At 41.4% G+C, this 60,948-nt stretch overlaps 2 protein-coding genes across 2 annotated transcripts; both read right to left on the reverse strand.

The window, feature by feature from the left end:
- Positions 1-21,352: 21,352 nt before the first annotated feature.
- LOC147151853 (uncharacterized) lies at positions 21,353-34,064 on the reverse strand. The gene is made up of 16 exons (XM_086019877.1): positions 33,931-34,064; positions 33,023-33,814; positions 32,018-32,440; positions 30,636-31,928; positions 30,451-30,537; positions 30,215-30,370; positions 29,930-30,046; positions 29,728-29,847; positions 29,585-29,641; positions 29,037-29,510; positions 28,592-28,798; positions 27,788-28,502; positions 26,543-26,673; positions 24,556-24,609; positions 24,220-24,372; positions 21,353-22,242 (listed from the first exon to the last, which is right to left on the reverse strand). Exons 1-15 carry the CDS (start codon positions 33,931-33,933, stop codon positions 24,244-24,246), a joined length of 4,758 nt encoding a protein of 1,585 aa, XP_085876003.1. The 5' UTR covers positions 33,934-34,064; the 3' UTR covers positions 21,353-22,242; positions 24,220-24,243.
- Positions 34,065-35,160: 1,096 nt separating this feature from the next.
- On the reverse strand, positions 35,161-59,129 carry jakmip1 (janus kinase and microtubule interacting protein 1). The gene is made up of 23 exons (XM_086019890.1): positions 58,758-59,129; positions 49,866-50,189; positions 47,772-48,104; positions 47,410-47,571; positions 46,284-46,496; positions 45,898-46,011; positions 44,892-45,038; positions 44,529-44,693; positions 43,636-43,695; positions 42,625-42,753; positions 42,368-42,496; positions 41,851-41,934; positions 40,914-40,976; positions 40,522-40,620; positions 39,628-39,729; positions 39,496-39,549; positions 39,345-39,410; positions 39,153-39,221; positions 38,182-38,259; positions 36,862-37,071; positions 35,957-36,022; positions 35,752-35,828; positions 35,161-35,305 (listed from the first exon to the last, which is right to left on the reverse strand). Exons 2-22 carry the CDS (start codon positions 49,950-49,952, stop codon positions 35,778-35,780), a joined length of 2,481 nt encoding a protein of 826 aa, XP_085876016.1. The 5' UTR covers positions 49,953-50,189; positions 58,758-59,129; the 3' UTR covers positions 35,161-35,305; positions 35,752-35,777.
- Between the last annotated feature and the right edge of the window lie 1,819 nt (positions 59,130-60,948).

Raw genomic sequence — 60,948 nt, forward strand, 5'->3', positions numbered from 1 at the left:
GGATGTGGAGAGGAGGAAGTGAATAATAAATCTGTCTGCTTAGCCGTTGCCCGCTCCTATTAGACGAAGGTGGGATGTAATCACTCATATTGACGAGCACATAGAGGTGAGTCGAGTGATGATGGCATGAGACACATGAGGCGCAAATTGAAGACGGGAGATGAGTGGGGAGGATGGAGGAGGAAGTTCAAAGGAAGGGGATGAAGATGGAGAACATACAACGACAAGAACAAGGATGTGCTTGTGTCGTCTGAGTCATGAGAACCAACAGATTGATTCGGTGACGGGGGGGTTACGAAGAGGGTGCGTGCGTAGTGATCCCGGCAGGACTCAGGGAGGAGGTGACTGGAAGACAGTGCCAAGTCTTCCTGCAAAGAATCCATTTCATGTCTCTTGCACAAGCTCCGAGTCGAGAGACCACAATCAATGTGCAAATGTAAACACAATGGCAAAGTGGAACGTGTTGTGAATGTTTGTGTAATAAGTGTGCATGAGTGTGCGCGTTGCGCTGTGCATTTGAATTCATTTGTGTACGTGTATAGTGTAGTGTCGTGTCATATGTGTGTAGCATTGTAGTGTTTGTGTTCTATTGTACTGGGCGTGTGTTGTGTTGCATACGTGTAGTTTTATGTTTTGTGTATGACAATGCATTTTGCTGTTTTATGATTGGGACTCAATTCAAATCCAAGTTTTATGATTCATTGCTGTATTTAATGCTTGTGCAAGTGTACAATAATACAGTGTCATACGATAGGAAATTGAATGGATTTAGTTTCATTCATCGTGTTCTCGGTTTTTGATGAAAAGAATTAGAAGTCATAATCCTTCATTTTTACAATAACTGCATACGCTTAGCGAGGTTGTCTCACAATTCTCAGGTTCAGGGTGTGAATCTCAGCTTCAGTCTTCTTGTTTGGAGTTTCTATGTTCAAGCCATAGTTGTGTGGGTTTTCTCTGGATTTCTCATACATTTCCAAAACATGCTTGTAAGGTTCATAAAAGACTAAGTTTTCTGTGAGAGTGCATAGTTGTTTGTCTATATTTATATTTTTCAGCTGCAGAGATGGGTATCTCTGGCCACCTGGGCTAGGCTCCAGCTCAGCCATGACCCTAACGAGGTGCTCCAGAAAATGGATGGATGGAGATCGATCGTTCGGTTCTGATTGTGCTGTACTTTATTGTTGGGAATTACTAGGGGGAAAAAAGACAAAATATCTCGAGTCCCGAGCTGCTAGGGATCAACTAAAATAGTGGCATACCAGCAGCCTTGTAACGGGTTACAACATTATTAAATTGATTGAGGGCTCCGTCCCTAACAACGGCCCATTTGTTTCATCAAGGCTACAGCTGCTGTCTCTTTGTCCCGGAATGAATCTGTGCACAGATTAACCTTCTACATACTTTATGCCGCCTGTCAGGGAAATGGAGAAAGAAAAAAAAAAATAGCACATCCACAAAAAAATGTGTTTAGAAGGTGATTTATGGTCACCTTGCTGAAAGCTTTGTGTCACTTTGACTACAGACAAGAAAACAGGCAAAAAGGAAGAAGTTGAACCTGTTGCAACTGTCCTGCAATATTTACACGACGGTTTCTCTTGCTCGAAATGATTTACGCGCAGCATCACCTTGCTTGTGTTATTCCTGCGGTCCCGCTGTTTGTCTCTACAAATGCACAATTTAGTTAAGGTGGCACAAAGTCATTATCCTTCCAGGTGAAGTATTGTGTTGTGCTCCGTGGAGCGCATACAAACACCTCCATTGACTGGTGGCCGGGTCTTGGGCACAGAGTGATGGATCTGATAATCATTGCATGGACGAGAAGCTGTTTCAGCATTTATTCCGTATCCTTGATATCCAGTTTAAACTCCATGAACTAGTGCACTCTTTATCCTCACAAGTAGGACGGTTCAGAGTGCACTAGTACAACAAATCGCGGACACTAGTAGAATGACTGTCGTACTAGTCATGTTTTTTCTACTACAACTGCCAATTTTAAATTTGGCCTTCTTTTGGCAATTAAACCTTTATTTTTATTTCACAGTAAATTACTGTGCTGCACTTGTGAGACTACTAGGCCATAAAGGTAGGCATGTGTTATGCACTAGTAGCCTCCTGGACCCAACTAGTCACATCAAAATGCCCACTAATAACATTGTTGCCCTTTTAGTTCACTAAAGTTGTCCAACTAGTGTGCAGAAATATCAAAAAGTAGTGGAAGGCAGAAGTGGAAGAAACCTTACTAGCAACACACAGTTGTTCTACTAGTGCGCCCGCATCATTCTACTCTTGTACTGAATTGTCTTACTAGTGAGAATAAAGCCATTTGAGCACTTAACGTCCATGCACTAGTATACTTTGTCCTCACTCGTAAGACAATGCACTCAGTGCACTAGTTAAATAAATAAGGTGCAATAGTAAAAGCATTATTTTTTTTCCACTACTAGTGCCAGTTTTGTCCCACTACTATACAATTGAACCTTACTAGTAAACACTTGTGACCCCCCCCCCCCCCCCCCCAAAAAAAAATAACCACTCCTAGTCCCTATTAGAAGCCGTGTGTCATGCACTAGTAGCTTCCTGGGTCCTACTAGTAGCACTAAAATGCCCACTAGTAGTTTTGCTTCATTAGTAACATAGTTGTCCAAACAGTTTGCCAAAGTTGCTCTACTAGTGTGCAAGCATATCCTATAGTAGAGGAAAAAACACTATTGTAGTCATTCTACTAGTCTGTTGAAATGTTTTACTAGTGAGGACAGAGGAGCAGTTTGAGCATTTATTTGTCATCCAGTTTAACATTCATCAACTAGTGCGCTCTTTGTCCTCAGTGAAGTCAGCCCCAAGTGTAAAGGAAAAGTCTTTTAAAGCATTTTTAAAATCATGTTTTCCAAAATCTTATTCTTGCACTGTTTGTTGTTTTACTAAAAAAAATTTTTGCATGGGACTTTTTTATTTATTTATTTTGCTCTTAAATATCTTTAACTGTTTTGTTTGTCAATGCTTTTAAATGTTGTACGTTTTACAGGAATAACATTGACTTACTTTCTGAATGAAATGTGCAAGATAAATAAAATTGCCTTGTTTTGCCTTGCCTCACTAGGCGCCAATTTTTTAGTAAAATGCCCAGATCTGCTCATAAGATGTAGTTGTCCTACTAGTGTGCAGAAATATCATAGAGTACATACAATACAGTGGAAGGCAATAGTGGGAAAATTGTATCATACCGCACTTTAATCACACTAGTAAAACAACTTTGGCATACTGGTGGGACAACTCCAGCCCATTAATTAGGCACAACTGCACTAGTTGACTGCGTGCTACTAAGTAATATTTTTAACATTATAAAATTCTACTAATTAACATCTTAGGCTTCGCTACTTGTAGTGCTAGTATTACATAGATGTCTACTGCGCAGTTTTGCCTCACTATAGTTGTTTTGATCATGTGCAGCAGTGTCATACATTAATAGAAAAAATACATGACTAATAAGTCATTTGAACAGTATGCCTGAGTCATTCGGCCAGTGCACTGAATTGTCTTACTAGTGATGACAAACAGCATACAAGTATGGTGAATAGCAAGAATAGCGATATGCTCAAACAGCTTGCATCAATCTTGAGCCCTCAGAGACTTTTTTATAGAATTTATGTGGGTTACAAAAGGAAAGTAAATATTTGGATGGAGAAAGATGCTGATGAATATTTCATGTGGCACTTATGAGACGCAGGTCTTGTCAGGTTAGACCCTGAAGTCTGCACTGCCACCTGCTATCCTGTCATCGTCCATCACAAGATTTCAATGGGTCAAAAATCACATTCATTCTTAAGCAGTAAAATGAAAGGGAGGCTGAAGGAAAAAAGAACAGGAGGCCAACCTGATGACCAAAGCTGTAAAACTTGTTTCGCATGAATCAATATTAATTGGGAATGACATTTTTTTTTAGTTAACAGTGCTTTCTAAAAAATAAAGATGAATTAAACTATTTTCTGAACGTGCACATGAGAGAGCGAGGGAATGAATGACCAGATAATTTCTAGGATGTTCTGAGAACATCTGAAGACAAAAAATAAAGTTATATATCACGTTTTTATGCATTTCTATGCAAAAAGGTGTGTTGAGTGATAACAGCCGGAGGGGAGGACCTAAGAAGAGTTTTCTCAGATAGAAGCACAGGCTGTCTGCAAATTGGCACACTCAATACAGAAAAGTTTTGGGGAGAGAAATGAGCAATGTGACAGAGAGTAAAAAGGCGAGTGTGTTTTGATGGGGATTAGGTCTAATCGGTGCCTGCAGCTTGACGAAACCAGCAGAGTTAGAAAAAAAAAAAAAAAATCCTGCACGCTACAAATTGAGCTCAAATCGTTTCTGCTGCAATAGGGTGTTTTTGGGCAATTTGGCCTTGACCGCTCTAAAAAAAAAAAAAAAAAGGTTAGTCAAATAATATAGTAGCGGTTGTCTCTGGAACAAATTCAATTTGAGGGAAAGTATAGGTCACATTTGTAAGAAGACACCAAGTTGCTAACTGCAATAGTTGGAGAAATTCACTTCATGGGTACTGCGGCCAAGGAGAAAAATAGGTCACCATAATAAGCGTACATTGAATATTATGAGGGTAGTGTGTATAATACTTTTAGTAACCAGGGGCGGACTTTGCGTTAGCCAAACACAGGCAATTGCCAAGGTCACCAAGATTTACAGGGACCTGCAAACTTCTCATAAAAACTCATTCATTAAGTTTTCTTTGATATAAAGCGAATATTATTGCTTTAGTCACACGCCTAAAAACATGCAGATGATTATTCAATCAATAAGACTGTTTCGAGTGCGTCCCTCCTCTCTTCTTGTGCAATGGACTATTTGTTAGAGGCGTTCATTTAGGGAATCATTATGAAACTAAACAGAAAATGTGTGGTTCACTTGCTTTGTTCAAAAATATGTTTAAAAATAAAGTACAAAATTATCACAAGCAGACGCCACACGATCAGACACGCCGCCAAAGAAGGAAAAAATATCTAAAAACAATAGACAGACGCACGTACAGCTTGGTGATCGGTTCAAAAAAACAATATGGAGCAGATGTCATTGCGTCTGTGGGACGCAAGGTACATAACACTGTTTTATTTTATTTTATTTTCCTTACTCGGCCGCGTGCCAGGAGTGCGGCACCTGCGTGTGACGTGGTACAGGATAAATCCGTTCTCGACGTCGTTTGGCTGACTCGAACCGACTGGGACCACGTCGGTCAATTAAATATGTCCAATGTCCAGCTCTGCCAGTGTTGACCACATTCGTCATTCAGTGTATGTGTACGATGCATTCATGAACCTCGGAAACATCACAACTCAGCAAAACACAAATCCGACCACAACACAGATAACCCAATTCGTTACAATATGCTGTTGAACATTCAAAGATTTCAATGCCTAAAAAGTGTATATAATTTCATTAAGACCTTTTAAAGTTATTGTATTTTTTTTCATTATGAAAAAAGTTTTCATATAGTTAGCAATAATCGTAACTGTTATTGTATGTATTCTTTTTTCCATCACAAAAAGTGTATACATGTGTGTATGTATACCACGTCAGGACGTCCTACCTGCTTGCGCCTCCGTATTTTCTTAAGGTATTTTTTAAAGTTCTACCTACCAGTCAAAATAAAATGAAAGAGCACGGTAGTATTTGGGCTCACAAATTAGCCATCTGTCGGATGTTTCGCATAGGTTAGGACATTTTGGCAGACCAGGCTGTCAAATCAGCCTTCGATAGGAAGTTTCGATGGGATAGGACAATTTGACAGAACACAGGCTAATACTGTACTAGTAATCCCCATTGAACGCAGACAGAAGCACGAGTAAAGTAACAGAGCCCCCTAGCTGTTAAACAAGCACAGTTGCCTTGTGTATGAAATGTGCTTTATAAATAAAACTGCCTTGCCTTGCCTTGCCTTGCCTAAACAACTGAAAGTGCATATTGGAGAAAAAAATGTTTTTGTAAAGCGATTTTCCCAATGACTGCAGTCCTATGGGAAGGGCATGCCCATATTCCCAGCATTAAATAAAATATCCGTGTTTATTGCAAGAGTAAATAGATTGCACTTAAACAGCTGTTTTGTGTGTCCAACCAATGAATCAGACTAAGTTTGACTTTGCCCTTCTCTATTGCAGATCTTATTAAGAATTAATGGAAGCACTGGGAGGGTGGAACGATGGTCGACTGGTTAGCACGTCCGCCTCAAATTTCAGAGGTCGAGGGTTCGATCCCGGCTCCGGCCTCCCTGTGTGGAGTTTGCATGTTCTCCCTGTGACTGCGTGGCTTTTCTCCGGGTACTCCGGTTTCCTCCCACATTCCAAAAACATGCTTAGTAGATTAATTGTACACTCTAAATCACGTTGTGATTGTGAGTGCGGTTGTTTGTTTGTCTCTGTGTGCCCTGCGATTGGCTGGAAACCAATTCAGGGTGTCCCCCGCCCACTGCCCGAAGACAGCTGGGATAGGCTCCAGCATGCCCCGCGACCCTTGTGAGGGTAAGCGGTATCGATAATGGATGGATGGATGGAAGCACTGGGAGGATTGCTGTGATTTTTTTTTCCTGTGAACTGCGTGTTCTGACAGCAACCAGCAGAGATCAGCATTGCGCTGATAATCAACCAACTGCTTGGGTGCTTTTTGTGACGACAATGCAATTGTGCCAGCGTTTCATCAGACTCAGCAACTAGGGAGAGATTAATAGATGGATGACTAAACGCAAAATAATTTAAAAGGGACATATAATGGGAAAACTGACTTTGTAATTGTTTGTATACAAATTGTTGTGATCACTGGAGCACCTGCCCACCCATCAGTGTGAACTGAAACGACCAAGTTAATCTTCATGTTAAATTATGTGCTTATTGAAAAAAAATAAATAAATAAGAGTCTCTGAGCGAGCCATTCTAAATTTTGATGTACTGTGATGCATATAATTTAAATAATTTGAGTTTCCCCGCCCATGACAATCCAAAACCACTTTCAAGCCAAAGCCAGATGACACTGTCTAAAACACTATCACACAGAGTCACTATCATGTAGAAACACCCACAGTACCCCACAGGTGTGCCCCACAGGTGTGTGGTAAGCAAAGCTGCATTAGGTATCATTGGATGCACAGAATAGGTCTGGCTAACAGCATTCACTCCTGATAAGTATACGGTATCACATATTTGATTTTTCAGTAAAGTGGAACACAAGGTGGGAAGGGTGGCAGTTGTCTTGAGCTTTTTGTTCAATGCATGTACCACACATCTGTTGCCGTAGAAACTGAGTTGTGGGTGCGACTGCCACATGACGATTCTTTCATCAGCCTTTTTGTGTATTGTGATGGTGATGCCAAAAACTACCTGCTACTGATGCAAAAAAAAAAAGGGAAAGACCAACATACATCATGACAACACCTTTTTAAACTGATATATGAAGTGTCAATGAACAACACACCCTCTTATAACTTTGATGTGGCCGTGTTCAGAATTAACTAATCACTTTCATGCTACATGGGAGTCACAATATGCCAGTCAACATTTGAAGTGCCTCTGATTAACCCCAAATAGAGTTCAGGTGTTGCTTTTGCTTTTTCTTCTTATTTTTTTTTTTTTAAATCTTTTTTTGAATCTTTCTAGCACACCAACCTGAAGGTTTTGTGTTACCACTAACTGCTTTTGGAACTGTTCATAATTCCCTCCTCCTTGACTAAGAGCCCAATTTTATGTGCGTGCATTCGCGAATACTTGAAAGAAACAGATGAGGAGAGAGACCTTGAGGACTACTGCACATCTACAAAATGTGTGTGCATGACTTTTTTCAGTACTGCATGTTGTTGAAATACCACGTGTGTATTCAGTATGTGCATGTGTAGGTTTATGTGTTATCTTTGATGTTCCCCATCACCACAGTGTCCAGTTGCTCAATACTGTAAGTGGGTGTGTGCATGTGCATGTGTGTGCGTGCGTGCCTTGAGGCAGCTCTTTTGTGTGTAATTTCCTGCTTCCACAATAAAATCACCACAATGCAATAAAAGAAAGACCCCTGTTAACTACACACGCACACACGCACGCACACACACACACATAAGTACAACTGCACATGCCACAAACAACTAATGAACAACAACAGGCACACTCCTTCCTCAGCATCTAGTGTGTGTGGCTCCTTTTTTATTACACACATTCATCACAAGTGTGCCCTATATCAACTTTATCTCTGCTCCTCTATTAGTTGGCCGCTTTCATCACTGAACAACATACAGAGGAGAAAAGAAGGAGGTCAGCTGCACACAAGAGGAGGATGAAGGAAAGTGCAAAAAGAAAAAAAAACACGTTACATTTGGTGCGCACGAAAGATGATAAAAGGATTGGACTCCAGCTTTCAAATATCTCAGTGCTGTGACGCCATGCAACCAAGCCACATTTAACATCTTTCACAGATTGAAGTCATTGTATATTGCTTTAGAAAAATATATTTAAGCACTTACCTTTACTGAGGGTTCCCGTGAGCAGTTTGTGAAGAGACAAAACAAACTTGACAACAGCCCGTTTGCAGCGCTTGGCACATCCAGCCATGCTGATCAGAGCAGAACCAGCCTCCCCTTGCAGTAGGAAAGTAGTAAAAGTAATTGTCGTAAATGGAAATCAACTTATTGTGGAGATGAAGCGTGTAAACAGGAGCGTGCTCTTCTCCATGAGTTCTATCGCACTGCTGGATGGAAGTAAAAAAAAAAAAAAAGTGATCCTCCTCTGTTTTCCTGCCTCCTCTCCTCCCCCTCCTCCTCTTGCATGAATGTGATCACATGGGAGAGACTGTATGTCAGCACCGAGTAAGAAAGAGTAAATGATCAAGGAATGCAGGAAACATAAGAGCAGCTACAATAGTACAATTAGGAGAGGAAAACTTCTGTTAGGAATTTAAAGTAGTCCGTCTGTAGTCCGCTTCAGGGTGAATTCATAAAATGTTTCCCTACCCCCCACAATTTTTCTCCTTCTGCTGCCAGATCCCTTAAAGCAAGAAGGCAACTACTGTATCTACTTTCAGCACCGATGGAAATGGACAGCTCCAAACAATGCACAGCAAGCCGAGTCCCATTGAAAGCCGTTTGGGCATTTTTTGTTTTCAGTATTCTTGAGCACCAACTTAAGGTCCATGTACGAGTGCTACTACGTTTTGAGCTCACCATTAAAACAACTCACTACACAAATGGAACAACTTTGTCTGACAATTAATGTTTTTTCCTCTACTGTCTTACAGTGGTGCACTTGTTGACATATACGCTCGTAGTACTACTAGTGAAGAGCTAGGTTTTAACTATAGTTGCATTTTATAATGTCACTACTAGTATCAGTCAATAAGCTTTGCCTCACTAGTAATATGAAGTTGTGCGACTCACATGGCAAAGTTGTTCTACTGGTGAGGACAAACAGCCTGCTAGTACATAGACCTTAAAGTAGAAGCCAAGTCAAACATTATCTTTGCGTTCGATTATGTTATTTCTGGGGTATCTAAGCCACCGTAGTTTCTTCTGCATTTCCGCTTCCTCCCACAAGGGCGCGGTCCGATAACAACAACAACAACAACAACATCCATGGCTACCGGCGATTCTGCTATTTGCTCAGGCAAGTAAGCGTTTAGTTAATAAATCGGGCAAAAATAGATCTGTAGTGTAGTGTGTGCACCGCATGTACAATACAACCAGTGAGCGAGTAACTCGACGTCTGAAAGTCATCCCCTAAGCTTGATAGTGCATTGTATTATTGAGTGACAGTTTTGCACTAATCATAATTTATGTTTAAATAAGACCAGGGAGAAAGGTGAAAGGCTAGTCACTAGCTGGTTGGCAAAAATGACTTGCTGACAGACTGTTTGGTTCACAGAATTGACCGTCTAAGTTCTCTCATGTTGATGATTTCGTTTCAGGTGGTATATGGACTTTCTTCTTTCGTTATTCGTTTAATTAATAACAGATCTGATATCTATTGAGTAAAATGCTGTTAATCCCAATGGATTGTTTTGTGTATTAAGTTAAATTGACTGGCATTTTGAGTTCAAAGAAAGAAAAATTAAGTTTAAATAAAAGACATTCAAAATCATTATTTTTTTATTTTACAAAGAAATCGTAATCGTAAAATCGTGTTTGAGAGAAAATAATCTGTATTTTCTTATTAGGCAAAATCGAACAGCCCTACATTGTATATTGAAATAGAACATGCACATTGTTTTAGCTTTGTTCCCCAAAACCGCAAAAACACAGAATATAAAACCCTATTAAGAGTCTAACAGGAAATTAGCATTGACTTCTGGGAGTAATGTACTTTCAAATAATGAATATTCACACCATGTCGCAGGACCCTGAATGGCCCGTCATATGGGGGGCACAGTGGGCCACAGTGAGCGCCCTGGAGGACGAAAACAAAATCCGCTGAGCGTAGGCCGGGTGGAAAATGGAAAACATGAGGGCCGTGTTGGAAGGTGGGAACTGGAGCGAACGTGCCGAAAGTCTCCAGCAGGGAGGAGCGTTGCTCAACTGGCGACCAGGGTCTCGTGGCGTCCGGAATGAACTCCCCCGGCACCCGGTGGACTTGGCCATAAACGAGCTCGGCTGAAGAGGACTGTAGGTCCTCCTTGTAGGCGCATCTGAGGCCGAGCATGACCCAAGGGAGTCTGTCCAACCAGTCGCTGTCCGTCAAGCTTGCACGCAGGGCTGCCTTCATCGAGCGGTGGAACCTTTCACACAACCCGTTTCCTGGGGATGATAGGCGGTGGTGCGATGCAGCTTTACCCCCAGACTGTCGGCAACGGCGTTCCATAGCTCAGAGGTGAACTGTGGCCCCCTATCAGATGATAGGTCGGACAGGGTACTCAAACGGGCCACCCACGTGCTGATGAAAGCGCGGGCCACATCAGAGGACGCAGTCGAGGCGAGGGGAACGGTTTCAGGCCAGCCGGTCGTCCGGTCCACCATGGTGAAAATGTAGGAGAACCCGTCCGATGGGGGAAGCGGGGCCACTAAATCGACGTTAACATGGTCAAACCTCCTTTCAGGAACAGCGAAATGTTCAAAAGGAGCCTTGCTGTGACGATGTACCTTAGCCCGCTGACAGGCCATGCAAGAATCCACCCAGGCCCGCACATCCTTATTCAACCCCTGCCACACAAACTTCTGCGAAACTAACCTCACAGACGGTTTCCTACCGGGGTGAGAGAGGTTTTGCACCGCCTCGAAGACAGCCCAACGCCAGTTCGCAGGGACCAGGGGGCGCGGCTGGCCAGTAGAAAGATCACACAACAGCTTAACGCCCGACTGACCCACTGCCACCTCCTCCAGTCGCAATCTAGTGTCTGAAGCCTTGAGGTTTTGGATCCCAGGGTCCGAGGCCTGCTCCACGCTCATGTGGGCGTAATCGAGACTAAGCTGAACAGTCCCCACCACTATTGCTGAGGGTAAGTCACATTTGAAAGAGCTGCTACTTTGTTTCATTATTTTCCTCAAGGATTGAGTCTTTTGTGTTGATTTTACCTGTAAACAGGGGGTGTAGTGACATGTTGTTACGATTTCAAAGTGTGTTGTGTCTGTTTCGCCAGCGATAATGGTTTTACGAATGCATTTCAGTGTCGCCGTTTTGGCGCGAATTCTATTCTTTTGTTGTGACCAATGCTGAGGAAGCATTCGTTTCATACACAGTATGAAACTGCTCCGTGTTTGGGGAGCAGATGTGCCAGCTTGAAGACAAACTGTGTGTCTGTATTGTCTTCTGCAGATTGCTGAGGAAAATAAATTGTGAAAAACAGTAAATGGAGTGCCCTTGAGTGAACCCTTCACACACACCCGTTACACTGTGGTATAACACTACCCTCTGAATGTCCTCCTACTTCCACCTCCGACCACCCATTATGCCTTAGCATGTTTGTTTGCCTGTCCCAATGGCTCGACAGCATTCGTCTATGCTTTAGTCCGTCTATGAGTTCTCGTATATATTTCAGATCCGCCTGGTCGATCCGAGTCAGCCAAACGGCGTCGAGAATGGACGCACGTCACACGCAGGTGCCGCCCTTGACGCGCAGCCAAATAAAGCAAAAATGAAAAATAAAACAGTGTTGTGTAACTTTCGGTCCCACAGATGCAATGACATGCACCATTTTGTTTTGATTTCACCGATCACCAAGCTGTGCTTGTGTATGTGTCTGTTGTTTTTATTTGATATTTTTTGGATTATGGAGCATTACGTGACTTTGGCAAATTAATTTCCAATTTTCAAAGTCTCACCATCTCGACTGTGAAGTTATTGACCCTATACCAGGAATTTGAAGTGGCCTGTCACAGTTGATATTAATGTCATTAAAGTCATTTACCAGTTTCCATTTCTATTCCATTTCCAACTACTATACTGGTGTTTCGGTGGGGTGCACTAGGGCCTTACGCAACACTTGCCGCATGTCAGAGTGTGCATTTTGGTGTAACTGGTAAGGGAGGCTACCAAGAGCTGGCCATACCGCCCCTGTGACGGACTGGTCCGCCTCTATCCCTCTCTGATGGACGCCCATTTTGTAGGAGATAAACGATAGACTGGAAACTTTGAAAAAATAGTCGGACTAAGCATAGTCGGAAGCCCATTTCTCATTTGTAATTACATCACTAGCACAATCGGTTCATGAGTTACGAATTTTGTACTCAACGCCTTTTGTCCGACTCTGCTCTTTTGGGATCCACACTTCATTGTCCGTTTAAGATGGACCTGTCAATATTAAACATCGGCGTTCTCTAGATCCCTTGACCTCATTGATTGGGTTGGCCCTCATGTCAACTCATCAATACAACAACAAGCTGTAGTGAGGATGCCAATCAATGTATTTGCACACATTTGACGCAACGGCTTGCATGCTGTTGACCTTTACCTGAACGCCAGAGCTGGGCACTTGACCTTTTTTTGCCGACCCTCCGGCCATATTCATAAACATTGTCGTTGCAGAGATGCAGAGAAGGAAAAGTAAGATCATCTCATAACGTTCTTCCATACTATTCTTAGCTCGGAATCGGCGCCCTGGCTGGGGCTGAAAATGCAAGAAAAAAGAGCATCTTAAAGTAATAGAAAGAAGAATGGAGCAGTAGATTAAGACAGGCACTGGAGGGCAAAGAAGGAGCAATGAAACAATAAAAATGCAGATGAAAGTGGAGAAAACAAACCCTCTAAAAACAGAGTTGATAGAGGTGACGGAGGGAAAGTAAACTCAATATCTGATACGATCTGACCGAGTGTTTGGTTATAAAAGCGAGGCTTGGCGGGGGACTTGGATCAATACTTGTGAACACTCACACTTCATGTGGACAAACAGAGCGAGGCATAAGAAGCACATGAAAGAGGTGACAGAGAGAAAAGAGAAGGTAAACGGTTGAGCGGAGGAAAAGATTGTTTGTAGAGAAGAAATGATGGCAGGAGTGTGTGTTTGCGTACGTGTGTACTGCACAGATTTGCATAAACGTGATACTCTATCACCACCCCTATTGTTTATGATTAATGAGATTAGGGTCGCCTTGGCGCGTGGATTCAAGGCTGTAATAACTAATTGCTAGGCTCCTCTTAAATAAGAAATGTCTCAAAGTGCATTTCCTTAAGACGTGTGTAAGGAGTGGATAGGAACTCATCTTGGTAGCAAGGAACGATGGTGTAGTGAGTTGGGGAGCGTAATGAAGACAAAAGCATCACCTTCTGGTGGAATCTATTGCCTATTTTCAACTTTTTGCCGAGGCATCAATTACTCTATGATTTTCATTATTCCTAGCTGGATTCACTGTAGGCTACAGCGCTGTGTTGAACGGGAAGTCATCCCAAACATAGTTTTCAAGAATATGTTCTATGCAAGCCCACTAGTTGAAACAAAGCATTCTGATAAATATTGCGGCTGACCTGTTTTCTGAAGCTGAGCCGTGATTGGTCACTACCTGAGCCCTGAGCAGTTGCATGTGATGTCATTTTCAGTCCGCAGAAGTGACAAAATGGCCGCCCCCTGAGATGGCTAAAAAGGGGTGGATTTTGCTGTTTAACTCATAGTCCACAAACACAATATTAATCAGAATGCCGTGTTTCAACTAGTGGGCCTGCTGGGAACATCTTGAAAAAAAATGTGTTGGGGTTGATTTCCGCTTTAAGATACAAATTTAATTTGTTCCATGGACACACTCAAAACACTCATATATCAAATTAAAGCATTTTATTCTATTGAAAGGATCAGAAAAGCCATTCATCTCTTCTAGCCTCCCCAAAAAAACCAACAAAATGTTTGTAATGTTTCTGAATTTGAAAATATAGTATGGTATGTTATACTTTATAAAAGCATTTCAGTAATGACATGATAAAATAGAATGTCAAGTATGTTTGCGAGTACAGCGTCTGTTTACATGTGCTGCTCCCGTTTGTGTTCAAATATCCATTGCTTAAATGGTGACGCAGATGCTAGTTGTTAGACAGTTTATGGTGTTTTGCACACGTTTGTTAGCATCAAGCTAAATGGACTAATCTTAAGCAAGGCTTTGTGGTTGTTTTGGACGGAGGTGTATTGCTGCCATACCAGGGAAAAAAAACACAAACGTTTTCATGTAAAAACATGAAACTTATCATGTAAAAACGTGAAAATTATCATGTAAAAACGTGAAATGTACATTTGAGCTCAAATGTTAAGTTGGCCTCACGGGGTATTCCAATTTCCCCCACTTCTGATGCGACTTTGGTGCCATCCTGCAGCAGGACGCAGTGGCTGATGCTTCCGATGCAATGGCACTAAAGTGGACTTGCTGTGTTTTTTACGAAATCGTGGTGTACCAGAACATTTCCTCATACGCATGGAGCAAGAATACTTATTACAATACCATTCACTGTTCTTAATAAATGTAAAATCTCGCCATGTCTCAACCCAAGCATGAAATAGAACTTCGAAATCAAATCGTTTTAATGAGCCGCGTTATCCATTCTGTGTTGTTTCAATGACAATTTTCACATTTTTACACAATAAGTATTATGTTTTTACATGATAAGTTTCACGTTTTTACATGATAATTTTCATGTTATTGCATGATAATTATCACGTTTTTACATGATAAGTTTCATGTTTTTACATGATAAGTTTCACGTTTTTACATGATAAGGTTTGTGGGTTTTTTTTCCTGGTGTGGCAGCAATACGCTTGCGTAAATCTACACTTCATATCATATTTAAAAAGAAAGCCGTTGAATGCAGCAAACATACAGTGTATTGCTTGTGATTAGGATACAACTGTTACAGTGATATCAAAGCTGCAAAAAGGGGGGCATTTAACAATGCGGGAGATATATGGACGGGGGAGGGGGGATTGGAGACGCGGAGAGAGAAAAAAAATGGTGGTAACACTGCGGAGTGTCAGAATTAAATCACAAGGCGACCAGCTGTAAGCTTAGATAGTGCTCAGCCTCTAAATATAAGGCGCCCTGCAAGATGGAGCTGATATAGCTGCAACACCATGCAAAGATTGGGGGAATATAAATTGGCACCACTTTACCGTGGAATAGAAGATACCAACCACATCTCACCAAGTGAAATCCAAATGTAGAAATATGAGCCCATACATAACACAAGAATATAATACATTGCAGAAGTTTTGGGTCACCGCAAGCATTTTTCTTTCACTTTTGTTAACAGTACAGCATAAGCAGATGTCTACACGGCACGCTACCAACAGCAGACTAGGCATACACCAATAATACCGATACTAAATTCCGATACTATACCTCTGTACGGTATAGTATTGCTACTCATCAAAATCTCTGATGCTCTACTAAACATATGCAGCCTGATGGCACAACTTGCGGCAAGCACTTTTAGTTTGGCAAACCCAGTCACTATAGCTTTGCTCCACATGCACAGTGTGATGAGTGACTTTTCTTGCATGGTCGGAGTACTTGATCATTATTAGGTGTTCATATTCTGTTCATGGTTTGTGTTTCATTGTATCATGTGCTCGTGTGGTTAATTTGTTTATTTCTCTGTGATTTTTCACCTGTTTATCTTGTAAAAATAATGCTAATTAGTGCAACTGCCATTCTTGTTTACATAAGCGGTCGCATAACGGCTGAGTGAGCTGTGTCCAGGTACGCTTTGTAAATGAAAGTGGGTGTGTTTACTTCTTCCTACAGTATTATAAAAAGCAACACTAGGGGAATTAACAATACTGTACATTAAATACTTCCCGATCACAGCTGTAATTCATTTTATTTTGTTTGCTAACATGGGATTTATTCTGTCCATGTTGTCATATTGACAAGTTATTACTTTAAAAATATAACTGAGTTTGTGTGTGTGAACATTTGATTAAAATAAAACATCTATCACATTTGACAGATGTAATTGCATTAGAAAGTATTTATATTTTGTATTGTGAGTACTAGTAGTACTCAAATGTAAGTAGCCTACTTGTACACTGTCTGAAAAATCCCTATGGCAGAAATTCTAATTTGGTCTCTCGAGGTAGAACCAAAACAGACTCACGGTGTGCACATGTTGTAATGTTTGAAGCTTTTCAGCAGCAAGACCCATATGGACATCCACTGCACCAGTACACTGGAGAAAATCAACTTATAGAAGTGAGGCTGCGCCCTGGACGGTCCGGGAAGTCCACCCCATACGCCACCTGACCTGCGAGCTGCAGGTGTCAGTGGGAGTGAAGGACTGCTAACATCCTCTTTGGCTGAAATTAAAACCTCCTCTCCCTTTGTTTACCTCTCTTCTCCTCTTTCTCTTTTGCTTTTCAACAACACCACTTTACCCAACCTATAGAAAACCCGCTGATTACAACTGTCTGTCGGCATCTCAACGCACACCCACACAAGCACACACACACACTTTATCATAAGCTGTTTTCCTTCCATCTTTAACATCCTGCCTGCGCCGCTCTCCATCTCCCATGTTGGCATTATTAACACAGCATGAAAACTTAATTACCCGCAGGCATGAAGTTATGTAAACAAGCCATGAAAGTGCACATATACACACACACACACAGGCAGGGTGGAGGCATGTGTCATGGATGTCGTGGAGTGTGTGTTAATAATGAAGGGGAGTGTCCCTGGTGAGTGTAATGGGAGTCCCGCAGGGTCCAGCTGAGTTTCAGGGGGCCACACTGTGAATAGAGATTACATTGCAGTTTTGAAGCTTCCTATTGAATTAGTGAGGTTCAGGACTAATACGGAGACGACTACCCACTCATCAAAGCACGGCCAAATACAGGGCAAATGGCGACAACATAAAGTTAGATGGATCTTTTTTTTTCCGCCAGGTGTGTAAAATGTAGCTTCCAAATTGTGAAAATCAAGCCATTGTTAACCAATGAGCAAACAGTGCGGTGGGTTTAAATCATGCTATTTTAAGATTTCCAGAGTTAACTATAGGCATATACAGTGACAGGGGTGTATGCAAAGTTCTAAGCATCAGGAAAACTAAAAGGGATAAGGGTTTTTTGATTATTTATTTTTCAACATAGACTGCGTCAAGGGCTGAACACTTGCTCCAACGGCGCTGAAGCGCTTTTATCCCAGTGTAGAAGAATCTGTAGATCTACAGATGGACATCTACAGAGCAAGGTCAAGGTTATCCCGGGTTGTTGCTGTTGGGGGTCGTCCTGACCTTGGGTCATCTTCAACACTGACTCTGCCACGTTTGGATTCTCTGATCCAACGTGTCGAATACGATGAGGAACTCTCTGCTAATGCTCTCAAAATGTCATCATGAATTTATGAAGCAGTCATGCAGGTACTTTATGACTGCACGAATTTCTTTAATTTAAATTCAACATCTTTCTGATGCGGGCGGCACGGTGGTCGACTGGTTAGCACGTCCGCCTCACAGTTCAGAGGTTGTGGGTTCGATTCTGGCCCCAGCCTTCCTGTGTGGAGTTTGCATGTTCTCCCAGTGCCTGTGTGGGTTTTCTCCGGGTACTCCAGTTTCCTCCCACATTCCAAAAGCATGCATGGTAGGTTAATTGATCACTCTAAATTGTCCTTAGGGGTGGTTGTGAGTGCGGTTGTTTGTTTGCCTCTGTGTGTCCTGCGATTGGCTGGCAACCAGTTCAGGGCTGGCAACCAGTTCAGGGCCTACTGCCCGAAGACGGCTGGGATAGGCTCCAGCACGCTCCAGACCCATGCCTACACATCCCTACACATACGAGCAACAAAAACACTCTCTGTCCGCTTAAAATCTTTGCTGGCTGAAATATATCCCACTGAGTCATCGCAGTGCTTTCCATGCCCCAACAAGAGGCACTAGCCAGCAACTAGCTCGCAAGCTAACAGGCTTCCAGAGACTCCGAGGAGTTTGGTGGTGTGTCGTTGTGAAGGTCCATATAACTGAGACACTTCAGGGGAAGTCAATAGTTTATTTAAAATGGTGGCACACGTCATTGAGCCTTGCATTCCAACATACGACGGTAGCCTGAATTATGGGAAATACATAACACTGCGGAGTGGGGAATTGAAATAGAGTAACAACATAGAGATGTTCTGTAAATTCTGGAATCAAGGTAAGATGATTTTTTGGGGGGTTGTAGGCATGCTTGCTTGCTGCTAAACTGCTGAAATTGTACCAGATGGTCCCTGTTTTAGCTGCACCCAAAAAAAATCTGGACATCTGAGATGGTGAAAAACATTTTAATTTTAACAGCCTTTCTCCACCACTGAGTACTACATGCAGTAGTTCTCAGTCTTTGCATGCATTGTCAGCAATTGTCTTGTATGTAGATAGGCTAATGTATTTAGACACAAATCTCTTAATTCATTTTAAAGGGTCTTTTATAATCTAAACCGTGTCATTCATTTGCTTCATTGGAACGCAGTAAGTCATTAAACGCCTCTTTGAAAACTAAGATAAGAGTGAAGTAGTACGATTTTATACTATAGTAAATCTAACTAAATCAGACAAAAATCCACACCACTGGTAAGCTTCAATAGATTTACATTAACAAATCTAAAGTGTTAAAAAATAATAATAATAAATTAAGTGAGGTGGACACAAATGACCAGCAGAGCCCAAAGAGTTTTAAAGCTTACACCCATGCATATCCAATATTCCACATCTCCACTTTTGGTAAATTTGTTACTTCTGCCCTTTATTTAAAAAAAACATAAATATATATTTTTTAACTTCTAAGTAAATAATACAAAGACAAGATTCTGTCATATGCAGGTGGTGCATGAGGAGATTTATGTGACGCTTGTCAAAATTAGTGTTGGTATACAGGCTTTTTTTTTCTTTCTTTAGGCCATAATTAAAGGAGAAAGATGCTTACATTGGGGTACCAGGTGAGTTGGAGCCTAACCCATCTGAGTGAGAGGGCGTCAATCGCAGGGCACAAACAACCGTTCCCACTCACAGTCACAACAATGGGCAATTCAGAGTCTTCAAGGAACCTGATTTTTTTTTTTTTGACTAAGTATCAGCCGACTGCCGAAATTCCAATCCACAACTATGAGGCAGGTGTGCTAATCCCTAGAATGCCCTTTTGTCCGCAGATTTGACGAATAATTTAAGAGATTTTTTTTGTGTCTGTCAAGGTATCCAAAAATCCCTTTGTCCCTCAATACACAATAATGTACGTATTAAAAATATATATACATAGCAGCATACAAGGATTGTCTATCAAATTGTATTTTATCTCCACACCTTTAGTCATAAATTAAAATGAAAAGTTGCACAAAAATGTATATTTGTATTATGCTTCCCTGAATTGGTCAGATGTTTACACTCTAAAAACAGTTGGGTCAAAAATAAACCAATTCGGGTAAAAAAAAAAAAAAAAAAAGGACTGATCTGCTGCTTGGGTCAGTTTGACACAAATTTTCTCAACCCCAAAAGGATGGTTGGGTTGAATTGACCCAAGTAGCGGGTTAGTCCCTTTGGGTTATTTTAGGCCCAACTTTTTTCAGCGCATAAGATTGTTTCAGAATTTTAATAAATTGCAGTAGACATTAAATTAGACTAGATAGACTAGATTAGAATTGATTGACTTGATTTTGCACGTGTGTGCGCTGGATGAATTTAGTGAGAGGATGAAGTTGAAGAGCATCTGAGGAAGAAAAAGGTCACAGAAGTAGAAGTAGTTTCGGTGAGCTAAGCACCCTCCGCATCATCCTGAGTTAACAAACCCGGTGGAGCAATTCTTGCTGAGCATCAGCATTGACCACACCAAAAGTGTCGAGCACAGCAGGTTATTCATAAGCAGATTTTGCCCCTGATCCTTTTTTTTTTTTTTTTTTTTTTTTTTTTTTTTTTAACGGAGGGTCTGTTCCGTTTCATGGTGTTGGATCCATTTTTCACTGACCGCAGAGACAAGAAAAAATCTTTACCCTAAGTTTTGCTTTCAAAATTATCACCATTACATCATTTGCTGTGGTACCCACTCATTAGTTTGCAGGGCTGCCACCCAGTGTTTGCTATTGTAACTGCACAGTAAGTGTCTGATTCCTTAAATCAGGTGTCAAAACTAAGACCTGGACTATATGCGTCCCGCCTCCCATTTATTAGCACCCCATAGCATGTATAAACTATTTATCAGCATGCTAAAATGGAAAAAAGTATTTACAACTAAATTACAGAGTTGCCTCTGTTCCAGCCCCCCGCCCCCAAAAAAAATGTTGGTAATGTGATTTTATTAGAATTTTTTTTAAATAGCGGGCTATAAAACTGTAGTTGAAAAAAATATACAGTAGTGACAATTTAATACGATGTAAAACAAACTGGTTTTGCTACATTTTTTGCTTCAAGTCAATGGACAATGTGATGCTTCTTCTGACGTGTACGCCTGGCCATCTGGGGGCAGTCTGCTACAGACATACGGGTATAAGTGAAGCGGGTCACAGCATCTCAGTAAGCCTCAAATGTTAGTCATTTCTCCCAAAAGATAAAGAATATGTGCCTGTGAGTATCGTTATATTGTCTCTCTAGCTGTGTTTCTCCACCATTTGTGTTGAAATACCTGTTGCTTGAAGGGTTACGAGTATAACTCTTTGACAGCACCGCATTTTGCATTTGTTAGCATTAAGCTAATTGGACTTTTACAAGGCAAAGCTTGCGGCTGTTTTGAATACACAATGTTTAATTCTTAGTATTACGTTTAGTTTGACAGTAAACTTCAATTGGGGTTGGCAAAAACAGATTTAAGCCTCCTTTTCCACTCCTTTTTTTTTTTTTCTTTAGAAATCTGCTACTTGTGAAGTGAGTTGAGCAGTGGTCACTGCCACAATATATAGCTCTCCTATCTCCCATTTTTGCTCGCAAGTCACAGTAATTGTTGGCCTTTCGCATCAAGCTGCACACACTTTAGTGACATTGACATTTATTCTCTGTACAGCTGCAAGGTGTTAACGGCTAAACAATATCAATCGCTGATAGAAAAATACATTTGCTACACCGTGGTTAATCTACACCCGTATAGAAGTGGCTAAAACATGTACCGTAATGTCAATTTTAGGACCCAAAGAAGGTAGAGGGCAAATGTGACATCTGGTTAAATCTTTTATACAGGATTCTGTGCAAAATACTGAAAAACTCAAATAGATTCTGTTTCATGTCCACCAGAAAATAGTCTTTGGAGTTCAATGTCCTCGCTCATATTTGGCTTGTTGGGTAAAAATGAAGGTGAGAGCCTCAGGTCGAAGCGTGTCGGCACATGATGCAGTTTGTGTCGCTTTCATAGGGGGAAAAAACAAAAAAAAAGGTTCATGAGCGTCACAGCGTCGGGAGGCAGCAGCAGCAGCACCAGCAGCAGAGGTCTTCAGGGAATTACTAAGACACATGATGTCCGTCTGTGTTGACCACAGTGTAAACATGTGCGGTAGACACCAACATCTCCTGGTAAGTCTTAGCTGATTATGTTCGGAATTTGCAAGTCATCCATTTTTTCGAGGATTTAACTGAGTGGATGTCAAAAATGTTAAATGTATCAAGTGGTATTCCCGTGCAAAAAGGCCCTTCCAATAAGATACGCTGACATTTGTTGTCACCTGCGTTCACGCAAACAGTGGCAGGAATCCTGCACCTTTGCTTTCGGTCTTCAATTTATCAATTTGAGGTCCAGCGTCTAGCAGCAAGTCCCCAAGATGCTCATTGGACGGCCAAGACCATGTGACAGTATTTTTGGTGAGTTGACCTGAGCTGGTCCAATATGATGACATCATCACCCTTGCGATGCTAGGATGCTCTTTGTGGGCTGCAAGTAGAGGAAGCATAAAAATAATGGTCAGTACACAGCTCTACACCTCAATAATTAATACAAGCGAGTGCCAATAAATTAGTCTATTTTTATATGGTTGATTTATTTCGCTAGTTCAACTCAAAGTGAAACTAATATTGTACAGATTCATTAAACAAGGACAATTTCTGACTAATTTCTATATTCAAGATTATTTTGAACGTTTATTTAATATTCTAATTTGATTACAGGGAGTCCTCATTTTACAAACGAGTTCCGTTCCTACACTGGCGATGTAAGACGAATTTCCACGTATGTCAGAATTCACCATTAAAGTCGAAATTTACGTCAAAATACTTTGTATAAAAAAACGAAAGTCCTTTAAAAAAAGCATAAGCTGCTGTACTTAGCATTACTGCTGAGAAGTAAAGCCTGAAGCCCCTCGTGAGACATCTCTCTAAAACCTACGGTCGTCTTTGGAGTCACCCTTGATAACCTGAGCCAATGGATGAACTAACAACCGTTGTTTCAATTTTATTGTTCTCTCACTTTTACTAAGATCTTCACACAACATGTTACAGTGAAGCGAGAGGACATGAAACTGGATCATCTGAACACCAAAAGGTCAACGTGAAAGGAGCTCTACTTCGCTCACGACTCTGGAGAGTCTGACCAAAGGTGCTGACACCTTGAGGCCACCAACAGGTTGATGGTGGAACGGCAGGCAGCAACATAAGGACTGTGAGATTTAGGTTGGTGAGATTTTGGTCTAAGACACAGAGGAGGTTCCAAAGCATTTTCTGTCTTGGCATGACCGTCTGGTATAGCGGCTGCACGGCTAAGACAGGAAGGACTTGACCTGGGTGGTTAAAACGGCCCGGGGGGGCGTGGGAAGTCCTCTGCCAGACTTATGCTGCCCACCTTCAGAGTAAGGCCAAAAGCATCGCCACAGACGCCACCCACCCAGGTCATAGACTGTTTTCGCCACTGCCGTCAGGACGAAGGTAAACAAAAACAAATAGACTGAGGAAGAGCGTTTTTTTTCCCTAGGGCTGTGGCTGCCGTCATTTCCCCCTCCCGCACACATCAGCCCTCAGAAACGGAAAAACTGGCTCAGGCACTCCCCCATTTTGGATTTTTGCATCTGTGCACTGCACCGTTGCAGTTAACTTCCTGCACTGTCTGCTACCTCTACTGATTTATTTTAGTTATCTTATCTTATCTTTTAGTTATTATTATCTGTGTTTATGTATTTTACTTCACTGTATTGTTTTAATAACTTGCTTTTATATGTTGTCTATCTATCCCTTCATTGTTGAATGTCAAGGGGCTGAAGTGTACTGAATGGAATTTCATTTTGCAATGTACAATGCCATCAAGTCTTCTTGCGTTTATTATTTTTGTTTTAACAATTGTTTTATGTTCAATCTTCATCATGTACAGCAACTTTGTTACAGCTAGTTATATTAAACGGTCTAGTTAACAGTTAACCGTAATTTATCATTAACTCATTCACTGTCATCCCAGTGCAGTGAGTTTATTTGTAAGATAATCTATATGATTAAAAATACAATCATAAAACATTTCACACAACATGCAGTGATTGTACATGATGCTTTTTTGCTTTTTTAAATTCAACCACTGAAATAAATAGAATTTTCCACAATATGCTAACATACGAAGATAAACTTGAACATTGCACTCTTGACGTCAAAATCAAAACTGAGCATTGCTACCTCTGTAGAACGTCAGGTATCATAAATCAATTCTTGCATTGACATACGCTCTAATATTCTTGAATGTTTGAAGAAAGCTGTGATCAGCAGAGTAGACTAAAAATGGAATTTTGAGTCGGATTTTAACTTCTTATGCATTTAAAAGTCAATACAGTTCTGGCTTTAGAGATATTGTTGTGTTTCTTCAGACAAGTTAAAACATCTATGAATCACACAAAAGTGTGCACGGTCTATCTTTCTTGCTTATTTGTAGCCTTACATGATGAAGCCAGGACAGTGCGATTCAGAGGTGACCTGTCCGAGCTGGAGGCATGTAAACAGTGCGTACGCTGTTTGAAGTCAACCCATTGGAGCCCAACGTTTGGACGCCGATATCAACTGGCAAACTCAGTTCCACGTTTTCCAGGACACACTGTAAAAAATAGTTTTTACAGAGGGGATGTTATTTGGCACACGGAGTGATGATGTAGCACTAAAAAGACTTATAATCAAAATCTTGAATCAGTCAGAGCACTGGGATAATGGATGAATTCACACCCCCAAAGAAAGGAACAATTTGAATACAACCACCAACAACATTGTGTGATTCACACACCTTGGTGCATGCCGAGCTCATCACAGACTTGTAGAATTCCCCATCCACAAACACCTGAAAGTGCAGGAATTCGTGAGGTGACATACTCAATCATACTGTGATACAAACCTGTCTTAAAACTGGCTATTATTGCATCGTGATGCTTGTGCATTTCGAAATCTCATTAGATCAGTGGTCCTCAGACATTTTACACCAAGAACCAACTCAAAAGATACTTCTTAACATGTATTTAATATTGCGCGCACTGTAACACTTTGCACAGTTTTGAGATTAACGCTGTGCCTAAATATAGGGAAATTAAAAAAAAAAAAAAAATACTTCAATGATGATTCAATTAAAATGTATTGCACATAAAAGTCAAATACAAATTGGACCATATGCGGATTTACTGGGTGGCAGGGTGTGGCAGCTGCCATCCTTAACTAAATGTCTTGCCACCGCAGTAAGCCCCCCCCATCCACACCTCACCCCACCCCCCACCAATTATTGGCAGTGTATGTAGTAAAACTAAATTCAAAATGTTATTATAAATGTTCCTGATATTGTCTCCATAGTGTGTATAAAAAGTGTGTTTCGCATTTACTCCCGCTACGATCCCCGCTTCTTTCAAGAAGAAATGGTTGCATCACACCGTGCCGCCAATTAAGTATTTAGAAAATAAATAAAGAAGTCAAGTGCATTTTGACTTGACTTTCCCAGACAGACCACAGTCAGGTAAGCTCTATTATATCAATGATAGTCTATGTTTAATATGTTTAAATGGTCTGTCAAGTGTGACAACATTTGTGCAGAACTAGTTAACGTTATTTTTAGATATGGGCCGTTTATTGAGGCACCGCAGCAGCGCTTGCTGCTTCGTTATACTAAACGATATTTTGAAAACAACACATTTTAATGTCGTCCAAGGCAACAAAAGAACACACTGTATGGACATTGTGACACGCTGAAACACAGAGCGCAAAACACATTCCTTCTAGTCTAAATGTTTTTTTTTCTCCTAGTTTCAGGGCGCATGACCACATTTTAATTTTGTTGATCAAATTAATGCTTTTAAACTATACATACGAGTGAAGCAAAATCAAAACAATTCGGATAAATAAAGGTTAAATTAAAAACAAAATAAAAACCAATATGAATGTTTATTCTACTTTTCCTGAGCACAGTGCCTTCCCTAATTTTACTCATATGATTTCTTCTGCATAGAAAAATGCTTGATACCTGAGAAGAGTCAAATATGTTGTTTACAAGTATTTCTTTTTGTATTTCTAGAAACTTTCATAGTATTCATAGTGCAAGCATGCATGGTGTATAGCAGGGGTGGGCAAGTCCAGTCCTCGAGGGCCAGTATCCTGCCTGCTTTCCATCTCTCCCTGCAGCAACACACCTGATTCAAATGATCATATAATCAGCAAGGTCTGCAGGGGATGGATAACGATCCTGATCATTTGAATCAGGTGGGTTGTAGCAGGGTGACATACAAAACATGCATGATACCGGCCCCGAGGACCGGATTTGCCAGCCCCTGGTGTGTACAGCAGTTGTTGGTTCCGTTTTAAAATGCACTACATATTTACAGTTTAAAAACGTGCGCCTGCATTTGTGTGCATGTGTAGGAGGGGGTTATAACCTCCGAGCTCCCAACAAACCTCCTGCCTCACCAGGTAAAACTGTCACGAAACTGGCAGCGAAATGGGCTTACAGTAAATAAATGCTTAAAAACAAACACTTTTAGAAGTGTTTAAACTTAAATGTATTATATTTAAAAAGTAAATACAACTGAACTGTGCTGCACTTGATTAAAATAATAATAATAATAATCCACTGTAACAGTATGCAGTTTGAGCATTTAATTCCGTTATTCTTTCACAGACCACCAGAGGGAGCCCGCATATTCTTCATACTTGAAGATAAGCGCATGAGTTTACAGGTGCAGTTACAGGTAAAGAAGTGGCTCTGATTCTGTCAGACGTAAGTTTATTGCGCCTACCCTGTAACCGTACACAAATGTGCCACGACTGCAGCCCAGCTCATCCAGAGGAGGTCTTTCCCAGCCAATCAGGAGGCTGCTCTGACCCACTTGTTTGATGACGTCCACAGAGCGCACCTCTGCTGGAGTGTCTAGAAAGGATCACACGTCAAGGACAACATCATCACAGTGTACACAAAGCCCTAGATATTTTCCGTGCATTCTTTCTCATAACATGAAGCTCGTGTAAAGATTCAGAACAGTTGACTAAAGGGGAGAAAAATACTGAAATCCTGAGATGACCTCCACCAAGCATGAATCGCCTTTAGCAAGTTTATACCGTACAGGCTGTCCCCAGAAAATGTCATCGTTTGAAGTATGGTATCTAAGTAACAAATGCCAACAATATAGTCAACTGGATATAGTTTTTAGGAGTGATTTCACAAACCGTCACAAATGTTACTTTAGATGTGTGCACCCCCCTGAGACATGACACACATTTGCCTTTTTGCCTCGTTTTTTTTTTTTTTTGCCATGTCCAAATCTGCTCTTTATTGAATTCACTCAAAACAAAGACACACTCATGTTTGACTGTATTTGAGCATATTCTGACTCAACATGCATTATCAAAATTTCAAATTGTGAACTAATATTAAACATCATTTAATTATTAAACTTCATTTTTATACAAATCTTGTTAAAACGTTAGACGACTTCTGAGATCATTGTTATTAGACCATGAAATTGTGTATTTTTTTGGAACAGTTAATATGCTGTTTGGTTAATTAGTTAACAGGGTTTCCACACGCGCACACACACACACGCGAATACAACTCTAATGTCCAATTAAACAGCTCTGAAAAAAATTAAGAAACCGACCACTGCAAAATTAGCAGTTGCCATGTGAACAAATCTTTATTTTATGTTTGTCATTTTCTGTAAACGCCTGTATGCTTGTGTCACAAGCTAGGCAAGCAGCATTCACCCCAAAGTGCATCTTTGTCTTTTGAGGTCCTCTTACTTTTCTTTTGTTTCATTGTTTATTCTTGCAGTGGTCTCTTAATTTTTTTTCCCAGCACTCTTTAATAAAAAGGTGAGGATCAAGGAAGTTATTTTGAGTCACTATAGCACATAGTAGATGACACTAGTATTCACCATTCCTCCATGAACCATAAAGTAGTCCACCTCACAAATATGGCACTCTACAAATGACCATTTCACTTTTGTTCACGGTTCAGTCCAGTGTGGGGTGCACGGTCATATTACCAGGCTTGGGTCTTGAAGGTCTCATCTCCTGTGGAGCAACATGGGACTTATTCCATGATCCCACAGGGGAGTGTTGAGCGGAATGCGACTTGAATGTAGTGAATTCTAGGCCGTCGCATGCAGGAGGATCAGCACCGTTAGGTTTTATTACCCTGCTGAAAACATCAGCTTTGTGGGCAGTCGCTTTAGTCGGGGCAGTTGTGTCCGAGGCAGTGCTTTTGAGATTTGTGTCAGAACACATGAAGACACCAGAGTCAGTAGTTTTGGAGGTCATTAAAAGAGAGCAAGTGGAATGTTCAGCATGAGCTGCGTCAGGAGAAATTGGTCCTTTTGGTTTAAGGGACGTTGGCATATTGGAGTCACTGCTTGAGGTCGAGTTGGTTTTGCTTGAGGCAGCAGCGCTAATCATCGAGTTTGTAGCTGAGCTTGCGGTGGATGTGGTTTCTTTAAAGTGACGGTTCGCCAACAAATGAGGTGCGAGCGACATGTTGGCACATCTCGCGGTGACTGCGTTAAAAAGCGTTGTTGGCTGTTTTTTCTTAACCGGTGGGGCTGTCACCGGCGGCGGGTGTTTGGCCGTGCTTGAGAGGGGACCACTAGGTGGAGCAATGACACAAAGGCTTTGCAACCTTTTCTGAGAAGACAGGTTCGGGGACGCAGGAGCTGAGAATGACATTGTTTTGGAACGCTCTACCCTTCCTCTGCCTACCACAGCCTTGGAATTAAAGCAGAAGCAAACATATTAGACAAGGAATGGCAATATTTCTCAATTCAACCTGATGAAACGCTTGCACTTCAGCTTACCAGCAAAGTCTGCTCTAACTGCTCTTGGAGGTTGATGATCTTCTCAGGAGTGCTCAGTCTCCTGCTCTTACGGTCATGTCCCACCAAGGGTGGAGGCGCAGGACTCAGAATAGACCTGCTTGAGTCACACACGTTGGACGGACCCGGAAATGTCTCTGGTCTTATTTCCAGAGATTTTTTTTCAGGTGCAGCGGCAGAGGGAGAAAGCTGTGTGGTAAAAGACAAAGAAAACACTTTGTGATTTTCTTAAAGGACACAAAAACTGGTCAATAATGTAATTCTCGGAGCAGAGTAACACTATCAAGTTCTTTCATTGACGTTTCTTAATACGAATAACAAAAATTCAACATACTTCCTAAGTCCCACGATGCAACAAGATGGAGCCAAAGAAATGTTTTTAAATAGATTTTTATGAAAGAAATGGCCTTCTTATTAGAGGTCTTACAATGGTTTGTTTGGCACTCTGATCTTCTTTCACAGGTTCGAATGATGGTGGCACCCGGTTGTCCTCTTGCGCAGTTGACAAATGTGAGGTGGCATTTGGCTTCCTTTTTACAGCTGCCACACACATGAGATCACAACCGCAATTAGGCACATTTGTCGCTGACTCTTCCAAAGCAGGTTGTTTTGTTGCTTTCTGTTCTCTGCAGTCTTTGTAGGAACCATTCTGCGTGTGTCCACTTGTGTAGTTGTGGAATTTGGAAACAAAGCTTCGAGTGAGCCCACAGCCCTGGCCCTTAGCAAAGCCTCCAGGTGCGAATGCAGCAGTGTACTCGAGCAGTGCCGTGTCTCTGAGCAGCTCGTCAGCCCGCTGCGTCAGTGTAGAATCCACAACATTGTGTCTGTGCAAAGCTTTCATCATCTGTGCCAAGAAGGTGTTTCTCTCTTGACATTTCAGCACCAGGCAGGAAAGCTTGGCCTGCCATTGGATGAGACATCCGTCAATCATTATCAGGTAATGACAGAAGTACTTCCTGTTAAAGCTTTCCTCACCTTTAAAGGAACTACATCCACATTATTCTGGCTCCTCGTTTTCTGGAGTGTGTCATACTACAAACAGGAACAAATACTGTTATGTCATACACTGCATAGGAGAGTAGATTGAGACTAAAATCACACGGCACACATTTGCCCACCTTGGCTCGGACTTCATTGTAACGTGTGCGGAGGGACATGAGGTCGCTGAGGTCATCTTTGTTGCCCCGCCCCTTTTTTAGAGCAATATATTCGGAGTTCAGCTCCTCTAGAGCCACCGTCTATGGGGTCAGACGCACATCAGGTTTGACCAGTGGATAGAAAATGTGAATCGCCAAAGCAAACATATTTCGACACTGTCACCTTGGCTTTGAGCTGAGCTGTGAGGGTGTTGTATTGGTCTTCAATTTGTGACTTCAGTGACAGAGTGGCAGCCTTTTCCTTGACGAGAACGGACACTTTGCCTTGCAATTCTTTCACCTGCAAGACACAACCAACGGTTTTGGCTTACAGACAGAGCTTTGTAACTGGACGGAATGCTTTTCAATCACAAAAAAATGGTGTAAGCCTGACAGGGCATGCAAGTTCACTGCAGGTAATGAATAAAATGACTTTTATTGAAGATCAGAAATGGTACACTGTAGCTACCTGTATGGTAAGGTGTCCATTTTCCTTCCAGATTTTGTCTGTTTGATTGATGAACTCTGACAGTCTCTTAACCTCATCAGCTGCTAGGGATGCTTTCCTTTCTGCATTTTGCCTTCTGACCTCTGACTGACTCAACTGTACGTGTCGCTCTGTGCTCTGCCCACATGGAATGTAGACAAAAACACAAGTTAATATTAAATCTAGATGCGTACGAGGAGAGAACATGTTTCACTGACCTCTGCATGTCTTTTGTCCAGTTCTTGTTGTGACTTGTTTAGTTCTCCTCTGACAACTTCAATTTCCCTCACCAGCTCACTCGGTTCCTGTTGTCCATCAAATCGTTTTGTGAGAATAAATGATCATTATCATTAGTTAAATGCTGAAATCACACGCAAGGCAATATTGCGTCATCTCTTGATACCTGTCTAGTGTTGTCAAGGAAGTTTGTTCCATTGTGTTTGTTTTCATCTTTAGTCTTCATCCTGTTTGACATGCAATCGTTAGATGTGTTGCATTGCGTGTGACTGTGAGGATCAGTTTGTTGGCCACTTATTTGTTCTCTTTGAGACTGAAGTAATTTCATTATCTGTGCTTCCTCCTGTTTCAAACAGCCGACTGAATGTTCAGTTCTTTCTTTTTTATCCTTCAAACTGTTAATTGACTCTAGCAGTCCATCATAGTCTCCTTGTAAATGATGGCATGGTTGATTTTTATCTGTGGACTCTTGGAGAGAATCTGCTAGATTGTCTGTTTCCAGTTTCAAAACCTGCACTCTCTGACTTAATTGGTCTTTCTCCCGTTCCAATTGTTTAACGTCCGCTTTTCCACTTGACAGCGACGCTAACAGTTTCTCTTTTTCGCTTTCAAGGGCCGGAAAGGACTCAGTGAGCTTGTGTTTCTTTTCTTTCAGAACACTCACAGACTTTGAAAGACGCACTTGCACATCCTTCATGCCACTGACCACCCTGATTATTTGGTCCCTCTCCTGCTTGAGACCATCCAGAGATCGAGCGATCCCGTCCTTCTCCTCTTTGAGGGCCCAAATTGTCCGAGTTAAGTGCTGCTTCTCCTCAGTCTTTGTTCGGACTGACAGAGAGACTTCCCTTTGTTCCTTTCTGAGCGTTAGCACGCAGCCATACAGCTGCCCTTGCTCGGCTTTCAGGCTCTGGAGGGACTTGTTGAGCTGCTCCACTTGATCACTAAGTGACTTCACCAGCAGATGACTTTGTGCGTTGTAAACAGGCTTTAAAAACGCACGCTTGTTTTCTGGCGGTTGGCTTGGTATCAATTGTAGTCCGTCTTGCTCTATTCCCACACTCTCTATCAAACATTCTTCGAGGTGGTTTTCTTGATCCCCACCGCCGTTCTTTTGTGTATTACACCCCGCGTGCTCTTCTAACTTTTGCTGCAGCTCCATGATAGTATTGAGATCATCCTCAGTCTTTCTGGTGAGTTCTGTGATAAGACAAGCATGCTCTTGCGTCTCCTGCTCCAGCTTGGCTTTGTCTTCCTCCAGACACAAAATATTTGCCCTCAGCTGAGATTGCTCGCTCTTCATTTCTTCCTCATTGAGCTCAATGTGAGCCAGCAGCTCCTCAATGCGGAGAGCCAAGGCTCGGTTCTCCTGATTGAGGGCATGGAGAAGGCCGTCGTCGTCGGTGACAGGAGATGATTGCCAAGCGTCAGCCCCATTACTAGTCGGTGTTGCGCTAAACTGAATTTAAAAAAAACAAAAATTAAATCAGCACTGTTAGTTATGTCAGTTATATCATTTGATCAATGCGCTATGTGACACTACAATACCTTTTGCTTCTCTTCTCTTTGGCTCCCGAGTTGTAGTTTGAGTTGCGCGTTCTCCTGAGCCATGGCCTGCAGCTGTTGCTTTGATTGCTGAAGAGCAGCCTCCAGGTCTTCACATTGCTGTCTGAGACCCTCGAGGTCCTCACCGAAACCTAAGCTCCTGTATGCCTCCCTCAGGGCTTCCGACTCTTCGCTGTGTGTGTCCTCCACATTGAAGACCCCGGGGAAGCCCCACTCCTCTATCGTCTCTGAAGCCAAATTGAGGGATTGGGGACTGAGATGAGGAAAAACTCTTGGAGAGCCATTTTGAGACGTATACAGAGGACCAAGTTTGGCAGTAATAGTGGGAGCTTCCAGGGCACTCTTGGAGGTCGCTGCTGCAGCCTGCTGGTGGACAGCTGAAACTGCATAGTGCAAATCCAATACCTTGTGGGGCAAAAACAACACATTAGTGGAGCAAATTGTGCTTTAATATGCCAATATGGAAAGTGTTCAAACTAAATACCAACTAACTATCTACCTAAATAACAATCCATCCATTTTCTACAGTGTTCGCCCTCATTATGCTCACCATTGAGCTGGAGCCTATTGAATTAGGATGGAAGGTGGGGTACCCCGTGGACTGGGCACCACCCAGTCACAGTGGTACTGCACAAAAACATGCATGTTTGTTTAATTGAAGACTCTGAATTGTCCTTAGCTGTCAATATGAACGTTTCGTTGTCTATGTAGTATGTGAGTGTGAATGCTTGGTTGCCTATACAATATACGCCCTACAATTGGCTGGCATCCAGTCAAGGGGGTACCGCTCCTCCCGCCCAAAGTCAGCTGGGAAAGGCTCGAGCTCACCCCCAACTCGCGCCAAGGAAAAAGGACAGATGTACAGATGAACACAAGGATTTAGTGTCAAATAACAACACTCAATCCTAGCTGAGCCAAACATGTTCACCCTCGTGAGTATGTGTAGTGAAAAAGAAATCACACACAAAAAAAAAAAAAAACAATCACCTTTTCCGAGCTTCCTTCTGAACGATGCGCAATTGTATTAGTGTCAGAGGCACCAGAGCAAACATCAGCAGATGACCGACTGGGAGTTTGTTCAGTCGAATCCTTAAGGTCGTGTTTGAGTCTGTTGTTTTCCACTCTTAGCTCTTCCACCTCCGTAGTCAGAGCACTTTCAGACAAATTCAGCTGTTGTAGCTCGACCTTCATCTCCTCCACCTTGCGGCACAGGAAAAGGCTGTTCTCCTGTGCCTCCTGCAGCTGCTCTATCAGCCTCCTATGTTCTGCCACCCCGCTTTCCTCTCTCTCCAGCAGCACCCTGAGATCCTCCTGCAGGGTCACGATGAACCCTTGGAACCTGACCTCGTTTGAGTTCAGTTTGTTGTCGTTTTCAGTTGTTCCCTTGTCCCCTTCCCGCCTTCCATCTCCTTCTCCTCCATTGTTTGGCTGCCATTGCCTCCTTTTGCCTTCATTCGCCTCTTCTTCACCTTCACACTCTTCTCTAGCACCTGGCTCCTGCCAGTGCATTTCGGTCCTGGGCGCAATTCGGACCGCACTCAATGCTGTGACATCAGTGGCCGCACTCACTGTCATGTCCAGTAGCTGCTTTTCCAAAGTGTAGATGCGCTTCTGCAGGCTCTCCTCTCTGTCCCTCGCCAGGCTGAGCTTGTGGTGGAGTTGGCATTTCAAGTTGTCAAAGTATTGGGTCTGGCGACCCATCTCATCCTCTTTGGCCTTTAGCCGCCTCTGACAGCGCTGCAGTCGGTGTCTCCATACACTTTCCACATCGTCACAAGTCTGGACACAATATTGTTATGTTAGTTGTATCGTATTTGTTGTTTCTTGTTTGCCACAACCTCAAACTACTATTAAAGAATATAATCAAATGACACACATGCAGAGCTCTGACTCACCATGGTCCTAACCTCCTATCGCAGCGTGCAGTGACTCTGATCAAGCCTCTGGGAACATTAGATGCTGGGGTGGGTGGGAGTCACCAACGAGTGACTTTAGCTACAGGCTCCTCCCTGCACTCTCATTCTCTGATCTAACCATCACAGCACACAGAAGAAGTCAGTGTATCATCCAACTTCTGAGCCTTTGCCTTTAGCATTTAGCAAAAAGGAGCTAATTGGTTCTGTTACTGTGAATTAAACTCACTCAACAGCAATATTTCCACGGGAGATGTGACAGGCAGCATGTCAACGTTCAAATACGAAAAGAAGGTGTGTGAGTATGTGTGTGTGTTCATGCGTCACGTCACGGGATCCCTTCTCACCTGTTACTCGGGTTGCTGTCTGACCGGATGGTTGAACTTGGGAGTTGCCTCAGAGACGCTAACTCTCTCACGCAGTTAGCAATGTACAGGCGCAAGTTGGGTCCAGCTGTATCCACGGAAACAAGAATGTTTTCACTTTCTCACAGGGTCATGTGACCGTCTTTTGGTTTGCTTGTGTACCCCTGGTGACTTTTTCCCCTGTAACAGATGAAACAATGGTCGAAATGATCTGTATGCACCACAAAACAAATTCCCTTTACTAAATGTATATAGTTGTGCATCTTTGGATCTTGATTACACTCATCTATTATTGACATTAACAGCTTGGTAGTAAGTTGAAGAGGACCGCTATCTCTCAAGTTACTCCGACTCCTCTTTTGTGCTCAACAAGTTTTTCACCAATCACCCCAAACTACAGCTACTAAGCTAAAGTCCAAATTACCGACACAATATTAAGACATTAAATTCAAATATCAAAATAATTATACTTTGTCAATGATGAGTAATAACCTTATATGCTGTGCTGTGACTCTAGTTTCCTCTTCACCACGCAGATACGAGCCAGTAAGTTCATCTGAGCTGATCGTGAATGTGTGTTGCTCTGCTGTTTCCTTAGAAACACCACAGAAGTGATACTTTGCCAGAGTCCTTAACTTGCCGCCCCCTACCTCTCTGCACTTTAATCTTCTACTCCTGTGGCTCTTTTCCCCTCCGTAGCGCTTCTGATCCATAGTTTTTCTCTATAAATCCAAGGTGTGTGCACCACACAGTGGCTTGAATATTTCTATTCCAGGTCCAAATATCAGCATAGCAAACATTTAGTTGTCATTCATAAATAAATCTTGCATCTTGTGTATATATAGTTATTTGTTTCACATTTGCAGGTGCTTTCTTCTGCAAAAAGTGCATTTATCAAAAAGGCCATTGGGTTTACATGAGCTTGTCTACAAATGCATAAAAAACAGTTATGTGTTGTTTTGTCCTCTCTTGCCTCTGCAGCACCTTAACACCTGAAAATAAAACAACAACAGATATAGGTTTTCATTAACAAACCAATGGCGAAAAACAATACAACCAGGGGCGGAGCCAGAACGTGGCTAGTGGGTGGGTCTGGGAAAATCAGGGCGGGCCTGAATATTTCTCTCACCGAGCACAATCCTCCTGTCCCGACACATTGTTTATTCAAGTAAAATGGCAAACTAAATAATGTGAAGTTCAGATCTTCCTGAGACAACCACAATTGTCATTCTTAATATTCAATAAAATAAAAATAAAAAAACACAACAAAACACACATTTTAAAAAGATGTAATAAGAATTTACTAAAAATGTAAAAGTATATATTTTTTCATGAATCTCACTGGGTGGGCAGTCTGTCAATCTGGCTGGGCCTGTGCACACCCAGGCCCACCTATGGCTCCGCCCCTGAATACAACACTCGATATGTATACATGTACCTGATGTAGTTCCGTAGTCATGTTCATTAAGGCCAAAGAATAAAGGCTAAAGAGAAGAACATAAAGAGGAACAAAAACTAAAAGAACAAAGGGGTTCAAGTTAACGTGTCATGAAAAAGAGAGAAGAAAAGTAGTAGTCAGTAACAAATGTTGAACAAACGGTACTTTTTGACAAGATTTTGCCTCAATATTACTTAAGAAGTACCTTTTCTTCTATTTCCTTTATTTGCCCCTTTTGCAAGTCGATCCTGTCCTCCAGTTCTCTAATTCGCTGCATGGAACAAAAACGCATGTAGTTAGACGGTGAAAATTTTAGTACCAACCGCAACAACCATCTACATTTTTCCAAAGTAAGTTTACAATTCTGAATAACTATTTATTAGGAAAAAATCTAATGTTAAATAAAGATAAACCCACGATGGCCTGTAAAATAACTTCAAGCACATGCATAATATTAACATTAATATAACTGGACAGCCATGGAAGTCTTCAAGTCTGAAACAATACACAGTTGATTTGATATGACTTAATATAGAGTACATGAAACGTCATATTTACCTTTTATTTATTGAAAACATCGACTGGCTTACAAAGTTGAGGTGAAGTTAACAGTTTGCTTATTTTCCTATTGTGAATATTTCTTCCATACAGGCTACTTTGCTTTTTCTAAAGTCTCTCCTGTTGTTTCTTGACTCATAAAATGTCAGTTAGTCAAAATGCATCTGATTAGTTAGTACAGATCATTAGTAGGCAATTAATAATGTGTTTTGTGGTTGGAGGGTGCTCGCTGTTAGTGATTAAAATGAGGTGCCGTGGTGTTTGATGAGCAACAGAGTAAAACTACTGCGTGAGTTATCGGGTGAACGGATGCTGAGGGAGTTGGACAACACTGTAAAGGGAAAGGGGGAATCATCACAATGAAAAAGACACGCTCACAACCACAGACGCAGTCATTCTGTGACACGGTTTCACTGTGGACACATTTACAGGTAGCGTACACACAGGGATACTGCATCTTTTCAAAGCACCAGAGATTTGGTGGTCTGAAAGGTCACATGGGTCAGATTGAGGGAGGCCCGTAACCTCCCTGGAGTTTGTTTTCAGCCTTACCTGTTGGGCCTGCTGTAGGAGCTCCATACGCTCCTGTAAGATCTGACTGTCAAACTGCCGGCTCTGCCGGAGAATCTGACGCCGCAGCTTGTCCACAGCGAGCCTCAGCTTCTCCTTCTGCCTGTCTGTCAGCGACTCGGCCACCGCCTGGCATGACGGCTGCTCCTGCTGCAGAGCGCTATACAGCGTGGCCTCCAGCTCCTCGATCCTCTGCACAGCCAGCCACACACACCACAAACCAAAACGTAACGGCATGCGCATGCGGATGAAAAAAACCCACAAAGGCGTGCACAAGAAATCAATAATGAGGCACACAAACACACACCAATGTGATCATGGCAGATATGGGTCACCTGGTTTTGATTGACCCCAACAACAACATGTTTTTTAACATTGCCCTGCAGATTTTAACATTGTCACTGCCCGACTTGCCACCGGAAAAAAAATAGAACGGTTGACATTCCAGTTTGTGGAAGTGAACTATTTTCAAGAGTCGATTAACGGTAGAATCCAGTTCATACGAGTGAACTAAAGATAAAGACGTTCATTACACTGGTCAACAAATGCTTACACATTTCTTTTAAGCAGAGATGCAAGTAAACATTTCGAGATTTTTTTTGTGGATTCTGAATTTACCCTCATTTTTTTCTCTAGCACATCAGGTATTCATAATAATATAATTATTAATACAATATGTAATATTGTAATATATTTAGAAATATTTATGAATTAAGGGTTAGGTTAAGCAACAGGTGGATTTTTTTCCTTAAATGTCATATCTATAAATAAAATACCACAGTAACCGCTGTATTACAGAAGCTTTTATAGGTCAATGTGCCACAAAAAAAGGAAAGACGTTTTTGAATCAGTATCAAAAATAAGTTTAGGGACAAAAAGCCATCTCTGATTAAAGCTTGCTGTTGACCAGTGTTATTGATTTTGAATGTGTACAATCTCACGTTCACATTTTAATACACTCACATTGGGATGGCTTACGATAAAAATGTATAAGGCTAAACAAGTGGTTACCTTAGAACAGAAAATTCAGAAAATTCTGTGACAATACAATCATTTTGAATTCAGTGGTAAAAGATGCAGTATCCCGACACAATGTGACAAGTTTAACCTCCATGGAAAGTGTTGCATTCAAATGTCTCATGCTGAAATGAAAATGGTGCACCCCTAGATTCATGATTGACTTTTCAAGGAACTATTGTTGTCTTTAATTTTTATTTTTTTTGGGGGGGGGGGTTGTTATTCTGCCATATTTTGTCTAAATGCAAGATTTGCTGCAGGGAAATTTCTGTTCTGGTTCCGTACCATGTAGGCCTGGTCCAAGGCCTGCTTCCTGTAGTCCAACTCCTCCTCAAGGAAACCCTTCTGCTTGCTAAACAGCTCCTGTGGTAGAATGTCATTGATTGATTGATTGACTGTTTGCTTGGTTTAGTTTAGAATGTCAGAAAAAAACATGGCAAATGCAAATAAATACAGTATAAGCAATACAAGGAAGTGGAAGTCGAAATAAAAAGTATAACGGCTAAAGTGATAACATCAAATCTTCTCATTCTACAACAAAAATAAAGAAATGTGCCTCACGATTCTCATACTTTTGGAGGAGAGTGTAGCAATACAGTGCCAAACCAATTAATTCCTGTACTCAAGACCATCCAGTATCAAGAAGCGCATTACAAAAAAAAGCTCAAAGCTAAAGCTAATCTTTCTATTTATATAAGAATGGCTTTCTACACAGTAAATTCCGTAGAATACATTTTACTCTAAAAAGACTATACTTTGTCCCAGTAAACAGAGTAACTTTCAGAGTAAAATATGCAGCATAAAAGGCTCTGAGTATATTTAATTGTTTACTGGGACCAAATCTAGTCTTTTTTGGCTTCTTTAAAAGACAGAAAATAATCAAACATAACTTTCAGCCATTAAATCAGTTCGGGAATGTAAGTTACTACTAACTCTAATTTTGCATCTTAATCAAGAAACAGTATTTTTTTTTTTTTAACACAATGGCCTAAATTCAAAAATCCACACATAACAACATCATATTTTAGCACTCAATACATTTACGGCTAGGTTAAAGAGCTTCTACATATTAGGTTATTAACCATGATATAAACTTTAAAAATGCTGGCTTAAAACTTAAAATGGGGCGCGGCCTCATAAATTTGTTATGCACTGTAACATCCAAAAGTCTTGGCAATGACTTAATTATTAAATAATTTTAAATAAGAATCATGATACTGACTATCCAGTCAAATCAAAGAGGCATTTTTTTTTACCTTGTCATTTTCCAAGTCAATCATTTTCTGCGTCAGAGCGGCCTCTGTGTTGTCAACCTGTTTTAACCACTGTAAAGCAAGGGGGTGAGAAGGAAAATCGTTTCTTGGATGTTAAGAAATGCATTTTAACTTTATGGCAAGAGTATGGATTAAGTGTACATCCACTATATTGTCAGCATTCCAAGGGCTCACCTTTTCACACAGAGATATAACTGTGCCAGCCTGGATCACCGCAACCTGCTCCTCGTTTCGGAGATTCTGCAAGGGCAGATAATAAAGACGACTCATTCGCAAAAGCTCAAGCGCCGGAGCGCATTTCAATCAACAGTATGCTCACACGTACCCCATTATCTCCTAGGATATCCAGTTTCTTCATTAGTTCTGGAATGACTACATCCTTAGCAGATTAAAATCAGACATTACATTTACAGTGTGTCAGTGTGTCTTAATAGATGATGAAGTGGGTGTGCTTTACCTTGACTCCCTCCTGGCGGCAGTAGACCTGCAAGGCGCTGCTACTGTTCTCAGGGAATGCAGACATGTGAAGATTGAGGGCCGGAGACCTTCGCTCTCTTTCCTACAGATGCACACTCGAGGTTAGCACTTGCATACATACCGACGATGCATTATTGACGTTCGTCATAGTTTTAAGTGATGCTCAGTGAAAAAACAATCATGACGTTTTTTGAGACTGCTTAGAGTAGAAACAGTATATAGACTGAATGACGGGTTTACTTACGATACTGAAACATGATCTAGAGTGGCCAAATGAGGAAGGTGGGACAAATAAACACGCCAAACCAACAGGGAGCATATACTGTAAACGCATGCTGAAACTCAAAACTGACAATGACATCTGCCTCTCTGCCTTCACTGAAAAAGACCTGGAACATAAATAGATGCACACTCAACAAACAAGTGAATGCCTGCACAAGCAATATTACTCTGAATGTAATATACAAACCATCCATGAGATTATTGATGTGATCCATGAATCTCCGCTTCATGGAACATGTAAAAGTAAATTTAGGACACGCATGCACACACGAGAGGAACAAGTGAACAAAGATGGTGTTTGGATGGTGAACTTAAAAAAAACTTTATTCAAGTAAAACTATATTCAGTCTAAAACACATTTATTGAACATTCCAGATCAGTGCAGAGGGATGCACAGAACCGCCATGCAAAACAAGGAGACGGGGGGTGCATACATGGACAAAACATGGCTTTCAACGTGTGGAGTTGTTCCTGTACTGTATATGCTGTACATCAATCAGGTGAGTCACTGTATGTAAGCATGTAAGCATCTGGAGCTGAGATTGTTGTTGTCGCCTCCCGGTGCCAGTTTGACGATGGTACACTCTCTTACTTCCAGTTCCAGCACCCGGAATTCCAGCAGCTCGTTTTGGTCCCGAGCATCCTGAACCTCTGCCTGCAGCCGTGACTCTGCCTGCTGCAGTGCACACATCTGCACGCAAGAGTAGGTCATTACTACTGTATATGGTCAACATTTTGACAGATGGCTGGATGGAACTAAGCAACGTGAGTGAGTGGCGAAAAATATTAGAAACACTTCAATGACACAGTCCAATTCTACTTTAAAATGAAGATACCGTTGAACTACTTTGTAAAAAGCCAAAGCTTTGACAAGGCTGAATTATTGAAATCGCGCTCGATCTAACTCATCTAATCAGTTTGTGATTACCTTGTGCATAATGTTGGGGCCAGTGAGGGAAAACACTACAGCAGCATGTAAAATACCTTTTTGTGAAGTTCCTGGTTCGTCCTGAGCAAATGCTGCTTCTCTTCCACCCACTTTGAGTCCTGCCACAGCAATCAGACAGAACATGAGAAATAAAGTGCACGCACAGGCAGACGGAAGCAGAGGAAGATTGGTAAGAGGCAACATGTACAGAAATCAAAAAGAGCTCCCAGATAGTGGCTGGTGCTTCTGATTCCAAATGACACATGCAAAGGCAACATAGACACAAAGACAAAAGAACAGAGTGGCGGTAGCAAAAGTTTATTGATCCAGAGAAAGCAAGTCCTCTACTGAGGTAACAAGGGAAAGCATGCTGATAAAGCCACACAAGATGTTCACAGTGCCAGAAGGTAATCGGAGGAGAAATTCATCAGAGCATTAAATCACAACACAGAGCTGGATCATCCATGCATGCAGCAACACAAAAGAGATGCGTTTTACCAATATTTGCTAATCACCCTCCCAAAATCATGTAACTATATGTTCTTTGTGAATTTCATTCAAAATGAAAGGTACACACTAAAATCTGCAACATTATCTGAATTAGCAAAGCCTTTTGGTTTTGATCCAATATACAATATATGCAGTACCAGGCTTAGCTTTCACACATATTAAACCAACTAGTAAAAATGTCAAACTCTTGTTAAGGTTAAGAAAAAAAAAAAACTTTGTTTATGAGGATGATCCAAACAAATAACCAATAATGTTCCTGATTACAACACTGGCAAGAAAGAGAACCCACAACAGGAAGGATAGTGGACAGCATGCGGGTGCCGAGTTGTGATTGCGCGCATGCAGAAAGTGACTTCAGAGGAACCTGCGGCAGACCTGGTCGGCATAGCGCCAGCCCAGGAGCACAGCGGCCAGACAAACATGCAGGAGGGCCAGTGAGAGGAGAACCCGCGAGCTGCGGTCGCCATCTCTTGTCTTTGTTACCTGCCCCCGCTCCACCAGAGCCTTCTCCAGGTCCGCGATCTTGGCCTGGCAGCCGCTGAGCTCTGTCTGCAGCTGCTCGCGCGTCTAAGGGTTAAAGGTCCGAATGGAACAGGACGGAAAGATATGAGCTTAAAATTCATTTGAGTTGAGTACATCAAGGTCTCTCAATTGGCTCCCTCTCGCTGTATGCAAAGAATCACTGAATAAAATGTTAAATGTTACAGTAGCTTAAATGTTTTTTTTTAATCCAATACAGTTCATTTGTTAATCATAATTCAGTTGTATTTAACTCTGAAGTACGCTAAAATACATTTGCATTTGATGCTTATAACTGTGTTTTTAAACATTTCAGTACATTTATTTAACTTATTTGCAATACATTTTAATGTAATCATTACTCAAGCACAGTTTTTATGTTCCTCTATTTAAGTGTAGTGTTTATGTTCAAACTGTGCACAATATTACAGAAGCTTGCAATAATATTATATCTACTGAACGGATAATTGACAGTACACACCCTGGCTTCTCTCTCAGCATCGAGAGAGCCTCCAGTCTGCTCTTGCAGGAGGGCATAGGCCCGCTGGAGAGCCTGGTATTCTCTGGTGAGCTGACGAAAACGAAGCTCCGACTCCTCACGAGAGACACTCTGTGAAATGAAGAGCATTTTCAGCAACTTCATGGGCAAACATATCTCCCCTTATTTCACCGTGACCGAGAGCTCCGTTTTCTTGCCTGCTTTCTTGCAATACCGACAAATTTCCCCAAATCCCTTACCTCCTCTAATTCCTCCTCAGGAGTGGCAGGTGTACGGTCAGTGAGGTCAGTGTTAAAGGAGGTCAGAGAGGAAGTTTCAGACTCTACAGATTCTTCATCAAATCCAAAATATGTCTCCACAACATGCCTCTATGGGGAAGAATGGAAGAAAAAGATAATATACATTAAAATAACAGCACAAATACCCTTCTATTTTTGCCAACCTGTCAAGTAACTGCGAAAACCAAGCATCTGTGCATTTCTTAATGTTTGTTCTTTATGCTGTTTTGTAAAGCCCATAGAGTCCTTACCATCGTGTTTATAAGTCATCTCCTGGCAACCGGAGAAGTAAAGACAGACCAGTGCACACAGACAAATAAAGGCGGAGAAGTAGAGGATGAGAAGAAAGTACTCCGTCATTGGACCAAAAACTTCCAAACAGACTCTGCAAAAAGCTACTAAAGATCGCGTCAAAACATGTCTCTTATCCAAGAAAGTCAAAGAGCTAAGTCGCAGCACCCGAGACCATAACAACCTTGCCAAGACAACAACTATTTCCAGATGGGGGGAGTGGGACAGCCTATGTTATGTGTGGACTCCTAACTCCTCCCCTTAGCAACATCCCCGATGCATTGGCCTCAACACGATGGGCACGATCACGACAATTACTTCACCCAGTTAGACGCGCTCTCTCAGAATCTCCTCGACCATACGCAGAACACACCCATTTACTTTAACTGCAACTTCTTCCCACAACGTTATTCATTCATTCACATTACAGTCATATACATACGCATATACGCTCATTCATTCATTAACACTAAAGACACCCAAAAATATCAAACAAAAAAGACAATATCTGATTTTCCTCTGGCTGTTTAAACATTCCATGCTTGAATTGCATTGTTCCCAACATGAGGAGAACTGTCATCATGTCTCTTGAGCCCAATTAAGCAAGCACAGACGCATACAGCAGGACTCAGACGATCACCCAAGCACAGATGAGGTGGTGACTAACTAGCCTGTACTTACTTTGGTTAGTTTGAGCGGTTTTCGTCTCGTCTTTTTGCCCATCACCAAACGCTCACGTTCCTAAACACAAACACGGTGTAGTTGAACATCTCACTGAATTTCTTTTCAAGTCATATGCATACCTGTCAACCCCAGGCTGTGCTGAATCTTACAAAAATTGCAATTTGCCGGTACATTTCTGTATATAATCTTACCCAGTATCTATTTTTAATCTTAGACAGTATTTATCGCTCAGCGGGAGAGGTGGGGGAAACGGAACGGATACTTGTATATCGAATCTTACACAGTGTTCAACGGGGGCGGGGGGGAACTTTGCTCGTGAAAGTCGACCGAAGTTTGCAGTCGGAATCGCTAACGGACGGTCCGGATTAGAGCCGAAATGGGCAGGACGAGATCGGTCTAACAAAAAACGAGTTTTTAATTTTAATTTTTTTTTCCCGTACAAAAATTGTTATACGGCGTACACAATTTGAAATGATCAAAGAACGTCTAAAATACGGGGAAAACTTACAAGTTGACAGGTATGCATATTGTTTGCAAATGTGCAGGCGCTTGTCCAGTCAGAGCTATCCAAAAAAGTCATGAAAATGTTCTACTTTCTTGTGAAAAGGAGAGTTATGTTAAAATGAACAATAGAAAGGTGGAATGTAGACAAGTGTATTGTGAATGCTGTTCACCACATATAGTACAAGACATTGTTTTCTCCATTCCACCAGTATTAATCAATCAATAGCATGTTAAATAGATTACCCAATGAATCACTTGTGAAAAATAGGTGAGTGAATGTTGCATGTCTTTGAAAGAGTTTAAAAAACATTTATTTTGAGTTTCAACTTTGAAATCAAAAAGACATGTTTGATAACAGGCTATTAAACCACGTTTAAAAAGTTGACCTGCATGAGTTCGTCGATGATACTGCGTTGTTCTGCAATCTGGAGCTTGAGAAACTCGACTTCCTGCTCCTCGTGGGCGTGGCTTAGGTCTGTCAGGGAACTGGGCCGCTTTAGTTGGTTTTGATGGGTTTGGTGCTGCAAGGGGAGATGGGAAGCTTTTTCTTTCTAAAACAGAGAAGACAACAGTGAAATGATAGCTGACCAAATAGTTAATGATTTTCAAAAAACGCCCACTAGAGGTCATCTATGAGCATAAATGTACCCCAAAAAAACAAACAATTGTGAAATGTGTAATGGTGAAAAAGCATAATGAGCGTCATCTAATGCATCTTTTTTATCAGACAAAGCAAATTTGATTCTAACCATCTCAGCGTTCTCGCGACTCAAGTTTTTCAGTTTCTCCTCCATTCGCTGCAGTGTTTGCAGGAGGTCATCGTTCTTCTTGGACAGGCGCTTGGTCTTTTCAAACATGGGCTTCATCTGGCTCTCTGCCTCTCGAACTCTTTTCAGCTGGAAAGTGAACAGAAAAAGGAGCACAGACTCATCGTGGTTCTGTCAAATGTGTGTCCTTTCCAACACGCATAGCAAAAAACAAAATGTTCAAAGAGGTACTTTACTCTTAAGCAATAAAAGCCTAAAGCGCCGGGCTCAACAGCTCCCCAAAAACTAAGGTCATCTTTGGAATTACCCTTGAAAACCTTGAAAAAGTTTTCCAAGAAATTCAACGCTTACAAAATAATTAATATCTTAGCCCCTGTAGCAAACAGAAACATAATTCCAAAAGATTTTGAGACCTTAGACATGTGGCTTGTACACAGGCCCGAGTTTATTAATATTTACTGTTTCAATAGAAGATGTAAAAATAAAGTGTCAGTGTAAGAGAAGCCCATTTCTAATTTTAAAAATCTAGTGGTAATTAACATCCTCTAATTTGTTACTAAGACGTCGATATCGTCATTGTCTACACACATACACACATATATCTTAACCATATATCACGTTCGACTGGTTCTACTGGTTCAAAGTCCACAAGTGCATCACTGCCCTGCGTCATTTCAAAGCTCCCGCGATCGATTATGACTCGAAAGAATTCCAGAACATCCTCTGCGGGCTCATGACACCGTCACGTGTATATTCTGATGCATTTCATTGGTTAAGAGAACAAAAATTGGATTAAAAAAAAAAAAAAAGAAAATGACGTATATGCTCTCCAGGCTTTAAGGGTAGAAAGAGGGTTATGCACTCCCATCCTTAATGGATTAATCATCTCCCATTTGTTTTGCACTTTTATCAGCACTCGCTGTGTCAGTGTCTGTGATTGTACTATATGTGTACGATGAATGCCTCTATGTGCATGCGTTGTCCTCACCAGTTCATTCCTCTCATCAGCCAGCAGTGCATTTCTGTCCTCCAGCTTCCTGATGACGGAGTGGAGCTCCGCTATCTTCAGCTGGAACCTCCGAGTGTCACGCTCCTCTGTCTCCTGGGAAGCAGGGGGGAGAGGGGAGGAGGAGGAATACAAAAACTGAACAAGGGGACGACGTGCATGCAGACAGGCAGGTGAAGGTTCGTGGGAAGGAGGATGTGACGAAATGGAAGATGAGAACTGTGAATGCATTGATGCCACTAAGACTCAATAGACAATATTTGTACGTATACCGGTTGTATTACAAATGTCCCAGCGATGCATCCCTTTCAAATACTGAAGCACTGCATAAAAGACGTATGAAATAGGTTGATATATACAGTATATACCTGGTTGTTGAGCAGCTCTGTGTTGTCCCCGAGGCCAGGCACCACCTCTCGCTTTGGGCTGCCATGGTTGTGTCTTTCGGCCTCGCGTACGTGAACCAGTTGCTCATCCAGGGCTTCCTTCTGGAGCTGGAGTTTCTGGGTGTAGCCGGCCTGCATCCCCAGCTCTCTCTCCAAGGCGCACACCACGCGGTCCTTGGCCTTCAGCTCATCCATCTGTGGCAGAAGATGGGGAGGAAAAGGGTAGTGATAAGTTTACCAGTCAGAAAGATGACCTTCTGTGTAACCCGAATGGATCCAATGAAACCTGAATTTTGGATTTGCAGAAAACATTAAAGAGGGAATGTTAACCCAAACACGATTTTTTTCAAGAATATGTTCTAAGCAAGCCCACTAGTTGAAACAAGGCATTCTGACAAATATTGCGTTTGGGGAATAAGATTTAATACACCCATTTTTGGCCTTCTCAGGGGGCAGCCATTTTGTCTACTGAAAATGACATCGCAAATGCTCAGGGCTCAGGGTAACAACCAATCACGGCTGACTTGTTTTCTGAAGCTGAGCCGCGATTGGTCGTTATCTGAGCCTTGAGCAGTTGTGATGTCATTTTCAGTCGACAGAAGTGACAAAATGGCCGCCCGAAGAGATGGCTAAAAAAACGTGTGGATTTTCCTGCTTAACTCTTACTCTACAGACGCAATATTGATCAGAATGCTGTGTTTCAACTAGAGGGCCTGCTGGGAACATATTCTTGAAAAAATGTGTTTGGGTTGATTTACTCTTTTAAGAGGTAACGACTTGAACCATTCTTTGTCAGAACATATACCAAAGACAATGCAATTATTAAAGCCTTGTGGTTAATAAGACAGCAGCTTTTATGACTAAATACCACCACACAGTCCACAAAGTGAGGTAAATTCATAGCAAGGCAGACAGCAGCACTTAGCCTCTAACCTTCATCATTGAAATAAGCCCGGAGCTGAATCAGAAGTAGGAAAACAGATGCTGGTGAGTGAAGAGAGCTTTTTCTGGTGATGTTCCAGTAAACGTGTGACATTAAACTGCCAGATGTTGCATGTGTCAAGCTCCTGCAGTATGTTTTTTTTTTTCCTGCACACTGTGGCCTTACCAGTCGTCGGATGTCTCTCTCACAGTCACGTTTGATGCGGTGCACTTCATCCTGGTGCTGCTGGTAAGCTGTCCTCAGATCAGCTGCTTTGGCTTTATCGGCTTGCAGTGCATTGGCCAGAGCCTCGTCGGCCTGCTTCTTGGCTGCCTTTAGTTCTTGGATCTGAAAGTGAGGTCAACGTTCACAAATTTGTAAACAGCAGGTCTATTCCACTGATGTTTTGTCATGATCGATGCATAGTTTCTCTGGGAAGGCGACCTGTGAAACAATAGCTTGGCAACAGGCTTTTCCATGCGGCATCCTGTTTTTATTGCATGCACATTCCTCGCCAACAAGTGGAGTACTTGGAAACTGAAACGTACCTCTTGTTGTAGCTTTAGTCTCTCACCATCGAAAGCTCTCCTGGCCTCTTCTCGAGCCTCGCCGAGAAGAGCGTTTTTTAGCTTGTCGGCGGCTCCGTCTCTCAGGGCGTGCACCAGTCCCTGGAGCCTCTGTACTTCAGTGTCGCGGATCTTAATAGTCCTAGCCAACTCCGCTTCATGCTGGCGTGCCAGAGCTTCACGTGCTGCCGCAGTCTCGCGGAGCTTCTCCTCGTGTAGTTTAGCGCGCAGGTCAGTGAGCGCCACAGCGTGCTTGTGCTGCTCCAGCTCACGAGCCTGACGCTGCTCCTGGAGCCGCTCACGCAGCTTACACACCTGGACAACGCAGCGTCCGTCAGCCATTATTTAATATACACTTACGAATCACCTCATTCGTACACAGTACAGTGCCGGGAAAAGGTATTTGCCCCCTTCCTGATTTTTTTTTGGGGGGGCGCATATTCATCACTCTTAAATGCTTCAGATCATAACACCAATTTGAATATCTCACAATGACAACCCAAGATCATAGAAAATACTGTTTCTGAAAGATCATTTTATTATTAACCTTTCTGATCGTGCGTGAAAAAGTAATTGCCCCCTGAGCCTAATAACGATTTGTGCCACACTTTGCAAGGATTACTGAAATGAAAATTTTGCAATGACTGGTGACGTGTCTTTCACGTTGCTTTGGAGGAATTTTGGCACACTGTTCTTAGAATTATTTGAACTTAGATCATATCGCAGAGTTTTTAAGTATGAACTGTGCTAAAGTCATACCGGAGCATCTCAATTTGATTCAAGTCCAGACATCTGACTTGACAACTCCAAAACATTCATTAAAGGTGGACTTGCTGGTATGTTTTAGAGCGTTGCCCAAACGCACTTGAGCCTGAAGGCAAGAAATGATTTTTCTGGTAGACTGCATAATTAATTGTTTCATTTATCACAGAAAGTCATCCAGGTCTTGAAGTAGAAAAGCAGCCACAGACCATCACTGAGCATTATTACATCAGTGCTAAACCGCAAAGTCAGTTATTATTGTCTTTTGTTGATTGTGTTTTTGTTACCAAGACTATGAAAAAAAAACTACAAGGCCATTATCCTCTAAACTTTGTGAACACATGACCAATGTACTGAAGACCCCATTTAGATTTTATAATGCTCTGTACAAAGGTGAGGATGCAATCATTTATTATAATTGCATAATTACCCTTTGAGTCAGTATGTTTGCTTCCATGGCAGAATGAAAATGGTTCAGTCGATCGACTGCTATGAATTGCATCTCACCGTCAATATGTTTTAGTACCAATCCATCATTGTCATGCAACTTCAAAAGACCTTGAAGTGAAGAACCCATCAAACTTTAGTGAGTATTCTGATGAATTTCAAACAATAATTAAAAACAATAAACACCTCTTGCCTATTAACACCATTGCCATCCTCACCATTAAGTTTTGGTATTGCAAAGGCAGGATTCGTGACTGTCTTTTAATGGGATTTCAAAAGAAGGACAGAAAGTTCAAGAAGCCTATTGGTCACAATTAATCAGTCAAATGATCCTGTTCCTGGAGCAAACATGAAGTAAGCGTTGCAATTGGAGCTACAATTTGATGAATACAAATCAGTATGTGGCTATAAAATGGATTGCAAAAGAACATCACTATTCAACAAGAACAATAACTTAAACTCTAACAATAACCATGCAATAATGACTTGCGCTTCTGAATTTATGAGCAGTAATCAGGAAAATAAATATTTATATATACTGCTCACTCAGCATTATCTTTGTATTCATTTGCATGGATGAAGTTACTTAAAAATTATATTTGTGCTCTGTGTGGCAATTCACACTTATTGTTCATGGTGGTGATGGTGGTGGTAGAAGTGTTTTTTTTGTCCAGTGATGAGCTTCTCCCAAAGATAAATACCAATTAGCTTATCAGCGAAAAGTGGCCACACCAATGTATAATAAAAGTTAATTAAAACGTCCATGTATTCATCCTGAATTTGGACGAGAGACAGACTGGTTAACTGGTTGCCAGTCAATGATATTTCTAACATAATTTTTCAATATTCACCCCTGTGTTTCCGTACCTTGCCACGCTCCTGCTGCAGCTCGATCTGGATGTCCATCATTTTGCTCCTAAGCTCCTCGTTGGTGGCCTGAACCGGGTCAGCCATCACCTATAATTTCTCCAACTTCCCTCCCTTCTTACGGGGCGGGGCCAGAAGGGGTGTGTCGGACGACATAGCACTTCCAACCAATCGGGAAAGACATGGAGAAGCAGGCGTGGTGTACCAGGAAAAGAGAATCAGGCGCTGCTGCTGATGATGGCAATCTCGACAGCGAGTCTCACTTGACACGTCATGGTGCTGGTCAAGTCTACATTACTGCAGGAGGATGCAAAGAAGATGAGTCTATTGTAGAGGGAAAACAACACAAAAAAAACAAGAATTATAACATTCTTACATAACAAGTTCGCCTAATCGTATGTTCGATAGCAAATTAACAACATTTCCTTCAGCTCAGCCGAAACAAAACAGCGGTTTTCTGCAATAAACAGAAGAGGATTGCTGTTAGAATACACCTGGAGTCACTGTCTTCAGAAACCAAAGACCAAACAAACAGCCCCTACCCAATGACGAACCCCCCCATGTGTCCCTCTAGGCCTCAAGGAAGTGGTGTGAAGTCAAGTTTAAAAAAAATAATTTCCAAATGTACAAAGCTAGCTATTTTGCTAACTCTGCTTTAGACAAATCTGTTTTACAGTTGGGTTTTTTTATGCTTAAACCAGACTTTTTAGAGATGATCACATTAAAATGACCCATTACAGCACACAGTTGACAAATGTTCAATTTATACTGAAAATAAAGATGTCCAACACATAATGGTGCACCAGAATGGAGTATTTCAAAAGCAAAGGAAAAAAAAAAAATGGAAGAAATGAAGAAATTTTTTTCTTTAACAAACACTGTCAAGCAAGGAGAAAACCGCTTGCCATAGGCATAGTTTTAATTCAGACTTCATCTGTTCATTCATTTCCAGCACCAAATCTAATGATGCTATCATGTTACTTTTTCAGCTACCAGAGACACGCTACAGGGGACATCATAAAGTAAAGACATCATCATCAAAACATCGACTACATCATCATCTTGACACTTTTTTTTTTTTGTGGTTCTAAAGCGTGATTAAATATTTGTATATTTATCTGGTTAATTTAAGAAGGTTTAACAAAAGGTTTTTTTAAAGCATTTTTGTTTTATCTAAAGAGTGGTTAATTTGAACTTCAATTAACATTATTTTTCCTGTTTGGAGAACTTCAGTAAGTAACGGTATACATGAACATTTTGATTGTTTCATTTTTAAAAAATAGTTAATGAAATATTTGTAGACCAGTTACCATTTAAAAAATGTTCTGAATTATATTTGCTCAGAATTTATTATTTTTATCTATTTAAGAGGGTTGTTAAGGAGATTGTGGTCATATGGGGCACTGCTATAGCTATATTTAGTTCGGAATAATATATCAAATTTCTTTTGCTGAAATATTAATCTCTGGTCCAATTTGCTTGGGTGAATGGTATTCTTAACTTTTTAATATCACTTTTATCCAATTTAAAGTAAAAATAAACATGTGGTTGTGAAGTACACTTGAGGGGGGGATTGTGACATTATACAATATGACACAACTTTATTTTTAGAGCGCACTTTATACCAGCGCAAAGTAAGTTTCATTTCTTACAAAAAGTGAGAAACACAAATGCTTTGTTTCCGAAAACTTCAAATTACAGAGAACATGAAAAATACAAGGTGAATACATAAAGCAAATTAATTAATTTTCAGGTAAACCACAGTCGCTCACAATGTGACATTTTTGTAGGGCCACAGCCAATTAATTCACATTAAAAACAAAACACTAACACCACATACACATCAGGTGCACATATATTTCTGAGCAAAAACCATTCATAAGGTTTGAACAATTCAATCAGAGTCAGAAGTAATTAGTCCCTACTTGTTTCCTCACCACCACGATAGACACACCGGCCTACAAGTATAGCTGAAGAAGACATGCACGGGCGCTTTGATGAAGTCAAGACAGTTTAAGATTTAAATTCTTGAAGTAGTAAGCTACCCACAGGGTCCTATTTTAAGCTATAAGCAAGTGAGCTGTTCTGTGAAATTTGAATTCATGCTTGTACTTGCTGCACAGCTTTAACCATGGATGTATTTTTTTAATATGTTTAGTTAAGTGATTTGTTGTTGGTTTGTTCCCCAACATGGCTCTCATGTCCTGGTTTTGTCTTATGCGATGCTCAGACCAAACGCTTGTCGAACGTTTCTGGCGGTGCGTTTTCATATATAGTCAATGCTGTTAGCGCAGTCAAGCGGGGTTGTGTGACAGGTGGCACGTTTGAATCGTTCGAAACAAAAATTTTGCTCCTTCGCCCATTACTCCCACGTAGTCTGAAGTGAACTTTTGGCGGCACACGCATGCGCAGAACAAGTACACAGCCAAATAAATCTTAAAAAACACACACACACAGCGTGGTGAAATAAAAACAATGTGGGACAGTATCGTTGCAGTCTGTGGGAACAGAGGCGTACAAATCACTGCCGGATTCCTTTACCGGCCACGACCAAGAAAAAAAAGGAGCACGCTTGGAGAATTGGGAGCAAGGAAGTCGGAGTACCTTGTGAGAGGACCGAATTGTTTACAACCGTTGAGCTGTCAACCGAGATAGCATTTAGCAACCAGCACAAGCTGCAGTCAGCAGATTGAGGAGAGCCCCCCATGTCTGCTCGAAGCAATCTCGGTGTAGTCACCACCGCGTACAAACAAAGACGAGACACGTGTCGCGATAGTTCACGTTCGGTCTGAATGCAGCTGTAAGCGGTGATTCCCAACCACATTGGTGTCTGGAAATTATCCAATTTCATTAAATGGTCTGAAAAGTTATATTTACTGTATTTACTACAAATGGTATCTTTGTTCATCTGCTGTATCTATGCCACTGACTTATAGTGACAGGCTGAAGAATTAAAAGCTCTTCCCTTCCAAGGCAGAAGGTACAATTAACCTTGTGTATCCAACCTGTTGCTAATCATGCAATATGATTGTTTTGTGTTCACCAAAACAGGCCCAGATTTCACAGTATTGAGTAAGATAAGTACGTTTTTGAGTAAATCGATTGTTCGAATGTAAAATGTCCTGTACGCCTTGATTTAAATCTTGGGAAATGCTAGTCTGGAATAAAAGTCAAATAAATAATAATAAAGAAAACTGCCAAGTAGTACAATCTGACTATTTGAAGAGTCAGAGGTAATTAAAAAATGATTGTTGAATGTTTGTAGAGCAGTCCATTTGCCAAGCTGAAATCCCTTCGTTATAAAAAATACAAAGCTAAGTGAGCGTTTACAACCACATGCAGTGCCATCTTTAAATTATGTTGGCATTGCCAAACATTAGGACAACACAAACAGATGGCTCCAACAGTTGCCGCGGAAACCTTTGCTCCCTCAAAGTCTTTTACGCTCACAGCGGGGGACGACAAGTAGAAACTGTTTCGAATTGGATTGGAGATTCTCAAACAAACAGTACAGAGGCTGCACATTTAAGAACCGATCATCCAAGCGGTGGTAACCAGTGTTATCTTGTACAATCTCTGAGTTGAGGTTGACTGAGAGGCAAAAATGCCGTTATGCGGGAGGGCGAGGAAGCGTACACACGCTGTATGCATGGTCAAACCTTGGCAAGCAGTATGAGAAGGAAGCAAGACAGACGAAGGTTACAGCTTATATCAATAATAGAGAGACAGGGAAAAAGCCTGCCGAGAAACAAACCTTCAAGCGTCTCCATCGTCTTACATTCTCCAACTGGCATAAGCTGCCATGGCGATAAAAGTGAGCGGACACAACCGGGGATCTCACGCTTGTTCACAGGGATGTAGAGAGTTCATTCAGTCACAGAGCAAGCAACGACACAAGCGCAGTCTTTAAATCTTTTCACTGAATTATCAGGGAGTGACACGCATTCACTCTAGCACCAGAAGCAGCCCTGTGCACTAATCCTCATTAAAAGTACTTACAGTGATTCATTAGATGTGACTTACAAGCATGTGCACGGGAAACTGCTAATAACTGCAAAGAGGGGGGATACCCTAGTTGAAATGACTGCCAGATGGTTACACTACTTTATCAACAGAGGGGAAGGAGGTGCAGATCCCCATCCAACCATACTGTAATGTATAATTTTCACATTTTCCTGAAGTTGGAAAATGCCAAACCAAAAAACAAGGGTCTTTCACAAAGCCTCCTGGAGCCACATGCCGTCTACATGACAGCCAGAGGCTTTCGCTGACAATGTTGAGGTTAAAGGACATTCAGGAATGTTATGAGGCAAACTGGAAAATTTTACGGGGGCACGCCGCAAAAACAACGAACGTTCACAGAAGCAAACAAAAAGTGCAACATCACAGTACTTAAATGACCTCATCCAGTGAAGGAAGAACCAGAAAGCCTTCAAACGTAATGCACTACTCCCAGAAAAAGATTTTGTGCTCAGGATGAATAGTGAATAAAATACACCTTTTAGGTTCACATGTACTCTCTGTATGCCAACTGAAATTATGTGAGTTCTTCAACAGAATAACCGACTACAGCATAATACAAAACCAATTGTGTGTAATCATCACTATCCTGCTAACTCATTGGGCTGAGACAGATCGGTTTAAGATTCTGTCAAATATTAACCTAAAATGTGAGCGGCTTAGGTCCAACAAATACAAATAACAAAGGAAACTGCAAGTACGTATGAGAAAAGACTTCTTTGACTGAGTCATAAAATCAATAGGGAGGGTTTACTGTGCATAATGGCCTGAGATAAAGTCTTGTTGATATTGCACGTTCACTACAAGCATGACACACATGAACACACATTGTCATTGTAATCCTATCAGCATAGTGGAGACTGTCAGAACAGGTCTGGCCTCACTCCAGTGGAAAGCCACCCAGCCACACACACACCGTGATACAGAGACACTCCAAAGACACTATTTGAATCCCACTGAGAGTCTGTATCATAGCTGAGTGCAACGCTAGTGGACCATGAGGCCTAAAACTCCTCTGCCAGGAGAATGATGCATGCCGGTGACCTCAATGCCAAGTCAACCTAAACATACAAACACAAACTTATCCAGCTGAGTGGTGTGGTTACAATCCAAGAAATGTCAATATCTTTGATTACGTCTGTATTTAGCCTATGCGGTTGTACAGTAGAACCTCTGATTTTTAACCACTGTTAATAATGAGACGTTAAAATCGATAAAACACTCAATCTCATTTTTAGAAGAAGTTAACCACTCCTCTCACGTACTTCTCAAAACTTTTTTGTTGTTTTGGCTGCACTTGGCTGCACTTTTTTTTCGGATTAAGTGCAACAAAAAAGCGACAAAAAGCGAAACACACACACAAGGTAACCCTTTGATGATGATGAAACAACTTGGCTTGCTGAGATATGATGAGCAGTTCAGCTTTGAAGCTTTGAAATGACTTAAGGGGCATCATTTCCCAAAATTCCGGTAGAATTTGTTGTTGTATGGCTTCAGTAGCATTCAACTTTAGAGGCTCCACTGCATTCATGTGTTTTTAGGCATGAGTGCTTTGCTGTGTGTGAGTCGGCAAACTTGGCAGTGATCTTTTTTTTTTTCTTTTTTTTTTTTTTTAACAAAGTTCAGCAGTTCCTCATCCTTACCTCACTAAACAATCAGTACTATTGTCTTGCCCGCTTCAGCTTTCTTACCACTGGAATAGAGGGATGAGCTACCAATTTGTGTTTCAAGGAAGGTTTACGTAGTCACCTGGAACACTGCAGGTGTTGTTTATGTCATCTTAAGTGGGTGGAGCACGGTGCCAAAGATTGATTATTATATCATGATAAAAAAAAAGAAAGAGGATGCAAGGGCCCTCTTAAATGGTGCATGCAGCTTTAATTGGAATTGCAATTTCTAACTTTAATTGTAAATTAATTACATATACAAAACATTGGAAACATCTTGAGTCTTATACAATGCCATTTGCCACCACTGTACAGTAAACTACAATCACATGAATAAAAATCCATCCAATCGCATTACATCTTATATTGTTAATTAATACTTCTTGACTGCGAGGAATACTGGGTAGATTTTGATAGAGTAAGTGTGCAGAGGTACCTAAAGAAGAGTTCTGCGAGTGTAGTCTACTGGGATTACGTTGATAGCTGTGCCTAATCGTGAATTAAGAATAAGGAGAGCAGATTAGGACAGGCAAAGGAGGGTGAAGGAGACAGAAAACTGCAAGGGTGCGATAAATGACACTGATCAGATTTGACAACATTTGGAAAGTATGATCTCATTTAGCTTTTTAACAAGTGTCACACTCAAGGACCGCAGGCCAGATCCGGCCCACCACATTATTTAAGTGGCCAGCCAGCAAACGCTTGCCATAATTTCTCTGTTCCCACACGCAACATTTTGAAGGTAAAGGACAATATGTGTACCTGGCTCATGCCTAGTCAGTAAACAAGCTTCTGGCTAGCATACCTCAAAGGTTGGGAACTTGGGGCATCTTTATTTAAAAAAGAAAAAAATTGCAGCGTCTTCCGGGCTCTTAAAATGGAGCATTTTTAATGTTTTTATATATAATGAAAATTCACACAATTAAACTGTTAATATTGCACTTTTTTATATCCATCATTTCATAAAAACAACTACTGATGTTGCTCTTTCCTAAAAACACAAGATTTTCTTTAAAAGCCATTTAATCTACCCAGTTTACACAAATGACTACATTTCATAAAGTTGGCTGTAATTTGCAAAAAACGAAACCAAAAACAGTAGAGGTCAGACTGGCCCGAAAAATCCTTGTTCCCTAATCGTGGGTGCGTTCCATGAACACGTTCCGACTATGCACTGCTTCATCCTGGCCGTTTGGAAACTCAGAACGTTGTTCAAATGTGCCATTCAGTAATTCAGAATGCCCAATGTGGCCTTTACTGTCAGATCAGTTAGAACACATGCACATGTATGCAGCATTGCCCTGAGCAGGCAATGGACGTGTAGCACATGTTTGCTGTCTACTAGGTTAGAAGACGCTGGAGCACTACGACAGGCTGAGTGCAGGCTTTGGAGAGTATGGAAATGTATTTGATACTCTTGATATCCATCTTAAGGTTCGGCTACTATTGCGCTCTTTGTCCTCACTAATGAGATATTTTACTGCATTAGTAGCACAACTAGGGCTCGCTAGTAGAATGACTGTCTTACTTGTAATGTTTTTCACTACTTGCACCAATTCCGGGCTACTAGTATGCAACTTAATTAGTGAGCTACTGTGCTGCACTAGCATCACTATTACACCCAACTAGGCATGTACTGTATCACACACTACTACCACGGGCCTCCTGGACCCCAATAGTAGTAACAAAACGTCCACTAGTGGTTTTGCCTCACTGGTAACATGTAGTTGCCCTAATAGTAGGCAAAAATATCATGCACTAGTGGAGGGCAGCAGTGGAAAAATATGATACGAAATATGTTGTTTCTAAGACACATTAACTCCACTAGTACAGCATGGTAGTGCCTGGACCTTAATATGGGTATCAAGTACATTGATTCAGTGCTCAAACAGCTTTCTATTAAGCCTGTTCATGCATTCAATATCATGCTACTAGTGAGGCAAACCTGTGCCCTAGTTGATAACTGCACGGTACTAGTACTACTTAGTGGCATTATAAAAATTTTACTTGTTAACATAGTGCTTCACTTGTAGTATTTGCAGCATACAGATAAACTAATGCAGTTTTGCCTCAATACTAACATGTAGGTGTCCTACTAGAATGCCAAAGTTTTCCTGTTAGTGTGCAGAAACGGTTATTGTACTAGTGCGCCCTTGTCATTCTACTAGTGTGTAGGATTGTCTTAATAGTGATGAAAAAGAGCATACAACAAGGACAACTTTGGCATATTAGCAAGACAACATTTCACCTGTGAGACAAAACTAGTGGACAATTAATTTGGTGCTACAAGTAAGCAGGTTATTAGTAATGTTACTAGTGCAGCAAAGTATTTTAACAGTATGAATTAGGTACTCATATTAATAAGCCAAAGGCGGCACTAGTCATTGGAAATACATTACCTGTAAGAACCAGTTGTACTACTACTGCGCTCAACTGAGGACAAAGAGCATCATAGTACAGGTACATGGATCCAATCTGAACAGCAAGGATATAGAAAATATGCTTCTTTTTTATGTATCCTTGACATTCATCTTAAGGTTCATGAACTAGGATGGTCCTTGTCCTTACTAGCAGGACAACTTTGAAACACAATTAGGACCACTACATGTTACTAGTGCGTAGAAAGCACATACTAGTGAACGGACCTTAGAATGTATATCAAGTATATAAAATGAATGCTTTTAAGGACAGAAAGGCAGTCAAACTAGGGGATTAAAGTCTGCCACTGACATCAACCACGCCCCACGGAGACACAAGCATGAATCTGCAGCAGCTGCAGCATCAACCAGACAGCTTCCATACAGGTCGGCTGTCCTTGCAGCCTGCAATGTCTCATTTCGTGTGTCCGTGAAATGCACGCAATCATTTGCGTGAACCTTGTCATGCCTTATAGTCTCCTCGCTATGCGTGGGGGTGGCATGACTGCAGTGCACTGCGCTGCACAGGAAGTGGAAGAGAAGAGAGCGGCAGACAGACAGGATATTAAAGATGAAACATTATCATCAATCATGATTCTTCCGCCTCGGGATAACACTAGCTCCAGGGTGCAACGGTTAAGGGTGCCGTGTTGAGTACACTCCTTGGCGGCTATACGAGCACCCTACTGCAGCCTCCCTTGGCAACTATAATCTGGCGCCCGTTTGCAGCTAAAACCCAATACGGCGTCCACAAACTAGTTGTCAAGCATCACAGCGGCTACACTCACCTGAATTACACGTCCAGTGCAGACTTCACGTCCACGAGGGGAGAATGCAGCTTCGGCGTGGGGGGGTGCTCACCTCGTTCGCCACATTTAATCCACACAGCAAGAGTGAACACAAGGTCCACTTCACGCGGGTTAATTCATTTTCAGTCACAACACTCCGCGGCGGTTTTATCACCCGCTAGCTTAGCTGCTGGTTGTCCGCCTAACCGGGCGGTAGAGAGTACACACGATGCCAGGAGTGCCCAGTGTGTTTCCACGCCCACGCGTGCGCATAAGAAATGAAATAAAAGTGTCTCGACTAAGAAGGATGCGCGGGGGAAGTGGGGCGGGCGTCGCCGGTAGCGTGATAGAAGCGCGACACCTGACTGCGTGTTCAAGAATGACACCGCCGGTGAGGACATTGACGTCATCAGGTTTTACAACAAATTGTTTTCGATTTTTTTTTTAATATTCTTATGTCCTGTTCGTGTCATTTTGTTTTTATTTGTGTGTGTGTGTGCCATGAAACTATTTCCATTTGTGTCGACCACAGTGACCAAACTGACCCACTCCTATATGACATGAGCTGATCTGACTTAATTTTATTTTGACTGACACGTGCGACACTTCCATTAATAGCAGTACTACTACCACTACTGCTACTACTACTACTACTACCATTGATGATATTAATAATAATCGTAATAATAATAATAATAATAATAATAATAATAATAATAACAATAATAATAATAATAATAATAATAATAATAATAATAATAATAATAATAATCCTCAGAATAATGTCCTTCCTATTCCTCCTATTTGGTGCAACCATTTTATTGGCTTTCATTAAATTGTGCAAATTCCTACTGTAGTCTTTGCATTTCCATACTGGTTGTCAATAGCTCAGGGAGACACCTAGGTTGCCATCGGACATCATCATCACCACGCAACGGCGATCAAACATTGCATCAAGCATCAGACTTGTTTTTTAAGATCATCTTCTTCCATGAGCGTGACACCCATGAAGACAGCGCATCAACATCCAGCTGGCTCTCTCTTGCGACTACACAGTATGACTTATAAAAAAAATGAAATAAAATAAAAAAAGTACAAATAATGTAACAACATAAAAATGCATGCAGTCAGAGTGACCCAGATTCCGGTGGATGCATTACTTCCGCACAGCTGCTCATCTCTGCCTCGCATAACAGTGTCTGCATGTCTGCCATTCACAAGCATATGTAGCCAATGGCTGCAGGGCAAAACAGGAAGTGCCCACTTAAGGGAAGATGATTTGTCGACTACGGGACATCATTTCCCATCGTGATTGCACAATTTGTGTCATTCATATGTTAGCCTGTGTAATCTTGAAGTGTTTAGCATCACCATGTTTACATGTATGCTGAGGTCAACTCCCGTGAAGGCCTGAGGTGAAAATCACTAAGGTGGAAAGCAGAGAAGGATGGTTTGTATTGACTTGGACAGCAAATGTGTGTCAGAGGGGTAATGAGTAACTGGGTTGATTGTTTTGCCTAAGGTATTTTTATGGTTTCCTGCTATTTTGTGGCTCCGACAAACGTGCACTTTCAAACCATTTTGTGGCATTTTACGGTACATTTCCGTCACACTCCTTAAATAAAGAATAACAAAATGTGCAGCAAGGTTCAAGTATCAAATTGATGGTCTCGAACACACGTCGTCAGCGGGAAAAAAATCGGATTTTCTCTTTGGTAAAATGTCAGTAAGCCTATTTTCCAGCTCCTTGGAATGTGAGGACTATTTCCATAAGAGCAGGCCATAATAAGCTTAACATATTCATGACGTCTGGCAGATTAAAGGTAGCCTAATGACATTTGGTATTCCGAGGGGACTAGGAAATCCAATGAGAAATTTATTAGGATCTGTACTGTCATCTATAGAGGATATTGGAGTAAAAACATACACATGGGACTTTAAAAAAAAACTTTCTGACAAAAACGATCTTAAAGAAAACTAGTTCTTTACTGTGTAAGCCCACATCCTTGTACAGCTGAAGATAATTATCCTGCGCATGACTCACAACTGTGAGTTTCTAAAACATTGAGTAGTATGTTCCATGTCCTTTCGCAAAAACATAATACAAACAAAGCTGCATGACGACTTCATGTAGCAGTAGAAAAGGGTATGAAGAAAGCTGCTCCATTTGCTTTTCAGTTTTGTATACTTT

Source organism: Filicampus tigris, chromosome 2, assembly GCF_054856515.1.
Source record: "Filicampus tigris isolate MCC_2025a chromosome 2, RoL_Ftig_1.0, whole genome shotgun sequence".
Lineage (NCBI taxonomy): Eukaryota > Metazoa > Chordata > Actinopteri > Syngnathiformes > Syngnathidae > Filicampus > Filicampus tigris.

Coding starts and splice junctions, on each gene's coding strand:
- LOC147151853 (XM_086019877.1), bottom strand. Junction 28,503..28,591: donor AGTTAGAGCAGACTTTGCTG/GTAAGCTGAAGT, acceptor TTTAATTCCAAG/GCTGTGGTAGGCAGAGGAAG. Junction 24,373..24,555: donor TGAGCTCGGCATGCACCAAG/GTGTGTGAATCA, acceptor TATTTTTTACAG/TGTGTCCTGGAAAACGTGGA.
- jakmip1 (XM_086019890.1), bottom strand. CDS start 49,952: ATGGCTGACCCGGTTCAGGCCACCAACGAGGAGCTTAGGAGCAAAATG. Junction 45,039..45,897: donor CTGATGAGAGGAATGAACTG/GTGAGGACAACG, acceptor TTCACTTTCCAG/CTGAAAAGAGTTCGAGAGGC. Junction 41,935..42,367: donor ATGCTGAGAGAGAAGCCAGG/GTGTGTACTGTC, acceptor TTTAACCCTTAG/ACGCGCGAGCAGCTGCAGAC.